Raw genomic sequence first — 72,089 nt, 5'->3', positions numbered from 1 at the left:
ATATAGGTAAATTAAGTGGTGTTCTAAATTTTTGGATAGTTTATATCTTGCACTATTTTACTTGACTGATGGAAGACATAAAGGGCAACACCATCTATTTAGGTACTTCTCATTGTCAAGAGTCTTTATAAACTTTGTCATTCGAGAATTAAGAACATGAAAATAGAGATCATATAGGTCCTTATGAGACATAGCTAGCTACTTGCATTCCTTTTAATCAAATTTCAATCCAAATTGTCATGCTCAATGTACCTTGCAATTTACAGAAAAAAAAATGAGAATTCGCACCCAATAATCGATAAACCCAATAATAGTCCAATAAGATGATAGGTACCTATTTACAATACTTCTGATTTATTATGCAGATAATAAAGATTCGATTGGAACCAAATATTGACAAAATAAAGATTTATGTTCTTATAATAATCTGCAAGACGATTTTTCGATTTTAACCCAACGTGGTCTGTTGTTATCATTTGGCTATCTTCACGATTAAGTTCAAGATTAATGACCAAGAATTTTGTGTACAAAAAGATATACTCATTTTACAATTAATGGAGATGTTTCATGTTAATTTTGTTCTTGACAGGCATTAGTTTTGTCCCAAATCATTCCAAGATATGGAGTTAATTTCTTTTCCCTTTGAAAGGAAAGGTCAAAATTTGCTAACCGAAAAGCGCAGGTGGAGAAAATATCTTGAAAAATGATTTGGATCGAGGGAGGAAAATAACGATGCTTGAAGATCTTGGCGATAATTTGGGACGCGTGCCTTGTCACCATTTGGTATTTTGGTGCCACATATGTTCTGCTACTCCTCAAAATCCATCGTCTCTCCAGCTAATAAAACGGGGCAGTCCTGAATTAATGAACGGTTTGGCGGGGCATTTGGGCGCAGTTCGTAAAAAAAGGTTAGGTCCTTCCTGTTGTGGACATGGTTTTCAAGGAAAGGGGACCATTAGATCCAGGAAGGAAAACCACACTGAGTGGTGACGCGTGACATTGGGATCCTTTGGAAATGGACAAAGGGGATCTGTTGACGAGATGGTCAAACCTTTTAATTTTTGGTTTTCGAAATATTTAGTACCTACGCACGTTGGGTTGGGCGGTTGGGTCGTAAAAATCGGCCTTCTCCGGAAGGTAATATGTATTCGGATCATTGCACACGGAATTGGTATACCAAACCCCCAATATTTCACAATTGTTTGGCATTAAATTTTGTTGTTTCTCTCCCATTTTGTTCTTTCAGGAATTCAGGACACATGGCTTACAGCTTCAATTACCTCTCTCGTTTGTACCGGACCTGAAAACAAAATCAAATAATCGGCTCGAAAAAATAAACAAATTGGTACGGTAATTATTGTGCACAAAAAATTTAATGGAATTTCTACATCATCAGAGTTCATCAAGTTTAGCGTGAAATTTCGACACAAAATTTTTCGGCGAATTTGTATGGAAAATGATTGAATAAAATAAAAATGAAATTACACGCCCGGAGGTTTGGGGGTGTGTGGGGGCCCAGAGACCACGTCTGGGGGTACTGGATGAATTATTCCTGTTTTATTAACGTATTAAAATTTTATGGAGAAAACGGGAAATAGGAATGAAAAGCCCTGGTGTCCCCGGGGGAAAGTCTACGGGAAAAGTAAACTTTATAGTTTTTTCTCTCGTTTTGACGAACAACCGAGAACTGAGGTGATCTGTCTCCTGTCGCCTGTCCGACACATACCTCAAAGCTCAAAACTCTGTTTCGTGTTAATGTAGGCCGGTCCTCACTTTCAACTCTTGACGCTCCCGATAGGCTTGATTATTTACTGAGTCAGGCATAACATAGCAATATCTAGTCGAATGAAAGGCAGGTCCTGAATTGATTTGTCAACCAGGACCCCAATCAGTTTAAACTGGGTTTAGGTTTCAGTATTGGATCAACCTGATTGGTTGATTTTAAACTTTTTTTTAGACAATCAGTTGCTTAACCCACGAGTTAAACTTAAACAAAGTTAAAACTCAGATTTCAGATTGTGGTCTCAGCCACCAGTGATATAGACAAGTCTCATTACAGTAAAATCTGAAACTCCATGTAATCCTCTACCCATGAAGCACAGAGAGAATTATGACTGACATTTCACACTTTACACTTAACGACGTGTGGCGATCTTGTCTCGGTAATAACATGGGTAGATTAGGGCCGTTACCTGTTACCGAGAGGACAGAGGGGAGAGAGAAGGGACAAGAAACAGGAAAGCGTGGAAAATTTCTCTCCCGAAAAAAAGAGTGGAAAGGATGCTGACGGTAAAAATGTTTTGGACATTTTCTTCAATTTCCGGGCCCTGCGGAAACCCTCAGGTTTATATGATCGTCGTGAAAATTATGCTAAAAATTTATGAAAGTGACACTTAAAATAGTGAAAAGGAAATTAATTAGAACATGATTGATTTGCTTTCATCATTATACTCATTATCATTTGGGTTACCTGGTGAAAGTGTGACTCGCAAAACAAAGGCCTGCCTGTCTAAATTGAACTACTATGTACAAAGGTATAACTAATTCATCACCCTACTTTCACTAGTCATCATCAGTGGCATTATGGCATCAGTGGTGGAGCTGATTTTGGGACCTTTGGGGGCTAACTTCATAATGTAAAGGAAAGCCTTTTTGCATAGAAGGGACATCTAGCCCTTGAACTGCTAAGGTCATATGTCATATCACAGGCGTTCACATAATTATGTTACTTCATATTTTTTGCTGAAATTCAAAATAAATAAATATTCAATAATTTTACTGTCCTCACAAGACTGAGTACACTCAAATAGCAACAGGTACCTATTGTTCCGCATGATCAATAACCATACACCACGTTGCTTAACTTCAGTGATCCTCTGATCACTGCTGAATTCAACCTACCATTGTCGATGATATATATGACTATTTACTATTGTTGAAAATTATGTTTTCATAGCATCAAGTGGTGGTATATGAAATACTCTGGAAGACAGGAGGGACAGAAGACTATGCTGGAAAGTACTGGGAAAATGTGAATTATTTGGTTGTTTATCGATTGATGGGTCAAGACTGGGGAGAACTACATCAACTCATTATGCAGAACTACTAACAAATATCTATGTGCTAGGTATGGAAAGGGACATCTATGTAATGCGACATATTCTGATGGTTTAAATAATCAAGAAGAAAATCAGTAAATAACCCATCCTTCAATCACATTGGGCTGCTCCACCCACACTCCTCAGCTCTTACTTGAAGACTAAAAAACTAAAAGACATATATATATAGGTAGTCCGTTCATCCGTTACCTACCTAGGTATCACTTCATTTCATTTCTTTTCAATGTGGCCGTCAATAGACGGTGTTAGACAGTTAGATTTCTACTTTTTAGTGTCTCCTCTTCCCAAATTTACATATTTATCTATGCATTTCTTCAAACATTCTTTTCAGTAATGACTCGCATGGGTTAGTAGAAAATGTTATAAAAAATACGTTTGCGTTTGCACAGATGATCCAATTCTTCATCTGTTTGTTTGTGTAGTTCCTCTTTCTTTCAATAAATCCATAATCCATAAATTTTAAGCTCCTTATTGAATTATCTCGGATCTGTCAGTACAGTTATATCCAATATTTGCAAATACCCATGTCAAATTAGGAGGAAAATAGGTATCTGCAAGGCATGTAGATACCTGAAGGATATCTCTTGTTTATAATAGCCATCAGCCTCAAAATCTGGATTGTTATTTTGTTTGATCTGAAATTTAAATCCGATTACGTTTTATATCTAAAGATAGGTACCTACATAGTGCAAATAGCTATGTAGATAGTTTTTTGCTCAACCTATTTTCTTTAAATTGGTAGGTACATAATTATGTAGAACTTTTTGGGACCAGCAGCGTTGATAAAGTAGCTGGAACGCAACTAATTATCAATCAAAAATGCTCAAGGGTTTTTGAATTTCACTGTAAGTTCAGCTAGATATTGTAGAGAGAAAAATATACAAAAATACGACATTTACCGAGGCAAGCAGGCAAGTGAAATCCAAAAGCACATTTTCCCAAATGCGTCCGCTACGGAGCACAATTTTTTCCATTTACGTCAATCCGGAAACAAAAGCAGCTTTGAAATTCTTCTGTCCATCCTAAACAACACGTACCTATAGGTATCAGGCACCTCGGAATTCTGAATGATCCAAACTTGGCGGAGCACAATTTTTTCCATTTACGTCAATCCGGAAACAAAAGCAGCTTTGAAATTCTTCTGTCCATCCTAAACAACACGTACCTATATCAGACACCTCTGAATATTCTAAATGATCCAAACTTGGAAAATAAATAATAATTCATGAAAAAAAGAATGAACGTTCGGAAATTAAATTGAAGAAACATTACTCACCAAGTGAGAATCAGAATGTACATCATTGGGAGATGGAAAGCAGGGAACGTTCGGAAATTAAATTGAAGAAACATTACTCACCAAGTGAGAATCAGAATGTACATCATTGGGAGATGGAAAGCAGGAAAAAAAATGGGATAAATAATTGCCTGAGAGAACTGTTTTGTTTTGCAGGAGAGGAAAGGGAAATGGGAAAGATTTTTTAAAGGCATCATCATCAATACAAAAAACAGAGGAAATTATGGAAAACTGGAATATAAATTTTATATTTAATGTCGTTCTAAGAGGCATGAGAGGAGTAGATACTTTCATAACAAGTGGAGTGTGCCAATGGTCATGTGGTCTTTCAACCTGAGGACCGCGGGTTTGACCCTTTGAGGTAAAACAAAAATTAGTGCCAATTTCATTACCTACTGGTACAACGCGGACCTACACTATTCTACTAGTATAGTACAAATTTAATGATACATAGTATCTGCACAAATTTCACTAAGTCACCTCAGGGCAAAAGAATAAAACCATCGTTGAAAAAACAGAAGGTTACCTTCATTGTCGCTAAAAATTTATGAAAGTGACACTTAAAATAGTGAAAAGGAAATTAATTAGAACATGATTGATTTGCTTTCATCATTATACTCATTATTATTTGGGTTACCTGGTGAAAGTGTGATTCGCAAAACAAAGGCCTGCCTGTTTAAATTGAACTACTACCTATGTACAAAGGTACAACCAAGTATAACTAATTCATCACCCTACTTTCACTAGTCATCACCAGTGACATTATGGCATCAGTGGTGGAGCTGATTTTGGGACTATTGGGGGCTAACTTCATAATGTAAGGGAAAACCTTTTTGCATATAAGGGGCCTCTAGCCCTTGAACTGCTAATGCCATATCAGGCGTTCTCATATGTCACTTCAATTTTTTTGCTGAAATTCAAATAACTCCTCAATAATTAATATCCTCACAAGACTGAGTACACTCAAATAGCAACAGGTATTGTCCCGCATGATCAATAACCATACACCACGTTGCTTAACTTCAGTGATCCTCTGATCACTGCTGAATTCAACCTACCATTGTCGATGATATGACTATAGATATTCACATTTTACTTTCTATTTAATTGCTTTCTATTTCAACAAGTTTGGTTTCTAGTTCACATTATTCTTTGTTTTAATTTCTTTACAATTTGGTTTCTCTAGAAAGTGTTCCACCATTCCACATAGAGTGGTGTTTGTTAAAAACAATTAAATGAACCAATCTGAATTGTTAGGTATCAATACACTTTCACCAATTGTTAAATGTAGTATCTATTAATTAGTTGACCAAATAACCTGTAGAAGAAAATTTCAAGGTCATTTGAATGTATTGTCTCCTGATAAATTTGCATTTTTGGACTTACCTATACTTATCATTTAGCTTTGCATTTAACATTAACATCAGCATGTTTACCATTAACATTAAACTGATGACTCAGCTCAATTAAAATAAACCAATAGATCTAATTTTATAGTAAAGGATCTTTAGGTTTTCATCTGCAAACTACAGTGCCAACATTTTGCGAACAATGGAAACACCTTCCTGTTTTATACTACCTACCTAGGTATTGCGCAATAAATTTCTTTTCGACAATATTTCAGAGTTGACCAAATAACCTGTAGAAGAAAATTTCAAGGTCATTTGAATGTATTGTCTCCTGATAAATTTGCATTTTTGGACTTACCTATAATTATCATTTAGCTTTGCATTTAACATTAACATCAGCATGTTTACCATTAACATTAACTGATGACTCAGCTCGATTAAAATAAACCAATAGATCTACTTCTTTAGTAAAGGATCTTTAGATTTTCATCTGCAAACTACAGTGCCAACATTTTGCGAACAATGGAAACACCTTCCTGTTTTATACTACCTACCTATTTCGCAATAAATTTCTTTTCGACAATATTTCAGAAAAAAAAAGTGTTCAACATAATGAAAGCAAAGATTTATGAATGGTCAACCTGGAAGCCCCCAGAGTACAAACAAAAACACGAGCTCTACTTGAAGCCCCAAACCCCAAACCACTCTGGGGATGAAGCTAATAAATTAATAAGATGAGGCGAGCATTTTTATCACCCCTGCTCCGAGTATTGTCTTGCTCCAGCTCCCTCTGGACTATAGACTGTCCGCAATATATTATGCCCTCTTCAGTTGTGGCAACTCTGGATGGAAACGCCTCAGAGAAAAGCTCCTCTGAAATTCAGGGTCCATAAATAAGATTACTGAAGATCAAGATTTACTAGTTACTAAACTATAATATCATATTTAACAAAATTATTATTATTATTTCATAATTATTAACCTTTATTAATGATGGTTCTAGGCTTAGGCACGTATACTTGATTGAAAGAATATTAGTGGAGATGCCAAAACTCCTGCTTGACTGGAGATGCAATAACCACCTATGTACCTACCTACATCATCAAATATTGCACACTGAAATAATTAAAAAAAAAAAAAAAAAAAAAAAAAAAAAAAAAAAAAAATAGGATGCACATCCACTTATCCAGACAAAAACTGATGGGAGTAATATCAACTTGCAGAACAAGAGAAAGTTACACTTGCATTCTGAGATGCATTCAGGCACTGAAGATTACATTTAATATTAAATGGACAAGTTATAACTGTAGAAAAAAAAAAAAAAAAAAATTGGCACGGGGAGTCTTTTACAAGTAAATAATATAGATATTTGAGGGCATGTGGCGAACTGCCCTTAGAGGTCAGTCTGGCGCCCTTATTATATCAGTAGCATTCTGCTTTATCTTTTGTGTCCGGGATAGAGATGAACAATAGATTATTATTATTGATGACCCATTCTCCCATTGTCTTGATCTGGAGAGTGGTTAACAAACATAATAGATGTGTTTTTAACTAGAAACCCAGTTAGGTGACTGTGTCGCAGTCAAAGACGTACCTATTTAACTGTGTGCAACTTGCTTATTTGAAAGCAACGATGCGGTGTAACTCTACAAATTTTGTAAAAAATCAAAATGACAAATCAGAATAAATTTAGAGATTCAAATATATATTTACATATCTGGATTACTTTATTGGTCGGTGAATGTTCAATTCATGTTCATTACTACTCGTTACAGGGGTTCCTAGCTGATCTATTTTACAAAGAGTTTTGGCGTCTCCACTAACAAGAACACAGTTGTCTTGTCTTGTCTACTTGGAATCTGATAGAAATTTCTAAAAGTAAACCAATACCTATTCATTATGTCATATTTTAATGATTAATTTATTGCAAAATTGACACCTGGAGTCTCGTATGGGTAGTGCTACTTGCCAATATTAGAATTAAGAAGAAATTAGAATGTCTTTGTAAAAATTTGAGCATCTGCAATCATCCTATGGATGTCTTTACGAACAAAAGACAGATGAATGGTTATTATCGAAAAAAAGAAGTCAAATATTATATTTCGGAATTAAGAGAATCATATAAAATTACCTGAAGACAGATGTTGTCTTTGGGCAAGTGGCAGAAACCCTTCTGTTACAGTTTTGAGCCGAAATAAGAGATCACAAAAGCATTATATTAGAATCTAATGAAGTAGATGTTGACATTAAACATAGAATAAATACAATAAATGCCAAGATTGACTTCAACTTCATGATAATATAATTATCTTTCTATCCACTCAAAATTTTACAAAATTGACCCAAAAATTTAATAATACACACATAGATATTCCATATTACCCAATTTGGTACGTAGATATTCATTACCCTAGAAAAGCCTCTAGTGGTCTATCGGCGGGCAACGGATATTCGTGATTTTATTCAATTTTGTGGAGACATAAAATCAATTTCAGTTTTACTACTGTCATGTTGAAATTTAGAGTTTGGCCGTTAGCTACGGAATTATGAAAGAATTACGAGGTTTTCGAGCTGAATATTTGAGACCATGAATTAAATTAACTTACCTATTATGAGTAAGTACCAGATTTAGCTAATTTTGACATTAATTCAGGAGTCTGTAAAATAATCTTATGGATCCCAAACTTCATACATAACTCGAAACCTCCTTTTCACAATGAAATACCAAATTTCAACGTCTACTACAATGCTTACTACAACAATGCCTACACAGATCGTATATCAAAGACAAAAAAGCGAGCCCTTAGCCTTTGCTGCTCTCTCAGCAAGAGTTGCGAAAAGAGAAGTTTTGTCAAAGTTTATTTCATCTCTTAGTCAGCAGATTTATGGATGATCCTGAGATCGAATTTTGCCTATTTGCAAGATTTTATAGATGGTGAAAATAAAAAGTTTGGTGTTTTAGACCTAACACCTAACACCCAACATTGAACAGAAATCACTTATCGTTTTCGCAGAAGTCCGTGGTTCGATCCCACGTGATAGAGTGATAATGTAAGGCTAAAGATTACATATTTTTCATCATACCGACATTGATTTTTTTCGAACCCACTTGAGTTCTACTAATCACCAATCGCTCTTCATTTTTCCAACATACAAAACGAACAGTTTCAAGTATCCTGTTCGAAACATACTAAAGGAGAGCAAGTATAACCCGTTTTCCGGAAAACTCTTTTGAAAAATGGAAAATCTAAATTTTCAGACAAACGGTTGCAAAATTATAACCCCAAAGGCCGGTTTTTTTTTTTTTTTTTTTTTTTTTTTTTTTTTTAATATAAGCCCCTTTAATGATCCAAGCTTTTGAGTGGGAAGAGCTGGTTTGAGGTGACGTCATTATACGCAATTCTCTTTTGTTCGTGGGTTTTTTCTCTCTCCATATGTATGGTTTTTGTTTTTCTTCTACTTATGTAACAAAGGAAGGGACAAAGCATATTGTTGCTGACGGGAAATGCTCATAAGAGCTTTCAGTAGAGCATCACTTGATGTTAAGTTCTTTGGATTGCTCTAGGGCAGTCCAGGGAGTCTAGGGCCTAGGGACTATAGGGGTTTGGTTTACCTAACTACTAGTTGAGTTTGACCTTCGTGGATGGTACATGTCTGAAAGACAGAATATACCTAATCTATGCAAGTATATTGTTCTTATGTACACGTACATAATCAAGTTTGGACGAGAACGAATGTCGATGATTTACTTAAAATTCTTACTTTGTTCTTCCCCAAATCTGGCTACCCTGCAAGTCACCCCCTCTCTTCATATTCTCCATTACATATTTTTTTTTCCTTCAGAAAAATCTCAATATTAAAATAATAATAATAATTCAGACAATAAACTTCACCAGGCTGGTAACGCTACACGACCCACCGGTGAATATGAAGGGAGGGAAGGGGGGGATGAAAATCGTTTCAGAAAATGTGTTAATGACAGATAAAGTTTCGACGTTTTTCCGACAATCGCTGAGTCGAGGGTTGAAAATAATCACACTATGGGATAGAAAATAATAAGACCCCCTCAGTTGTCATCTTGAGGCGCGATCAGGAGAGGTTTAACAGTGTATGGCAGGGTCCTCAAGAGTGTAACATGTACCTTAGTTGTTAATCCGTTTCAAGTAATATATTCAAGGAGTTCATGCAAATAGTACATATTATGTACGAGGTATCTTCATGTAAGAGTATTTCTGTAACATCATGCGCGGATACATTAGGTCGTCAGTTTTCTGAATTTCTTTGAAAGGGACAAGCGATTTTATCCCATATTAGTCCCGTGTTATGTAAATTTGGTATTCTTAGGGCAGCTCCATATTATTTCATATGTTATTAATTTTTGAGCTTGCTAAGAGTTTCCAAGATATTCTCGAATGTAACATGTGACAATAACATGAGCTTATAGATCTATACGAAGGGTATTTCGTACTCTGATGTTGAAAACCTTCCTCTTTACCTTCACCAAATCGGAAATTTCAAATCGTCCCTGATTTCAATAGTGTACGCGCGAGTGAAAAATACATTTTATTATTATAATATAAAAATGATTTGTGACTTAATAAAGACAATATTTATTTGTTACAAAAAGGAAAAAACTTCCGGATGTAAAACTCATTTGGATTATTACCAATATGTCTCAAATTCACAAATTATAATTTGTTGTTATATTTAGTAAGTGTAGATCGCCACAATATGAAACCAATAGATTCTTGTGCTCCTAATCCTTAATAGTAACCTGGCAACTAAATTACCAACAAAAGAAATCAGAATCTTTGTTGACAGACAGAATGTTTGTTGTGATAATATCATAGGTGTTCACACATCTTTGTAGGTATTTCAGAAACCTTTGTTATGTTGTGGCCTCAAGTCAAATATTATGATAGGTAATCCGCAGTAAGTGAAAAGAAATCAGAATCTTTGTTGACAGACAGAATGTTTGTTGTGATAATATCATAGGTGTTCACACATCTTTGTAGGTATTTCAGAAACTCTTTTGTTATGTTGTGGCCTCAAGTCAAATATTATGATAGGTAATCCGCAGTAAGTGTTATCGCTATATTGTGGATGAAAGGTCATTTCGTTTTATGACAAAAGGAAGGAAATTAAAGTTTTTGCAGAAAAGTATACTATTTAGAATTCTTTAGACACCTACCCATTGGTTTTATAATTCATGAAATTGATTTCTAATAAAAAATATTTCTTGAATGAATTGGCAGTAAATTTTTCAATTACAGAAATGTCTCAGACCTTCTTTTCTGTAGTTTTGAATAGGGTTGTGCCTCACACCATTTACATGAGATGAGAAGTAGGTTTTTTTTCGATTCACCTACGTGTCACTTGACTTTCAGAATGAGAAGGTATAGCTGTTATAAGTTAGAATGATTTCACTTGATTTCTGAATGGAAAGATCCAAGAATTGATGAAAGGGTTTTAATCATTTTCTGTTATAAGCACCATAGGCTTCTACATTTGCCGTAGCTACCTAAAAAGACAGTAACGAAAATGGCTTTAATTTCCTGAAAATTCTGTATACTATTTAGAATTCTTTAGACACCTACCCATTGGTTTTATAATTCATGAAATTGATTTCTAATAAAAAATATTTCTTGAATGAATCGGCAGTAAATTTTTCAATTACAGAAATGTCTCAGACCTTCTTTTTTGTAGTTTTGAATAGGGTTGTGCCTCACACTATTTACATGAGATGAGAAGTAGGTTTTTTTCGATTCACCTACATGTCACTTGACTTTCAGAATGAGAAGGTATAGCTGTTATAAGTTATAATTATTTCACTTGATTTCTGAATGGAAAGATCCAAGAATTGATGAAAGGGTTTTAATCATTTTCTGTTATAGGCACCATAGGCCTCTACATTTGCCGTAGCTACCTAAAAAAACAGTAAGGAAAATTGCTTTAATTTCCTGAAAATGCTCAAAGAATTGAAGAATTTTACCACACAGGAAGCTTGTCGTTAAGAAAGGAATTAGAAACTAAGAAGTAGTGTAATAAATCGAGCATTCAAAGATCCAAAGAAGAAAATTTTCATTTAAAACAAAGGCTAGAAAAGTGTCAAAACAAAACAACTACTGGAATCACAAAGCATGTTTTGTAGTTCATTTTGTATGACACCAAGAATATTCGTGACATTATAGGTGGTACTGCACATAATTGTTCGTTTTGTAACTCCTTTTTTGGAGTTATTTAGGCTATTACCTCCGTACCACTAGTATACCTTCTGTTTACAGTTGTAATTACATTAGATGTTGGATTATGTAAAAAAATTCACGTTCAACCTTGCCTAAGTCAGAATTCAACCCATGTCGTCAAAATATTGCCTCCAGTAGCTGCTAGTATCATAAGCGTAACATTCGTAAGTAAATACCTTTAATTTATAATCCTTACAATGCTCCTCTTTAGTAAAGAGGAACCATTCGATAGGAAATATAAAAACAATGTTAATTTGGAATAAACAATGAAATCTTCACGCCCTCAGATGTCTGAAGGAAAACAAAACTGATTGCCACCCAACTTGAAGCTCTCCTGACTTGCTGCCTCGACATTTTTGGACGCGATCTTGGCGTGACTAATTATCGCCTCATTATTTGAGCTACTATCACCCACCAAGATCAACCAACTCATTCTCCAATTACCAAGAAGTGGACAAAGTCTTCGCTTGACGCTTTGTTCCATACTGCCGTGCAAAATTAACACTTATTGTACAACGTTGATCAACAGAAGCTGAAAGAATCTTAGACCCACCTTAAAGTAAACAACGATGTGATTATGCTAAATGAGCGTGTCGTGTAAACAATTATTTGCTACTGGTAAAATAAGTGGAAAATTTGTAAGGAAGACCTCCATGAACGTAGTGATGACCACGAGGTGATATGCCTTTTCTTGATTCGTCTTGAAAATAAAAGACTAGAAGGCCATTTTGGTCCTGAGAAAGACTGGAAACTTCAAATTTGCTTAGGTAATAGGTAGCGTTCATAGCTCAAATAGCGTAAAAGTCTATATGACATTCATACTCTCATTTTCATATCTTCAATCCTCCAGTACCTTATTCTCAATTTCAGTGGGGACAGGATAGATGTGGTGACATAGATAGAAGAAAAAGAAAAATTCCGTTGGTCCTCATTTTTCCTGCTCTATGACTTTGAAACATCATCCAAGTAAGCGCAACTGATCTATTGCAGGGAAAATTTAGTATGCTTTATAGGCATAGCACCCAACTCCCTCACATAAATGTTACTAAGTAGCTAAATGGCAGAAGCTTCTTTCTAGTAGGTACCGAATGAAAAGGTATTTCAGGAGACCCCGTGGTACTTAATCTTCAACTTTCGTGGACGCTAAATGTTACTAAGTAGCTAAATGGCAGAAGCTTCTTTCTAGTAGGTACCGAATGAAAAGGTATTTCAGGAGACCCCGTGGTACTTAACACAGAATGGTCTTCAACTTTCGTGGACGCTTGCTTGTCTAACACTTTCAAGTTTTCCAAAAGAAGAAAGTCTGTTAGGTGTCCTGTTTATTTCCCACAGGAAGTGCACAATGTGGTGCAGGGGAGGACAAAATGCAGTTACCAGTAAAGCTTCCATTATTTACTCTTCCTTAACGTAAAGCTCCTGCAACTCTCCCACATTGCAAACAAAGCTTACGCAATAACGTCGGCCTTATTCGAACAAATAATACACACTAAAAAAAAAGAAAAAAAAATGGGTGTAGGGAAGTTTAGTTCTTTCATAATGTAATACAAAAGACCACTGAGGGTGAGGGCTGCCAAAAGCCTTCAAACAGAGGGGAGTACAATGATGTTCTGGTAATATTGTGATGCGGTAATAGGTTTTAATACATTATTTTTATGCTGGACGTAATATAAGTAACATTCTTATAGAACGCAATGCTTTTTCTTCGACTTTTCTTTCTTGTAATACTCGATTTTTGAAAACACAGACGAGTCGAAGGGGGTTCTAATTTTCTAATTTGTTTTAAGGCACCAAGACACCTTACTGTGGTAATACGGATAAGGTTTTTTTTTTTTTTTTTTTCTTGTAATACTCAATTTTTGAAAACAGAGACGAGTCTAAGGGGGTTCCAATTTTCTAATTTGTTTTAAGACACCAAGACACCTTACTCTGGTAATACGGATAAGTAACATTTTTAAGCAATACAATTTAGAAGAGACGGATAGGTCAGACAAAGGGTTCACTTCTATGTACATGATAATAGTTCACTGAACGTTCATAATAACTATGGATTTTGCCTTGGAGGCAATTTTCCGAAAACCTCAGAATGAATCATCATAGTGGGTGAAAAGTCTTCAAACAGAGGGGAGTACAATGATGTTCTGGTAATATTGTGATGCGGTAATAGGTTTTAATACATTATTTTTATGCTGGAGGTAATATACGTATAACATTCTTATAGAACGCAATGCTTTTTCTTCGGCTTTTCTTTCTTGTAATACTCAATTTTTAAAAACAGAGACGAGTCTAGGGGGGTTCTAATTTTCTAATTTGTTTTAAGGCACCAAGACACCTTACTGTGGTAATACGGATAAGTAACATTTTTACATGGTTTTACTTAACTTGAGATCTCTGTGTGTTAAGCAATACAATTTAGAAGAGACGGATAGGTCACAGACAAAAGGTTCACTTCTATGTACATGATAATAGTTCACTGTACGTTCATAATAACTATGGATTTTGCCTTGGAGGCAATTTTCCGAAAACCTCAGAATGAATCATCATAGTGGGTAGTGGGATACCTAATCTTCTTTTGCTAATCTTCTTTAACTTTTACTGCCCCCAATATTAGGTTTGAACGTGGATTTTTTACTACTTGTTGATTGATGAATGTGGAAAGAACATTTCAAGTTTTACTTAAAACGTCATGCAAACAATATTTCAAACATCTAGGTATAATTAATAGGATTGAATCAATTCCCTCTAGCCAATATTGGATATTGGAAAACCGAAATACACTGGTTCGAAACCACCATCATACACAACAGTAATACGGATAAGTAACATTTTTACATGGTTTTACTTAATTTGAGATCTCTGTTTGTTAAGCAATAAAATTTAGAAGAGACGGATAGGTCAGACAAAAGGTTCACTTCTATGTACACGATAATACCGCAATACAATTTAGAAGAGACGGATAGGTCAGACAAAGGGTTCACTTCTATGTACATGATAATAGTTCACTGAACGTTCATAATAACTATGGATTTTGCCTTGGAGGCAATTTTCCGAAAACCTCAGAATGAATCATCATAGTGGGTGGTGGGATACCTAATCTTCTTTTGCTAATCTTCTTTAACTTTTACTGCCCCCAATATTAGGTTTGAACGTGGATTTTTTACTACTTGTTGATTGATGAATGGAAAGAACATTTCAAGTTTTACTTAAAACGTCATGCAAACAATATTTCAAACATCTAGGTATAATTAAAATAAACACGTAGACAGGGACGTTTTCGAGAGTATTTCAAAAAGACAAGAATTTCAAAGTTCCCCCACCAAGAAATATTAACGAAAGTTTCGCAAGATTTTGACAAAGTGTCAGTTGAAACCTGAGACGAGAATTTGGCCTTAGATCTTTAGAAGTACACTTAGAAGCCTTAGATCTTTAGAAGTACACTGACTACTTAAATATAGGTTTTTGAAAAACCGTCAGGTGGTCTGAAAAACCCTATAGGTTTCGTATGAAGATGGTTACTAGTTGGATTTTGTCTTGGCGGTTTAGAGACTAAGTTTCGCAAGATTTTGACAAAGTGTCAGTTGAAACCTGAGACGAGAATTTGGCCTTAGATCTTTAGAAGTACACTTAGAAGCCTTAAGATCTTTAGAAGTACACTGACTACTTAAATATAGGTTTTTGAAAAACCGTCCAGGTGGTCTGAAAAACCCTATAGGTTTCGTATGAAGATGGTTACTAGCTGGATTTTGTCTTGGCGGTTTAGAGACCGTACATGAGAGCATTGGATATCCTCAACCGTTTAATTTTCCGCAGCTCATTGATTTCTAATTCCTACAAGCGTACAACTTCTAAACAAGGGGAAAGGAAGGGACATTATTTCTTTCCAAGAGATACGGAAATGGAACCAAACACTCAAACAAAAGTTTTTCCCCCCAGAAATATCCACATCTCCTTTGGAAATAAAAATTTCCTCATTTTTCCCTCGAACAATCTTTTACACTTTCCATAAAAGTTTATAAAAACCGCATAATGCAATACCTTATTATAAAGTCCTTTAAGTTTCTCCTTCATAAATTAAACCAAGCTCTCAAATATGTCATTTTCACCTGTTGATTTTTCCTCTCTTCTCGATTTTTCTTTTATTTTACCCTTTCCACTTCTTTTTTAAGAAATGGGTTGGTTCTTGGTAAGTTCATGTGCTTTTTTGCTGGTTTTGTTTCATTCGTTTTTAAGATTTTTTGTTCGTCTTTTTCAAGGAAAAACTTATCCAGTTTTTCACATGATATTTCTATAAGGTCAGAAGATGAAATTTTCCTACCACATAGCATAGTTTTTTATTCCGGTTATTTCTTTGAGAAAGAGTTTTTTCACTGTTTTTTCTCAATCTTATTCTCACTGTTTCAAACTGAAAGATGAAACATTCTCTCCAGAGGTTTTTGGTAAGTTCATGTGCTTTTTTGCTGGTTTTGTTTCATTCGTTTTTAAGATTTTTTGTTCGTCTTTTTCAAGGAGAAACTTACCCAGTTTTTCACATGATATTTCTAAGGTCAGAAGATGAAATTTTCCTACCACATAGTTTTTTATTCCGGTTATTTCTTTGAGAAAGAGTTTCACTGTTTTTTCTCAATCTTATTCTCACTGTTTCAATCTGAAAGATGAAACATTCTCTCCAACTGCAGATACAAGTTGGTTTTTCAACTTTTTCTGATTCATATTATCTGGGCGCTCCGGCTGCGGTAAACTTCTATTGATCCTTAAGTACTTTTTTGGTTTGAATCACGTAGAAACTTTTTTTGATTCATACCTGGATGTTCGGACTGCGGTAAACTTCTATTGATCCTTAAGTACTTTTTTGGTTTGAATCACGTAGATAGGTATTATACCAACCCAAGTTTATGATTTTAAAATTACCTACCTACATGATCATAATGAATAAAAATTGATTAAAATTGGTCGCTTTGTCACCATGTAGGTAATAATAAAAGGATTTTATGAGCCTCACAAAACCAGTTGCGCACAGTATGGATTACACTAATTATATTGACTGGCCAATAATACATGCATGAGTATAATACGGCAACCAGTGTTTAGGGTCATCATAGTAAAAAACAGAATGTTAGTTTATACTTCACAAAATGAAATTCCTTCTCTCCTGGATGTTCTATGGTTGGTCTCATAAAAGTACGTTCCAATACGCAACGGAATAAAATATTTTTACTCTGACCACCTTAAAAACAATTTATTTTAATTTAAAATTCAGAACCAATTCTTATAGAAAAAACCTGATGTTGAGTATTGATTTTTTTTTCATCGTTGGTCGGTCGGTGGGTATGGGGTATGGGTAAGTACTTTCATTGGTCATAGCTATTCATACAGACCTCCGCTAAAAATAATGAGGTCGCTTTGTCACCATGTAGGTAATAATAAAAGGATTTTATGAGCCTCACAAAACCAGTTGCGCACAGTATGGATTACACTAATTATGTTGACTGGCCAATAATACATGCATGAGAAGAATACGGCAACCAGTATTTAGGGTCATCATAGTAAAAAACAGAATGTTAGTTTATACTTCACAGAATGAAATTCCTTCTGTCCTGGGTGTTCTACGGTTGGTCTGATAAAAGTACGTTCCAATACACAATGGAATAAAACATTTTTACTTCGACCACCTTAAAAACAATTTATTTTAATTTAAAATTCAGAACCAATTCTTTTAGAAAAAATCTGATGTTGAGTATTGAATTTTTTTCATCGTTGGTTGGTCGGTGGGTATGGGTAAGTACTTTCATTGGTCATAGCTATTCATACAGACCTCCGCTAAAAATAATGAGTAGGTATCTCCAAAGTTCATTTGCCAGCCAACTCTTGCAGCTGTAAGTACTCATATGCAGTTATTAGTGGATGTGCAAGATTTACCACTAGAGATTCGCTATTATTTCTAGGTGTGTAGATATAGTTTTTTTCCTGGTATTTTCAGCTACATTCCTTTCAGATTTTAGGTCAGTGTCGCTTCCTCAAGAAGCTGAGTGCACCCAGAGCTCGTCAACAAAACGTGATGTACCAACAAGGCCTAAACTTCGAGTTAGAATTGAATTCTGCCCTTGTTATTCCTAAAATTTAAAATTCAGAACCAATTCTTTTAGAAAAAATCTGATGTTGAGTATTGAATTTTTTTCATCGTTGGTTGGTCGGTGGGTATGGGGTACCTATGGGTAAGTACTTTCATTGGTCATAGCTATTCATACAGACCTCCGCTAAAAATAATGAGCATCTCCAAAGTTCATTTGCCAGCCAACTCTTGCAGCTGTAAGTACTCATATGCAGTTATTAGTGGATGTGCAAGATTTACCATTAGAGATTCGCTATTATTTCTAGGTGTGTAAATATAGTTTTTTCCTGGTATTTTCTACATTTCTTTCAGATTTTAGGTCTTAAGTGTCGCTTCCTCAAGAAGCTGAGTGCACCCAGAGCTCGTCAACAAAACGTGATGTACCAACAAGACCTAAACTTCGAGTTAGAATTGAATTCTGTCCTTGTTATTCCTAATAGTACTTTTTTTCATGAGGGAGACTCAATTAAAATTTACTGTGAGTTCAAACAGTTTATGTAGGATGTTAGACGTACGTCTTAATTAACTATATCATTAGGTCTCAATTTATATCCATCATAAACAATAAGTGTGAAATTTAATGTTTTAAAAGGTACATATGTGGGTATGCAGCGACAATTAATGGAAGCTTTAATAACCTAGCTACCTAGTCGTTAAAACTATGATATTGTCTCAAAAATATTGTCAAATTCAAATATTTAACTAGGAAAGACATAAGGGTTGGTTGCTTTCAAAAGTAAAATTGCCCCATAACTTCAAGCACATAAGAGGTATCTAATCTTATCTAATGTCTGCATTTTCACAATGAGGACTTATCCACAGCAGAAATACATACCTATCTATTATCTACTTTTCCAACACCTGTAGCAGTTTTACAACAAAACAAAGTATCAATTTCCATTATCCTCACAAACCAAATGTCTTTTCAGCATGTTTGAAGGATTTAGATGTGTTGTGACAAGATGATTTAAAATTCTAAACAAAGGGGAAAGGAAGGGACATTATTTCTTTCCAAGAGATACGGAAATGGAACCAAACACTCAAACAAAAGTTTTTCCCCCAGAAATATCCACATCTCCTTTGGAAATAAAAATTTCCTCATTTTTCCCTCGAACAATCTTTTACACTTTCCATAAAAGTTTATAAAAACCGCATAATGCAATACCTTATTATAAAATCCTTTAAGTTTCTCCTTCATAAATTAAACCAAACTCTCAAATATGTCATTTTCACCTGTTGATTTTTCCTCTCTTCTCGATTATTCTTTTATTTTACCCTTTCTACTTCTTTTTAAGAAATGGGTTTGATCCATGAAATCGATTACAGGTTTGTTTGTTTTGAACGATCGAGCGTCAAATCAATAGGAACAAAAACATTAGAAAGACCTTTAGGTCCTTAAGGATCAAATCATTCAGCAAACCATTGACTGAAAGGGTCCTCGGTCTTAAAACAATTAAAAATTTGAGGGCTTTTTACAAAGGCTCTTTTACTGTGGTCGACCGACACCATAAAGGCGTAGGTTTATGTAGGATGTTAGACGTACGTCTTAATTAACTATATCATTAGGTCTCAATTTATATCCATCATAAACAATAAGTGTGAAATGTTTTAAAAGGTACATATGTGGGTATGTAGCGACAATTAATGGAAGCTTTAATAACCTAGCTACCTAGTCATTAAAACTATATTGTCTCAAAAATATTGTCAAATTCAAATATTTAACTAGGAAAGACATACGGGTTGGTTGCTTTCAAAAGTAAAATTGCCCCATAACTTCAAGCACATAAGAGGTATCTAATCTTATATTCTAATGTCTGCATTTTCACAATGAGGACTTATCCACAGCAGAAATACATACCCATCTATTATCTACTCTTCCAACACCTGTAGCAGTTTTACAACAAAACAAAGTATCAATTTCCATTATCCTCACTAAACAAAATGTCTTTTCAGCATGTTTGAAGGATTTAGATGTGTTGTGACAAGATGATTTAAAGCTGCAGAACACTTTTGTTCGGTTGACATTGAATTGTGAAAAATATGAACTTCGCCTATTCATGCGATGATATCAACTCTAAGCTTCCTATTAAAAGTGAAGAAAAGATAGCTGAAAGTAATCTAATTCAACCTCTTCATGCAAAGGGTTGAATGTGATTAGAAGAACCGTTCCACGCAGATGGGATTTAGAGGAAGTTCGCCAGAGGGACTCCACTGAAGAGGATTAAAAAGAAGAAATGAAAGGAGTATCAAGACCTTTAAAACGTTCTGAAAGAGTTCACAGACCTTTAATTTTTTTCTACATAAAACACGACATTTTTTTGATGAGGTTTTCACATTGTTACCACTCTTCGTACTTCATAAAAAAATGTTTCGTGTTTTTTATGACAATCCTTTCTTATATATTTTTTATATCCTTTTACTTTCGTTATAAATATCCTATTCTTACCAATGAAAAATTGCCTTAAAAAACTATGTTCTGTCATTTTTTTGATGAGGTTTTCACATTGTTACCACTCTTCGTACTTCATAAAAAAATGTTTCGTGTTTTTTATGACAATCCTTTCTTATGTATTTTTTATATCCTTTTACTTTCGTTATAAATATCCTATTCTTACCAATAAAAAATTGCCTTAAAAAACTATGTTCTGCTTTTTACGTAAAAAAAGAGCAATGCCCCCTTCCTAAATCGGAATTCGGAACCTAGGAAGAGTTTTATAAGTTATAGCGATTGTTTTAGTTGACGTAATTGCTCATTGTGTTGTAAAACTTATCAGGTCGAAGAACGCGATAAAGATAGATAAACCAGACAGTCTTTATAAAAAATCTCCGTCCCAAAAACCTCTAGCAGTGAGAAATAATCACTCATCAAGCAGATTAAGTACACTAGATAGAGCTGTGCTATAAGAACTATTTGAAGGAGAAATTAATAAATAATAATAATTTATGTAATTATAATTAATAACCTAATAGCTTCCCTCAACTAAGTAAATTTGGCAAAATTTAGTACCCTACCTATCTTAGTTTTATAAAGCATTTTGTAGATTCTTCGCGTTATCCTGGACTCTCTGGACAATAAAGCCACAGCGGAGCCATAAATAAAGAGGAATTACAAAGTCAGGAGATCGAGCTGGGTGTACCTTCCATAATCCGAAAAAGGCGCGAGTCCTGAGTTCAATTAGGCAAATGAGCCCGAGAGTCCTTTATGTGCCATCCTGACCGTCCGCCATTCCTGGGTGTAAAAGTGGATAATTTCATTTAGTATGCCTTTGTAACTTTTGCCCTTTTTTATTCGAACAGTGCATGCGGTAGGCGGCTTGCCACTTTTTAGGAGAAGAAATTATTTGTGGAAATTTCCGCTGATTTTACATTATTGAAAAACTGATAGGTACTTATGTATTTCGAGTTTCGAGGCATGTTTACTAGGACGCGTTAAAATAAATTGGAAATCCGGCACACCTAATGTAATCTTGGGTGGTACCTAAAGTGGGTATTTTTGCAAACATTATGGTACATAGGTACTAGGATATTAATTATTCCAGTATATGAACTCTTTTTCCCACTCTACAGATTCTGTCTAAAGGTAATTCTTTGCACAGCTCTCATTTACACTGACTGATCCCAAATGGGAACAATAATCCGAAAAAGGCGCGAGTCCTGAGTTCAATTAGGCAAATGAGCCCGAGAGTCCTTTATGTGCCATCCTGACCGTCCGCCATTCCAGGGTGTAAAAGTGGATAATTTCATTTAGTATGCCTTTGTAACTTTTGCCCTTTTTTATTCGAACAGTGCATGCGGTGGGCGGCTTGCCACTTTTTAGGAGAAAAAAATATTCGTGAAAATTTCCGCTGATTTTACATTATTGAAAGACTGATAGGTACTTATGTATTTCGAGTTTCGAGGTATGTTTACTAGGACGCGTTAAAATAAATTGGAAATTCGGCACACCTAATGTAATCTTGGGTGGTAAGTGGGTATTTTTGCAAACATTATGGTACATACTAGGATATTAATTCTTCCAGTATATGAACTCTTTTTCCCTCTCTGAAGATTCTGTCTAAAGGTAATTCTTTGCACAGCTCTCATTTACACTGACTGATCCCAAATGGGAACGATGCTAAGAAACCTCATTTGCCTGCTCACCTCTTACAACTACCAGTGCAAAAATGGCTTCCTCTTCCCCCTTTTGACCTTTTTCTCATAATTTCCATCACTTTGAATTTTTTTCTTCGTTTCTCTTCCTATTCTGTTTGCTTATATGTATGTGTACCTATTTGCTCTCATTTTTTTATGAATATCTTTTTTTTTATGTGCGTATAGATACTTTTTTCCTCTTTAAAAAATGACCCGTCTGTCCAGAAATTATTTTTATTACTGCTGAGAGTTTTAGTGGAAAGGGGAGTCTTCCCTTTTCCCCTATATCTGGCTTGTGGAGCTGCTCTTATTTTGTTCATGATTAATATTGTTGGAATACTTTTGTATGTAGTAGGTCTTGTTAACATTGTTTTAAATTGATGCATTTTTGTTTAGGTTTGTGGTCCATTCGTAAGTAAATGGAGCTTAATAAATTAAGGGAAATAGTACCTAAACCTTTATAACCCGACGCTACGTGTTTGACACTAATGTAGCTTTGTACCTACATGTACGACTCACATCTACCTAAATGGTGAGACCCATTCTACCCTGAACCAAGTAAGTTATCTTGGTCATTACTCGGATTCAATAGCTGGATTTTAAAATACCTGTAGAAACATCAGACATTAGATTATTTCCTACTTTCCAACCCTTGTCTATGTAGAAAGAAAATCTTCACAAGACATTCAACATCTCACTAAACGAGTAGCGTTTCCAACTTTGAAGATCTGGATAAATATGATCTTTCATTCAAACAACATTATTTGACTAATAATGATGGCAATTTTTAACATTAAAAACCATAAAACAAGCGTGACTAAACGAGACTAGGTGAAATTGTTAACGATCTTGCCGATTCATTTCAATCTACTGAACCCCAGAACCCTGAGTTCTGTTTTTTTCTTCGTTTCTCTTCCTATTCTGTTTGCTTATATGTATGTGTACCTATTTGCTCTCATTTTTTTATGAATATCTTTTTTTTTTTATGTGCGTATAGGTACTTTTTTCCTCTTTAAAAAATGACCTGTCTGTCCAGAAATTATTTTTATTACTGCTGAGAGTTTTAGTGGAAAGGGGAGTCTTCCCTTTTCCCCTTATATCTGGCTTGTGGAGCTGCTCCTATTTTGTTCATGATTAATATTGTTAGAATACTTTTGTATGTAGTAGGTCTTGTTAACATTGTTTTAAATTGATGCATTTTTGTTTAGGTTTGTGGTCCATTCGTAAGTACATGGAGCTTTATAAATTAAGTGAAATAGTACCTCAACCTTTAAAACCCGACGCTACTTGCACCTCAGTGTTTGACACTAACGTAGCTTTGTACCTACATGTACGACTCACATCTACCTAAATGGTGAGACCCATTCTACCCTAAACCAAGTAAGTTATCTTGGTCATTACTCGGATTCAATAGCTGGATTTTAAAATACCTATAGATAACATCAGACATTAGATTATTTCCTACTTTCCAACCCTTGTCTATGTAGAAAGAAAATCTTCACAAGACATTCAACATCTCACTAAAAGAGTAGCGTTTCCCACTTTGAAGAACTGGATAAATATGATTTTTCATTCAAACAACATTATTTGACTAATAATGATGGCATTTTTTAACATTAAAAACCATAAAACAAGCGTGACTAAACGAGACTATGTGAAATTGTTAACGATCTTGCCGATTCATTTCAATCTACCGAACCCCAGAACCCTGAGTTCTAAAACCCCTCGTTTGTAATAATGATCAGAGCGGATCTTTTTTCAATATTGTTGGTAGCAGTTGATTTATCTCCAGCTCAGGAGCTGATTCAGGAAATGCGGAAATTTATTGAACTTTCGTAATAACAACTGAAATGGGAAGTAAAAAGATAGAGCTTTTGACTTTCAAGTCATGGTAGGTACTTACAACTTATACAGCTTGCCTGTGGTGAAGCGGATCTTTTTTCAATATTGTTGGTAGCAGTTGATTTATCTCCAGCTCAGGAGCTGATTCAGGAAATGCGGTAATTTATTGAACTTTCGTAATAACAACTGAAATGGGAAGTAAAAAGATAGAGCTTTTGACTTCCAAGTCATGGTACTTACAACTTACACAGCTTGCCTGTGGTGAAACAGCGGATCTTTTTTCAATATTGTTGGTAGCAGTTGATTTATCTCCAGCTCAGGAGCTGATTCAGGAAATGCGGTAATTTATTGAACTTGCGTAATAAGAACTGAAATGGCAAGTAAAAAGATAGAGCTTTTGACTTCCAAGTCATGGTACTTACAACTTACACAGCTTGCCTGTGGTGAAACAGAATGGAATTCCCACTGTCAATTCATGCATGCGAAACACGAACTTTAGCAACTTGGACGGAAAACAGAAGGGAAAGGGGGACTTGTCTATAAAACTGTCCCTGCCCGAGCCCCCCTTTATCCTTACATAATTCCCTTTGATAAGCGCTCACCCCTTCGTGAAATAAAAAGATATTGGCATATATAATGTATATTTGTTTTTTAAAAAAGAGAGCGACAAGAGAGAGGGATCAAAAAAGCGTAAGCAGAAGACTATACGGTTGTGAATAGGGGTGAATTACGCGGCCCACTGATTCTTTTGTGTGGCCCCAGGGTGGCCACCATCTGTCGGTAAGGTTGTCAATAATTGAGACATTTCGACCCTTCCTGTCATAACTCGGGTGACACTTCTCGCCGTTGTGTTCCTGGGCTTTTCTTCACTTTTCGACTTTCATCATCTGTCGGTAAGGTTGTCAATAATTGAGACATTTCGACCCTTCCTGTCATAACTCGGGTGACACTTCTCGCCGTTGTGTTCCTGGGGTTTTCTTCACTTTTCGACTTTCATTTTTTCCTGATTCACGGCCTGTGACGTTTCCTTTGTTTTGATTCTGGAAAATATTAATCTCGTGTGAAGTGAATTCTCACTGAAAATGTGGAAAAATATGTGACGATAGGATCTCTTTGACAGAAATCTATTAACAGCTTTTGTTTGAAAAGCGGTTCTACTCAAACGGTCAATCCGCAAAAGTGATACGGTTCATTAATGTAATTATGTTTGTTTTACCTTAAGTTGACGGTAAAATATATGGTTCTCTCAATAGGTTTACCTCGCCACATATGTATATACATTTCTATGACTATTTTCTAAAATTGGGAATGAGAGTGTAATTTTCAAAACGGTTTGATCTATCAAATAGATCCATGAAATCGATTACAGGTTTGTTTGTTTTGAACGATCGAGCGTCAAATCAATAGGAACAAAAACATTAGAAAGACCTTTAGGTTCCTAAGGATCAAATCATTCAGCAAACCATTGACTGAAAATGTGTGTGTGTGTGTGTGTGTGTGTGTGTGGCTGTCTGTCTGTAAACAAAATATCTCGAGAACGGTGAGAGCTAGAGACTTGAAATTTGGTAGTTATGTAGTTCACAAATGTGACAAGGATGCAACTCAAAACGTTTGGTTGAAATAGGTGCTGCGGTTGGCGGTATTTTGATCGCTTTTTGGCGGTTTTTGACCGTTTTTTGGCGGTTTTCAGCTATACCGACCAAACGGTTAGAGATATTATAAAATTTTAGGGTATAAGAGCAAGAACACCCAAATAATAAGCATCATTCATTAGGATAAGGAAAGTCGTGTGAACTTCACACCAGAAAAGAAATTTGTATTAAACTATTGTAACTTTCTATTTAATTTTATTTTTTCCCAATATAAAATAGAAACCTATGTATGGGGATTATATACGTCTAAGACTTAAAAAATATACGATGTAATTACATAATTATGTAGTATTGATTCCCACAGAAAATTAGGGAGAAAAAGACGAAAAAATCCTATCTAACCTATGATTTTATATGAGTCCCCACAATCCCACATGGACTTGAATTCAATATCAAATGGTTCCTGCAAGCTGACTGACTGGAAAGGTTCCTGCTGACTGGATAAAAGTGATACGGTTCATTAATGTAATTATGTTTGTTTTACCTTAAGTTGACGGTAAAATATATGGTTCTCTCAATAGGTTTACCTCGTCACATATGTATATACATTTCTATGACTGTTTTCTAAAATTGGGAATGAGAGTGTAATTTTCAAAACGGTTTGATCTATCAAATAGATCCATGAAATTGATTAAAGGTTTGTTTGTTTTGAACGATCGAGCGTCAAATCAATAGGAACAAAAACATTAGAAAGACCTTTAGGTCCCTAAGGATCAAATCATTCAGCAAACCATTGACTGAAAGGGTCCTCGGTCTTAAAACAATTGAAAATTTGAGGGTATTTGACAAAGGCTCTTTTACTGTGGTCGACCGACACCATAAAGGCTTAAAACAATTGAAAATTTGAGGGTATTTGACAAAGGCTCTTTTACTGTGGTCGACCGACACCATAAAGGCGTACAAAAAGAAATTTGCATTAAACTATTGTAACTTTCTATTTAATTTTATTTTTCCCCAATATAAAATAGAAACCTATGTATGGGGATTATATACGTATAAGACTTAAAAAATATACGATGTAATTACATAATTATGTAGTATTGATTCCCACAGAAAATTAGGGAGAAAAAGACGAAAAAATCCCATCTAACAAAGAAATTTGTATTAAACTATTGTAACTTTCTATTTAATTTTATTTTTTCCCAATATAAAATAGAAACCTATGTATGGGGATTATATGCGTCTAAGACTTAAAAAATATACGATGTAATTACATAATTATGTAGTATTGATTCCAACAGAAAATTAGGGAGAAAAAGACGAAAAAATCCTATCTAATCTATGATTTTATATGAGTCCCCACAATCCCACATGGACGTCAATTCAATATCAAATGATTCCTGCAAGCTGACTGACTGGAAAGGTTCCTGCTGACTGGAAATGAGTCCCCACAATCCCACATGGACGTCAATTCAATATCAAATGATTCCTGCAAGCTGACTGACTGGAAAGGTTCCTGCTGACTGGATACGAACGGGAAATTCACGCCCTTGGATTGGGCTGACCGAAGAGGTTAATTGAATTACTCCTGGATGACCCTCCGGATAGAAACAGGTAATGGCCTTCAGTCCTTTCCATGCAAACTAATTAACAACGCAATTTCCCTTCAGTGAAAGCGTTTTCCTTTTTCGAATGAAACTAGGAGGCGTAGTGTGTATTCATTATAGAATAATGATTCCGAGTCTGGAATAGTCTGGATACGCTGGAGTCTGGAGTGTATGTTGCAGAGTCAAGTGTTAGGAATGGATTTTTTTACCGTCGACAATATTGATATTGGGCCTTTTGAAGGCAGGTCCGAAAAATTAGTGGAGATGCCAGAATTCCTTCTTTCATTCGAATAAGAAATCTTTCTCTTAGATGATTTTTTTTAATGTACCTAATTAAAATTGTAACAAATAAAGTATAAGATAGGTAAACATTCAATTGAATTCTCTCTCTCCCTCTTTTTCTTTCTCATAGAAAATCCTTCAGAGGATAGGGAAAATCCTCAGGAAAACAGTTTAGCTAACGAATCAGAATAATAAGAATAATGATTCCGAGTCTGGAATAGTCTGGATACGCTGGAGTCTGGAGTGTATGTTGCAGAGTCAAGTGTTAGGAATGGATTTTTTTTTACCGTCGACAATATTGATATTGGGCCTTTTGAAGGCAGGTCCGAAAAATTAGTGGAGATGCCAGAATTCCTTCTTTCATTCGAATAAGAAATCTTTCTCTTAGATGTTTTTTTTTAATGTAATTAAAATTGTAACAAATAAGGTATAAGATAGGTAAACATTCAATTGAATTCTCTCTCTCCCTCTTTTTCTTTCTCATAGAAAATCCTTCAGAGGATAGGGAAAATCCACAGGAAAACAGTTTAGCTAACGAATCAGAATTATAGGTCCATGCTGACGTTTTGTACAGACAGAGGAAGCAGCATAGATAACGGAGGGAGCAATGAGGCATTGTTGACTAATCAGCACTAATGAGATCATCGCTCAGCGGGAATCAAACCCAGAGTGGGTGAGCAGTCACCTGAAATTCATCCGATTAGAGTTATGTGTACGTTTAGTTCAGCGTTGATTATTATTGGTATAGGAGGGTGGATACCCGAGTACAGATATAGACGGTGGAGTGCCAGGCACTGACGTAGGAGTAGGACTTTGTTATTTTCCTGGGGAGGTTTTCAGTTTGAATTATGGCTCTGTCAGAAATGACAACTTGCATAGCCTACGATGGCAAAAGCAGTGAATCCTGCGAGGTGTTCTCGCTTTAGACACATCCTCAACTTTGAACTACGATGTGTGGAGTTTCCTACTGTAGTTAAATACCTAGACGCATGTTGTACTTTCCTTCCCTCAGCCTGTACTAAACAATTGGATATCAAAGATGGCGCATTCCCAACCATCCAAAGTTTAGTGTTCATTTTTCTAGTGGTTATGATAAAATCCGCCCCGGGCGGGAATCGAACCCGCGGCCTAGCGCTTACAAGGCAGACGCACTACTAACTAAGCTAACTAGGCTGGCCATCCTCAACTTTGAACTACGATGTATGGAGTTTCCTACTGTAGTTAAATACCTAGACGCATGTTGTACTTTCCTTCCCTATTGATATCAATAGATACTAGATCCAAGGATCAAGTAGGTATGGATTCCAACATTTCCAACTTCAGGTATATTTCCCTTTCGGAAACTCAGCCTATACTAAACCATTGGATATCAAAGATGGCGCATTCCCAACCATCCAAAGTTTAGTGTTCAGTTTTCTAGTGGTTAGTTTTCCGAAAGAAAAATAGGTACATCTTTTATTGGTATCTTTGACATTAAGTTCATTTACCTAGCAACTTCATTTCTTCCATCGAAATACTGATCTGACCTGAGCTCCCGTTTAGCAGCGCGCCTGAGGTAAAAGTATTGGGGATTACGGCAACCCAACTCGCATTGTGCAATATGCAAAGCTTGGGATTTTTTTCATTTATTTTTAATTCACTCTCCAGTGGTTCTTAATTTTAATTCGCTGACGGCAAGGTAGAGGACCACCTACAAAAGAAAACCCCTCAGAAGGCTCGTGTCTTCATTAGTTAATTAAATTAATAAGCAGGTAACCAGCTACATTTTTCATTTTAGCCTTTACGCATCGTCAAATTGGTACCTAGTGTGAAATATTCTTGGTTTATTCCTCGCATTATTTAGACTTGAAAGCACTGTTCAGAAAACACTCATAAAGAGTGTGAAGTTCTTAGTGGCCTCTCATAATCTTTTTTGCGAACATTATTACATTTAGTTTCGTCATTTCTACAGATGTAACTATGCATATGATATGACTTGTGGCTGGTAACATAATATTGATTTTTGTGGCGCCACACTTTTGAGAGTCCATCTTGGTAAAGTTTTCACTGAATTGACCATAGTGCTTCATTAAACCTAGCCGTAAAAAACAACCCCTCTTTAGCACCGTTAAAGCTCCGTCCGTGAGAAGTGTTTAATGTTAGACAGGACATTATGTAGCCTTCTAAAAACATTGAACGTTTGCCTATGTTCTTAAATAGTGTCTTACGTTTTAAGAACTCGAAAAACTATATAAGACGCAGATATAACTATGCATATGATATGACTTGTGGCTGGTAACATAATATTGATTTTTGTGGCGCCACACTTTTGAGAGTCCATCTTGGTGAAGTTTTCACTGAATTGACCATCCTGCTTCATTAAACCTAGCCGTAAAACGCAACTACTCTTTAGCACCGTTAAAGCTCCGTCCGTGAGAAGAGTTCAATGTTGTTGGCCAGGACATAAAATATGTAGCCTTCTAAAAACATTGAACGTTTGCCTATGTTCTTAAAAAGTGTCTTTAAGAATTCGAAAAACTATATAAGACAAAGATGTCCATTATTAGGAACCTGTTGAAAAGGAAAAGAAAATGATGTTTATATCCACAAGTTTTCAATATTTCGTACAAATAAATTCTCTCTATTAGTTATATTATATTTTCTTTTTACAACAAGACAATAAATTTTAAAACAGCACAATTTGATTTTCACTAAACCTATGTACTAAACATTATGTACAAATTTGACAGGCAAGTTATAAAGGAAGTTCGTACTCATTTACATACAAAATAATTATATTTGCTCTTGAACCTTGGTGGAGGGTACTTTTGAAACGAAAAATTAATGTCACATAAAACACGTGTTGAACTGCCCATATTACATGTTGAGTTCCTTCTTTTTACAACAAGACAATAAATTTTAAAACAGCACAATTTGATTTTCACTAAACCTATGTACTAAACATTATGTACAAATTTGACGGGCAAGTTATAAAGAAAGTTCGTACTCATTTACATACAAAATAATTATAGTTGCTCTTGAACCTTGGTGGAGGGTACTTTTGAAACGAAAAATTGTCACATAAAACACGTGTTGAACTGCCCATATTACATGTTGAGTTCTATGTACATGTCTGAAATAGGGGAAAATCTTCCACCTTATGATCAAAATAAACATTAAAACATACGGAGCTAAGTAATATTCCAACTGCCTCAAAATGACTACTCTCGAATGTAGGTACATAACACTTATATCTCAGTTGAAAGAAATAAAAAACGTATTAAAACTAAGCCTTTTGAAACATTTAAAAAAAGACTAGAAACATTGCCATTAAAAAATAGGTGTTTTTTTTAATTTTCACATGATAGTTTTATGAGGGTCATGACATTAAAATATACGGAGCTAAGTAATATTCCAACTGCCTCAAAATGACTACTCTCGGATGTACATAACACTTATATCTCAGTTGAAAGAAATAAAAAACGTATTAAAACTAAGCCTTTTGAAACAATTAAAAAAAGACTAGAAACATTGCCATTAAAAAATAGGTGCTTTTTTTAATTTTCACATGATAGTTTTATGAGGGTCATTAAAAATATTATTACAAGCATGTTTAATAATTTTATAATTACTTTTATCATTGTCTCAGCGTCAATGAAAAAGACTAGAAACATTGCCATTAAAAAATAGGTGCTTTTTTTAATTTTCACATGATAGTTTTATGAGGGTCATTAAAAATATTATTATTACAAGCATGTTTAATAATTTTATAATTACTTTTATCGTTGTCTCAGCGTCAATGGTTGAGATTTCAGACATAATATTTTGAACACGCATACATGTTACATGATTTAGTTTGGCATTACATGTGGCATATGGCTAGTACAAGACAACATGTGTACATACTATTTATGTTTCTGCAAAATACTAATTGGTACCAGAAATTATTGTTCCTATAAAATTTGCAGGAAGTGAGGCTTTAATTTCAGACACACAAGAATGAATGAGAGCAATGAGTAAGATAATACCTTTATAACTTTGGATTTCTCAGTTCAAGTAACACATCGTTAAGACAAAATGAAACATTCGTATACAATACATAAATTAATAATGCACATTATCTACGTACATTATTTAAGCTCAATTAGATGAAATACAACATAACAGGTTAAAAGAGACATCTAGAAAGTATTTACAATATTAAATATTATCATTGGTAACTACTGAATTTGTTTGTTTGTGATTGGGTAAAAAGCACACGGTATATTATATTTAAATTATTGTTAACATTATGATGGCGGAAAGCTAGCTCATTCTGAATATGTAGCTATTTCAGATTTAGAGAAAGTCTGTTTTTTCCTAATTCTAATAATTATCTTCAAAGTCTTCAAACTCCCATCTAGAAAGTATTTACAATATTAAATATTATCATTGGTAACTACTGAATTTGTTTGTTTGTGATTGGGTAAAAAGCACACGGTATAATTTAAATTATTGTTAACATTATGATGGCGGAAAGCTAGCTCATTCTGAATATGTATATGTAGCTATTTCAGATTCAGAGAAAGTCTGTTTTTCCTAATTTTTATAATCTTCAAAGTATTCAAACTCCTGAAGTTGAAGTTCTGCAGTTAGACTTATTCCGTATTTTAGGTATGGTGCAACATTATTACATTTGAAATCACAAACAAAATTACACTGTACATAATAGAAACTCGTTGAATTCTATCAGTAAGGTCTCCAGACTGTGGCCTTTTGTTTTGTGCTCGTTGTGATGATTTTTCCACCACCGGGTGACGATGGCCTGACTTTCTTCTCCGGACTCAAACTCGTAGACACAATATTGATTTCAGGCGAGGATCGCGAAGACTTGGTGGAGTCCATACTTCCCAGGCATGGCTTGACGACTGTTTGGAAAGCGGATTTGACTAAACTCGATGACTTTTCATCGCATTCACTTTTGCTGTCGTTGTCGGATGAGCCGATGTTGGGAGAGGATTTCCTTGGACTAGAGATGGGTGTTGTGGGATGGAGAAGATCGCCGGGGTGGCCTGGGTAGTGGAGGGGGTAGAGGGGAGACGTTAGAAGATTGTGGGCGGTCAGATAGAAGTCGGCTGGAGATGATGGTATTGTTGGACTAGGTGGAAGTGTACCTGGAACAGAAGAGAAAAGTATCTTGTTAGATAGGTCTACAATCGTATGGGTATTTATCTACATTTTAGATTGGGAACGATTTAAAAACCTCCAAAATTTCAATTTTTGATTAAAGGTTGAAGAATAAACTTGTGATCTTCTCTAACAAGACGAGTAGAAATGAAATAATAGACTTGTGTATATCATTTGATTAACACTCCTGAAAATTCGTGAATGATGTAAAAGTTTCGAGTTTTGAGTCTTGACACTTTCTATTATGATTCTAATTATTCAAATCTCGTGTGTAAGGAGGGGATGTGTTGTAAAGAAAAATGGGGAGAAGATGGTGTTAGAAGCAACATGAATAATGAAAACATTTAACGAATAATGATAAGCTTTCCTTGTGTGTTTCCTTACATTCTAGGGTTCCCCTTCCAGATAGGATGTGTTGTAAAGAAAAATGGGGAGAAGATGGTGTTAGAAGCAACATGAATAATGAAAACATTTAACGAATAATGATAAGCTTTCCCTGTGTGTTTCCTTACATTCTAGGGTTCCCCTTCCAGATTTCTTCAGATGGAAATTGTTTTTGACAACGGAGAAGAATGCGGAAGGGATGCGTTTTGTAATGCTGTTCATGAGAACCGATATGTCTTGGGTGAGATTCTGTCACTGAGCTTGGCGACAGGATTTCAGAAATTTCAGAAGAATGCGGAAGGGATGCGTTTTGTAATGCTGTTCATGAGAACCGATATGTCTTGGGTGAGATTCTGTCACTGAGCTTGGCGACAGGAAGAGTGAATAATTTACACGTGTGGATATAATGTACCATAGTCGTATTGTATTCGTCAACATGCTCATAGCGAACGTGTAACGAACAAAAAGTTTCTTCAAAGTTTCAACTTCAGATTTCTTCAGATGGAAATTGTTTTTGACAACGGAGAAGAATGCGGAAGGGATGCGTTTTGTAATGCTGTTCATGAGAACCGATATTTCTTGGGTGAGATTCTGTCACTGAGCTTGGCGGCAGGATTTCACAAATTTCAGAAAGAGTGAATAATTTACACGTGTGGATATAATGTACCATAGACGTATTGTATTCGTCAACATGCTCATAGCGAACGTGTAACGAACAAAAAGTTTCTTCAAAGTTTCAACTGCATTTTCAAGTCCATTTTGCCTCGGACCAAACCCAAAATTAAGCGGGGAAAAGATATTTACTCTTCATAGAACAAGGAAATATTTTCACAGGAAAAACGGCTATAGGAACAGGAAGAGAAGCAGAAGCCTCATAACACAAGAATGAGGTTAAATTGGGGGATAGATATCCTCTTTACCAAAATACAGAGCCGGTGAGAGAAGCAGAAGCCTCATAACACAAGAATGAGGTTAAATTGGGGGATAGATATCCTCTTTACCAAAATACAGAGCCGGTGAGGAAGGGATGAGAGAAGGGAGTGGGGAGGAATAGAACCTCAGACTGTGGCTTCACATTATCACCATCATATTGTGGAAATGTGGGGATACCACGGCGTGCTATAATCTCGGCTGGAAATGCTATGTATTCTATACAATCATGTAATTCAACGTACTGTGGCCTGTTTAAAATTAAATACCCCTGCTGAACAGAAATAATTAACTTCTGTTCCAAATAACTTCTACTAAGCTACATGTCTCTTCTATGTTTTAATTAAAGGTTACTTTCAGCTTTCACAAATCGATCTTAAAAACAATTGAGGAGGATTGAATCTGATAAATCTCACATGAATAATGCCTGACTGTGGGTTGTGAGTGTTACCGTTAACTGTAATGGTGTCTCATTTGTCCCTTTCACCTTATTACGCTAGGAACATCTACGTATACAGATATAAATTTGTATTTCCTTCATTGCCCTTTCGTATTCTCTCTAGAGACCTACAGGCTTTCATGTACCCACATTCAAAAAATGGTAAGGGAAGGCAACATACCCTTGTGGAGAAAGCTTTGTAGGGTTAAGTGAAAATCAAAAAGAGATCTTTTTGAATTATATCTAAAGCCTTCTAAAAGCCCTGAGGATTTATAAAAATTAGCCAATGGATATTCCTCCTACGTAAAAAAAACGCTCCCTTCTTCAACCCTTGTGATTGAAAAATCGGAGATCTTTTTGAATTATATCTAAAGCCTTCTAAAAGCCCTGAGGATTTATAAAAATTAGCCAATGGATATTCCTCCTACGTAAAAAAACGCTCCCTTCTTCAACCCTTGTGATTGAAAAATCGGCAGCCTTCACCATCTGACGTCAAACTTTTCTGTCAGGTTTTGTAGGTTACACACACAGGCTTTTTCCAAATGACTGAAACAGTTTGGCTCTATAACCTATGTCAGATTAAAACTTTAAATGTGTGAAATAAGTAACTATTAAGACAACCCTATCGGTAGTGATTCTGTACTATCTCTATTAGATAACAGCCTTCACCATCTGACGTCAAACTTTTCTGTCAGGTTTTGTAGGTTACACACACAGGCTTTTTCCAAATGACTGAAACAGTTTGGCCCTAACCTCTGTCAAACTTTAAATGTGTGAAATAAGTAACTATTAAGACAACCCTATCGGTAGTGATTCTGTACTATCTCTTGACACCTGTGCTCATTCTGTTCCCTATTAATTAATTCTATAAAAACACCTCCTAAAGACCCTGGTACAGTATAAACGCCAGTATCCCATATGATGCTTATTCAAAAGCTTTCATTCGTGAGGAGGGCAAAGTTTGACAATCAGCCTGTATCTAACAGTTTGCATGATTGTAGATTGTATTGCGTGATACCGTTTAAAATAATAGCTATTATCTTTCAAGTTAAAACAATAGTAGGATGGTAAGGGAACTCAGATTTCATTACCCCTTTGACACCACCAGAGAAGTTGGGGATTGTTGAAAACATGAACACAACCAAATTCTTGTCTTTCCTCTACCCTACTTTGTCTCCTTCATGTTTCCTAGCCGACAAATTGAACAGGCTTACACTACTTACCTATATGTATCAAGATAATAGATACTAACCTATTTTATCAAAGCTATGCTGGTACAACTCACTGACTTCTTAGGGCAACCTGCTCAACTTTTACTCTCTGAAGATGTTGAGATGTTGGTGTACGACTGTACGTAGCAATAGCAAGATGTAATAAAAAGCTCCCCATTCAATTTCAGAAAGCTATAAATAATAATGGCATTATTGGGGGTTTCCCATTTGAATGGTAATAATACATATGAGTTTTACATTTGCGTAAAACTGGTGCTGACGTTTGACTAAATGACCGAACATAAATAAATTTGAATATAGCAAAATCCGCATTATAATAATGGCATTATTGGGGGTTTCCCATTTGAATGGTAATAATACATATGAGTTTTACATTTGCGTAAAACTGGTGCTGACGTTTGAATAAATGACCGAACATAAATAAATTTCAATATAGCAAAATCCGCATACCTCCTACATCTTGGTGTTATAATGAGCCTCAGGTTTCAAATCAACATTTTATCAAAGTCTGATGATCTCAAAATCAATCAAAGGCAAGTAGGTACATACTCTCATATAAATAAATGAAAGATAAGACTATTTAATAAATGCTGACATTATGATCAGAACCTACGTACATTAAAACAGAGCAGACGAATATTTGGATAAACTGGAAAAAGCTTTAGAAATTATTACCTAATAAGATACATGATCGAAATTAGTTTTATCAGAAATATTTGGGACGAAATATCTATCTTTCTAGAATTTTTGATCATAGGTAAATAAAATAAAAGATGAGCAATAAATCTTGTTTTAGAATGCCAAGTTACACTCTTTTATGAATGAAATAGAAATGGTTGATTTCAAATCAACATTTTATCAAAGTCTGATGATCTCAAAATCAATCAAAGGCAAGTAGGTACATACTCTCATATAAATAAATGAAAGATGAGACTATTTAATAAAGGCTGACATTATGATCAGAACCTAAATTAAAACAGAGTAGACGAATATTTGGATAAACTGGAAAAAGCTTTAGAAATTATTACCTACCTAATAAGATAAGTGCATGATTGAAATTGGTTTTATCAGAAATAGTTGGGAGGAAATAATTATGTATCTTTCTAGAATTTTTGATCATAAATAAAATAAAAGATGAGCAATAAATCTTGTTTTAGAATGCCAATTTACACTCTTTTATGAATGAAATAGAAATGGTTGATAGTCCTGTTGAAAATGTGGGTTTACTATCTTTACTATGTTTTTGAATTAATATAATAGAGTTTTCAAAATTATTTTGGAAATAGTGGTCCGCCAATTCTAAAAGGTTAAGAACCCCTGTGCTAGATTTTCTTTTTTGGATAATTCACATACGGTATGGGTACTGGCCAATAGTAACTGTGAAATCAGACCTTCAAATAATTAACTCATTGTTTAAGACAGTGAATTGGAAAATTGAAATGGGCAAGAAAGAAGACGTATACCTACATCAAAGCTATTGGGGGAGAGAAAAGCTATTAACTCGAACAAAGACCAGTATAGGAAATGAAATAAAAACACACAATTTTACGACGATCATTCTCAATGAATGTTTTGCCTAACACAAAGACTTCCCAGACTTTGACTTATCTGTAAACCCGTAATACATCAGAAAACCCCCTAATTGTTATTTCAGACAACAATAACATACGTTTGTGTGCCTGATGTGTGTTTGTTTTATTTAGTTGGATTTTTTTATTGTTACAGCAGCTTCTAAAAAAGAAGATCAAAATCCTACTTATTTGGTATTTGGGTAGCAATAATTTTCATTCATGGAAAACCTATAAAATGTGTGTAATAAACTCTTTTTTTCTTCCTTTTTTTATTTGTTTATTTACTTTCTTATGTGAGTATAATTTAGATTGACTTGTCTCTTTCTTTATGTCAGTATAAAACAAAATCCTACTTATTTGGTATTTGGGTAGCAATAATTTTCATTCATGGAAAACCTATAAAATGTGTGTAATAAACTCTTTTTTTCTTTCTTTCTTTTTTTATTTGTTTATTTACTTGCTTATGTGAGTATAATTTAGATTGACTTGTCTCTTCTTAATGTCAGTATAAATCTTGGTGTTATAATGAACCTCAGGTTTCAAATCAACATTTTATCAAAGTCTGATGATCTCAAAATCAATCAAAGGCAAGTAGGTACATGCTCTCATATAAATAAATGAAAGATAAGACTATTTAATAAATGCTGATATTATGATCAGAACCTACATTAAAACAGAGTCGACGAATATTTGGATAAACTGGAAAAAGCTTTAGAAATTATTACCCAATAAGATACATGATCGAAATTAGTTTTATCAGAAATATTTGGGCGGAAATATGTATCTTTCTAGAATTTTTGATCATAAATAAAATAAAAGATGAGCAATAAATCTTGTTTTAGAATGCCAAGTTACACTCTTTTATGAATGAAATAGAAATGGTTGATAGTCCTGTTGAAAATGCGGGTTTACTATCTTTACTATGTTTTTGAATTAATATAATAGAGTCTTCAAAATTATTTTGAATGAGATAATTTCACAAACATAGAGGTTTCGGATCTTTAGAATGGAATGTGTGTGTATTTTCAAAGAGGATGATTTTTTAATAGGTACCTAGCTAAGAAGGTGATAAATCTTTCGTATAAAAATATAAATAGACCTGATGTGATAGATGTGGATACTGTGTTATTATAATAAAATTATTATGTGATAGAACATTAAACCAACATTTTATGAACTGATTTTTAGGAAGAAGAATAAAAAAACCCTTCCATCCAAAGCATAGTTCTATGTTAGTGAACCAGTCAGTATCTATGTAATATTTTTCTTTTTTATTTTTTTAATTAAAAAAATGTAAAGTGATGAAAATGCTTTCAAAGATCAATGGGGAAAAAAAGAACCTTTAATGTAGGGAAAATCCAACACTTTTATACTTTTTATTAGGGTAAAAGAACACTCAAATAAGCATCATTCAATAGGATAAGGAAAGTCGTGTGATGTTCACACCAGATTTTTTTAATTAAAAAAATGCAAAGTGATGAAAATGCTTTCAAAGATCAATGGGGAAAAAAGAACCTTTAATGTAGGGAAAATCCAACACTTTTATACTTTTTAAATCAATGGGGGAAAAAAGAACCTTTAATGTAGGGAAAATCCAACACTTTTATACTTTTTAATAGGTATCTATAAACATAATACCTATGGATCTCGATATACATTTTTGATACATCTTTTATTTTACATACTCGAAACGATCGTACCTTCTAAGCTGTACTATACGTAATTACGTACCCCTGTAAAAGTATATTATTACATACAACATATGTATATAGACAATACATATGTAGAGAGGTGTAAGTACTACAGACTAAACCATCATACATTATAGGTATACAAGCTCTTCTCTTTTTTTCTATCTTCCTCGTTTTTTTTTCAACAATTTTTTACATGCATGATAAAAAAAAAGAAAATTAAAAATTTACATAAGTATTAGATATACAGGATATGTTGTTAATTACATAGAAATAAAAAAGTACATAAAGTTTCCATGGTAACTCTTCGGTATGGGGGCATTGGGCACTGATTAAAAAAAAAAAAAGATCCTTTGAAAAAAACCCCTGTCGACTTCACTTTTCCTACTTTCCTTATTATATGAGCAAAAGGCGTGTTCACACGATGTAAAGGTAGATTTATTAAAAATATTTTACATTACATTATTACGATTTGCTGATGATGATTAGAATTTCTATAACAAGGGTGTTCTCTGGGGGTAAAAGCTGTGCTCATTTTCAGAATGTGAACTCTTCAAGTGGGTTCTTATTCCAAAATGTTATTTGCTAGTAGACCAACTTAGCCAGGTAGTGGATGTATCCATGACCTTTTTCCGTATCTGTTAACGTAAGGAATTTACCACTTACCACTCTCAGAGTGATCTGACTAACCTGAATGAGAAACAATTTTCCATTAAAAACTGGATCATTGAGCCTGGAGTTCAGGATAAGAGTGTTTCTTTTTTGAATTGACAAAACATGTATAAAGAGTTATGTTTGTGTTTGCTCTCATTTCATTTGGAGGATCTTGATTTCATTTAAGATTTCACGAATATTTGCGTTCGTTTTTATCAGCAACTACGTACCGAGTATTTTTAACCACTTATCATCTTCAGTCCCCATCTCTCTCGTCACAATTAGTCACAAATATAGGCGTAACATTATAGTGGCCATTGTTATGATGGTTTATTTAATCCTCCGTGTAAATTTTCTTAATCAGTTCAGCATTTATTTTCCTCTCGGCATAATCAAGTCACTGAAGTTTCTGAACGTACCGAGTATTTTTAACCACTTATCATCTTCAGTCCCCATCTCTCTCGTCACAATTAGTCACAAATATAGGCGTAACATTATAGTAGCCATTGTTATGATGGTTTATTTAATCCTCCGTGTAAATTTTTTTAATCAGTTCAGTATTTATTTTCCTCCCGGCATAATCAAGTCACTGAAGTTTCTGTATTATGTAAATGCTTAATCTGCTCTCTTTATTACCTACCAATGGCATTGAAGAGATCCAAATTTTATTCCAAAAACAAGATGAGTAAAAAATAAGTTAGCACAGAATTGAAAAATGTCCTCAATTTTTCTTCCCAAATCGTTTTGCTGCTTTGTTTGTTCGTCTCTCCACGGAATGAGAAATGAATTTCGATGAAAATTAATGCAAGTTAAAACAAAGACACGGAGAAAGAGTCGTTCGGTTTTTTGGGAAACCATCTATTTGGAATTGTTGATTGTTCTTATTATACATTGTGATGAAATTTTTCACAATTTGACACTTTATTCGAAGTTGTGAACATCGATGATCCCCTTGAAGACAGTATTCACTAAAGCTGAAAGTTGCTTATTAGAAATTACTTGAAGTCGAATCGGAATGACGGAATAATTCAATAATTTCATAACTTGGGAAACCATCTATTTGGAATTGTTGATTGTTCTTATTATACATTGTGATGAAATTTTTCACAATTTGACACTTTATTCGAAGTTGAGAACATCGATGATCCCCTTGAAGACAGTATTCACTAAAGCTGAAAGTTGCCTATTAGAAATTACTTGAAATTGAATCGGAATGACGGAATAATTCAATAATTTCATAATGATGGAAAAAGACTGAGAAAACAATGAGCTAATTTTCCACCCCCAAAAATTACAATGAAGAACACACGCAAGTATTTCTTGATGGAATGAAAAGTTTAAAACGATTGCATACTTGAGTATTGTTAATGAAAACAAGAGGAGAAAAGGGATTTTCAGAAAAAAGAGGCTTCTCAGGCAGGAGAGAGGGATGGGGGGGGGAGCATTTATAATCCTCAACATGACGCTTTCGTTAATTGTCAACCCTTATTTTTCCCTTATGAAAAATGTTCTCCTATATCGCACGTATTATATGCGGAGGCTTTAAATGGATTTGGTTTTAAGTATATTTCTTGATGGAATGAAAAGTTTAAAACGATTGCATACTTGAGTATTGTTAATGAAAACAAGAGGAGAAAAGGGATTTTCAGAAAAAAAAAAGAGGCTTCTCAGGCAGGAGAGAGGGATGGGGGGCATTTATAATCCTCAACATGACGCATTCGTTAATTGTCAACCCTTATTTTTCCCTTATGAAAAATGCTCTCCTATATCGCACGTATTATATGCGGAGGCTTTAAAATGGATTTGGTTTGAAGTAGAAACGTCTCCCCGTACATGTGACAAGAAATAATTATAAACACCAGCCTCTGTTTATAATCCTCAACATGACGCATTCGTTAATTGTCAACCCTTATTTTTCCCTTATGAAAAATGCTCTCCTATATCGCACGTATTATATACGGAGGCTTAATTAAATGGATTTGGTTTGAAGTAAAAACGTCTCCCCGTACATGTGACAAGAAATAATTATAAACACCAGCCTCTGTTGACACCAAAACCGTCTCCACTCAAAATGTAAAGACTTCTTTAGAAACGCACTTCTAATAAATTAAATAACTTCAATTTTATGACAGTACAGCCTCTGTTGACACCAAAACCGTCTCCACTTAAAATGTAAAGACTTCTTTAGAAACGCACTTCTAATAAATTAAATAACTTCAATTATAAGACAGTAACTATGCTTCCAGATTTGGAAAAATTATGTGTCCACAACATGATCTCTGCAGCATTACCTGTAATGGTAATGTGAGTACACGAGACTCATGGGGAAGTAGGCATCTCCACTAATAATAGTGGAGGCGACAACATCTTGTTGAGGGGAAAAATCTGTGTGTTTAAAAACCAGAAACGTAATGTGATGTTTTACCATAAAGTTTAATATTGCACGTTACATTGAGTTTTTAAATATCTGAATGTCTAAATTTTATTGTAAGCCTTTTAGACAGTGTGACCTGATTTGTGACATGGATGATGACTTTCCAACGTCTGGGAAATAATTTAATGAAAATTTCTAACCAAAAAGGGTTTCTCGTTCTTTTCCGCTATATTTTATAAAGCAGACAAAGCAACATTTAACACAACGCGATTATTTTTCCCGCTGCGCTGATTGGTAACTTGGCCTGGCGCACTGCCGTGCGCCTAGATCTATTTAAAATCATCATTCCTTTTCTTTCAATATTCAACCCTCGGTGAATTTCCCTTCTGAAGGGAAATGAAAAGTTTTCCGTGATGTAAAGATTAGATATTATTAGTAGGAGCTTTTGTAGGAAAAAACAAAGCTACATGAGAGCAGACCTCACTCTCCTTGTGGTACAGATTTGAATCACGCTCGCGCTCCCCTCAGTAACATTCAACAAAAGTTGAACTTGTGAAGAACGAAAGGTTATGGGACACCGAAAGAGGGTCAAAAAATGCAAAGAGAATGGGAGAGAGATTTTCTCGTTCTTTTCCGCTATATTTTATAAAGCAGACAAAGCAACATTTAACACAACGCGATTATTTTTCCCGCTGCGCTGATTGGTATACCCCTGCTGAACAGAAATAATTAACTTCTGTTCCAAATAACTTCTACTAAGCTACATGTCTCTTCTATGTTTTAATTAAAGGTTGTGCGATATAGGAGAGCATTTTTCATAAGGGAAAAATAAGGGTTGACAATTAACGAATGCGTCATGTTGAGGATTATAAATGCCCCCCCCATCCCTCTCTCCTGCCTGAGAAGCCTCTTTTTTCTGAAAATCCCTTTTCTCCTCTTGTTTTCATTAACAATACTCAAGTATGCAATCGTTTTAAACTTTTCATTCCATCAAGAAATACTTGCGTGTGTTCTTTATTGTAATTTTTGGGGGTGGAAAATTAGCTCATTGTTTTCTCAGTCTTTTTCCATCGTTATGAAATTATAGAATTATTCCGTCATTCCGATTCGACTTCAAGTAATTTCTAATAGATGCAACATTCCGAATGGTCCAAAACCGCCCGGATGTGCTCCAGGAATAAAGTGGAAATCTGAAACAAGAGAAAATTGGATGTGTTAGCCATTGATGATCTTTAAGAAAGATTTCGAGGTGCCTCCTGAAAATTGAGTGCTGTGGATTTAAAAGTTAAGTAATTGCCTATTAACACGTTTGTCGCTAATTTTTCGGTGTATCGAAGTGACTTCTAGTCTACGAGGGATAATTTATCGACTGAATTGTAAATAACTCAAAACCAGTCTGCTCGAGATTGGAGACTAAACAGAAGTTTCAAGAAGAGAAGAAAGCCGATTAAAAGGGAGAGGAAGAAGGAACATAAAGAATAATTTAAAGATTTAAATAATATCACTTGTAAAAGATAACCTTACCTTTGGTTGAGATAGGACACAGCGCTGAGGAAAGTTTACAAAGGTCAGTGGGGGTTCTCCTGAAATATTCAGGCCAGGCGTAGCTCATGTATGTAGAAGCGTCAAGCCATTGGGGATGCAACATTCCGAATGGTCCAAAACCGCCCGGATGTGCTCCAGGAATAAAGTGGAAATCTGAAACAAGAGAAAATTGGATGTGTTAGTCATTGATGATCTTTAAGAAATATTTCGAGGTGCCTCCTGAAAATTGAGAACTGTGGATTTAAAAGTTAAGTAATTGCCTATTAACACGTTTGTCGCTAATTTTTCGGTGTATCGAAGTGACTTCTAGTCTACAAGGGATAATTTATCGACTGAATTATATATTGAGATATGTATTGGGAAAAATCCTACAATGCTGCAGTGAGCACCAAAGTTGTGACATAATAACACAAAGAAATTGCATTTAATTATTTTAATAATAACTCAATTTAGAACACACTGTTCTCATCAGGTCTGATAAATTTCGTCTATGCTCACGGGCGTTTCAATTTTGTTTCCATACAAAACAGATTCCTCTATGTGCTTGTTTTGTGACGCAGGGGATTTGTTTTGATTTATGATTTATTGTTTTATAATCATGCCAGTTATTTTTCATTGTTTATAGAATATTTGGCCGCAGTTTCTATCAGTATTTTCAGCCACAAGGATTAAACAATGTGTCTGTTTTATATAGATAAAGAAATGTAGGTTCATAGATTGTTTATAGAATATTTGGCCGCAGTTTCTATCAGTATTTTCAGCCACAAGGATTAAACAATGTGTCTGTTTTATATAGATAAAGAAATATAGGTTCATAGATAGTTAATCTAGTTTTTTGCTGTGTTAATGTTCATGTGCTACAAGAGGTATTTCCTTGTAGAAACGTACGTAAATATTGGGTATGAGAATCGTCCAACTAAGCTCGTCAACAAAAGTCACGATTTCGTAATAACCAACTCACACTTAAAACTATGAAAAATATTCAAAAAAATTATACTGACATTAAGAAGAGACAATTCAATCTAAATTATACTCACATAAGCAAGTAAATAAACAAATAAAAAAAGAAAGATTTGTATTTTGTTATTTGTTCCCTTTTAAGTTTTAAAATCACGATTGCCTGGTCCTATTTTGATTATATTTCATAATAAATTTGAAATAAATCATCAATGTAGATTCGTCGCTCATTAAAATTTGGGGTCCGAGAACTGAGCGGGGTCCGTTTTTTGTTCAAAATTCTCATCTCCCACCACCTAGGTACAGCCTCATGAATCATAAACCCTTGTAGTGCTTCAGTCAGCAAAGATACTTTGGTCAAAAGACCCTATTTTTTGATAGTTAAACCTGTTGTTTAAAAGTGTGAAATCTTTTGAGTGATTGACACTTCTTTTGCACTGACGAATAAAACACTTTTTTTTGTTACTTTCTATTACTACAGTATAGCGAGCTATACTAGTAATGAAAGTATTGCAATCGGTCCAAATTTTCAAAATCGGGAAATGGTTGGAAATATCCGTTTTGGGATCTCCTGATGTCAAAAAAGTGATTTTTAGCCCATGGTCTGTACGTATGTATGTACGTACATATGTGTCATTGTGTCCGCGCCGGTATCGCGATTTAAGTATTTAGAGCAGGGGTTCTTAACCTTTTAGAATTGGCGGACCACTATTGATAAACCAAAAATCTCGCGGACCACTTGAGATTATGTATGTATATGCAATCAATTGTACATTGTACACGCTATGTGACAATGGGTATGTATTAGAGGACCTATATCTACCTGTAGGAAAAGAGATAGAAAATGAGAAAAATTAACATTATTATTTATTTATTTGTTTGTTTGACTTTTTCCTTATTCACCTCTCGCGGACCACCTAAAACCCTCTCGCGGACCACCTAAAACCCTCTCGCGGACCACTAGTGGTCCACGGACCATAGGTTAAGAATGGCTGATCTAGCAGCTAGCAGTTTATATTCAAATCTAGCACAGCTAAATCTACTAACGCGTACCTACGTTTTGTATCCCAAATATCTACATATATGTAGAAAGTAGAATTGTAGATATTCATGGAGGTATCTATCTACCTACTCTAAAAAGTTTTTTCTCACCTTGTTTAGATTTCTGTATACTCACTCATTCATCCATTCCCATTCCTTTCAAATATTTCATAAAAATGTTGGGAAAATGAGGTTCAGAAAAAAAGTGTACAAAAATAAAAGTTTTGAAAACGAAATAACGTATCTACATAGTCGTATGAATATCTATGTACCTAGGTAGGTATACATATTACATTTTTTCCCCCACGAAACCTTGGTATACCTACATCAACTTCTACCTATAATTATGTACCTCTTTCAGTAATGTGTGAACTTTTCCCTCCCAGGTACTTCAAATGTATAGCTTTTGACTTGCTTCGAATTATCGACCTAAGTTTGTCATTTTTAATAGTAAAAATTAAAAATATGAAAAAAGTTCTGATAAAACCTACTACAATAATGTTTTATTTCTAAACGGACCTTTCAGTCTCAGAAAAGTAGAGCGAAAAGAATCTACAAGAAAGGGAACATGAAAGCTTGAAGAGAGAATATGAACAATGTAACGGTCAGACTAAAAGGTCCAGAGCATTGGTATATTTATGTACGCTATATGTTTTTTTAAAAAAGATGAATTGACCAGTCAAGTTTAATTTACGAAGGGTTCACACACAAAATGCAAATGGATTTCAAGTTGAGTTTTCAAGAGAGAGAAAAAAAAAGAGAAAAATACTCTTTTTGTGGGCAGAGGGTAAAAAAATTCGAAAAAAATAAGGTACAGTTTAAACAATCGAAGTTTGCTTACATGAGAGTCTAAAATTATGCCAATAACATTAATAGAAAAAATTAAAAAAATCAAAAAGTGATTTTGGGGGCCAAGGTACAACCAGGCACCCTACATGAGAGTTAACAGGAACTGTGCTTTATTCTGTGTTCAGTTAGTGGATGTGCCAAATTACTCTCAAGACAAATTCCTAAAAGGTAAGTACCTACCTCCATTTTCCCTCTCCCTAATGTTATTATGTCTGTGAACCAAATTATATTAGAATACCTAATACATACATAATTTGTTAGGTATGTACCTACCTATAACTATTTGTTTGGTAGTCAACCATTTTCCCTCTCCCTAATGTTATTATGTCTGTGAACCAAATTATATTAGAATACCTAATACATACATAATTTGTTAGGTATGTACCTATACCTATAACTATTTGTTTGGTAGTCAACACATTCCTTTCAAATATTTCATAAAAATGTTGGGAAAATGAGGTTCAGAAAAAAAGTGTACAAAAATAAAAGTTTTGAAAACGAAATAAACTATCTATATAGTCGTATGAATATCTATGTAGGTATACATATTACATTTTTCCCTCCACGAAACCTTGGTATACCTACATCAACTTCTACCTATAATTATGTACCTCTTTCAGTAATGTGTGAACTTTTCTTTCCTTCAGGTACTTCAAATGTATAGCTTTTGACTTGCTTCGAATTATCGACCTAAGTTTGTCATTTTTAATAGTAAAAATTAAAAATATGAAAAAAAGTTCTGATAAAACCTATTACAATTATGTTTTATTTCTAAACGGACCTTTCAGTCTCACAAAAGTAGAGCGAAGGAAAATCTACAAGAAAGGAAAGGTGAAGAAGACGGGGAACACGAAAGCTTGAAGAGAGAATATGAACAATGTAACAGTCAGACTAAAAGGTCCAGAGCATTGGTATATTTATGTAAAAATATGAAAAAAAGTTCTGATAAAACCTATTACAATTATGTTTTATTTCTAAACGGACCTTTCAGTCTCACAAAAGTAGAGCGAAGAGAATCTACAAGAAAGGAAAGGTGAAGAAGACAGGGAACATGGAAGCTTGAAGAGAGAATATGAACAATGTAACAGTCAGACTAAAAGGTCCAGAGCATTGGTATATTTATGTGACTACATAAAATTTTCATCGGGAAATTACATTGATTTAACAATAAATTGGGCAATGTGCAATAAGTGCTAGAGTGAGTAAAAATCTTACCAACCATTTTTCGTCACAGATTACTTATGCACATAAAAATTCGATATAGGTACACATAAACCGTAACGTAAAAGGTACAAGTAACAGAGATGTCACTTTAAAGTGATAAATGCCATGAAATCACTCCTGGCTCAATAAAAATGAAATGGATGAAAGATGAAACGTTAAAATGCAGATTGACCAGTCAAGTTTAATTTACGAAGGGTTCACACACAAAATGCAAATGGATTTCAAGTTGAGTTTTCAAGAGAGAGAAAAAAAAAAGAGAAAAATACTCTTTTTGTGGGCAGAGGGTAAAAAATTTCGAAAAAAATAAGGTACAGTTTAAACAATCGAAGTTTGCTTAGGGTGTCTAGTCGTACCTTGGCCCCCAAAAAAAGAGAAAAATACTCTTTTTGTGGGCAGAGGGTAAAAAATTTCGAAAAAAATAAGGTACAGTTTAAACAATCGAAGTTTGCTTACATGAGAGTTAACAGGAACTGTGCTTTATTCTGTGTTCAGTTAGTGGATGTGCCAAATTACTCTCAAGACAAAATTCCTAAAAGGTATAAGTACTGACTTTATTTGAAAATGTGGAGTTCGTTAACGTTCATGTCTGGAAGCTTTTATTTCCATTGACGAAATTATTTTCATCCCCCGCCGGTTGCGATTTCGTCAACTGTGATGCATCATGAAGAGTTATTTGAGTGATTGGACTCTGATTTGAGTGTGATGTTAAAGTTGGCACGTGTCCAGAAATACAAATGAGACCATTTTCTCCTCAAATCTTTTGTCATGATTGCTGGACATTACCGGGATAAAGTTTGAGGGTGATAGCGTAAAACACCCTTTTACTTTAAGTTAAGTGGTGTGAATGTTGAAACTTTTTGATATCACAGATAATGTAGGTACTTTGTGTACATATTGGAAAATTTCACCATCAATACCTATACTTGAGGACGGAAAATTCTTTAATAAACAAGAATAAATCAATTATGTGAATGTGAATATTATCTAATCTAATCCTTATACATATTTACATACTCCATACTCGTAGGCTTTTGAGTTTGAGGAATGAAAAATGATATATGGGGCAGTTCAGTTAGAGATTATTCATTACAAACGAGTGTAAGTATACCCATAAACCATAAAGAATACGGTTAGAAGTTGGAAATAATGTCATTTTATTGCAGTTTGTTCGTGAAAACAGAACTTTACAATTTACTGTGGCTGCTGGGTTGTAGGGACTCTTCTACTACGTTTTGTATGCATTTTGCATAAGACTGCTATAGATATGTTACTTACAGTCGCAGGAAACGCAGGTAAAGCATTTGTTGGAGTTGTGCATTGAACGAACCACCAGGAATGTTGAAGTTGGTTGTTTTCAAAATCATATTTTATTTTGTTGCAGTTTTGTACACAGTTAACGCATCAGTTGCAGTAGAAAGAAGCGTTTGATACTGTGAAACAAATGAAGCGAGAGGGACAGAATGATGATATCGTCTCTTACTCTTGTTTTATTTGAGGTGTACATACGGCATACGGGGTGTACTGTATGTACACTGTGTACATAAACTTCTTTCTAGTTATAATATTTTATCTGTTACTGAATACCTACCGTCAATATCAATGATTTCACACATTCTCAACATCAAGTAACGGATTTGCTATGGTATATATTATGTAACTGAGTGAATTTTAGTCCGATGGATAACGGAGGTAACCAAAGCATTTAACTAAAATAAAGAGATCCCAAATTAATATGCTAATGAGTTGTTCCCAAATACATATACAACAGCTGATGATACCTATATCCATTTGTTTCTTTGAACAAGGACATGGGTCGAATGGAGGAGTTACAATTGGGAAATTATTTTTAATAAAAGTCATTCCTACGTAAAAAGTTGTGAAAAATCCAAATCTGAGGTCAAAACTCCGAAAAAGTAACTTTAAAAGGTCGGAAATTTTTAATTGCCGTTCTAATGAAAAAGTTCAAAGAGTTGTGACGTCAGATTTCGCAATTTTTAATTGCCGTTCTAATGAAAATCTTCAAAGAGTTGTGACGTCAGATTTCACGTCAAAATGCGCAGAAACGCTTGCGCACAAACAAACGAAGCGGGAGTCATGAATTATGACGTCATCGCCTACGGGAGCGTATGCCGTGACGTCAAACTTCACGATTTACCGGTATTTTTTAGATCGATTTATCTCGGTATCTATAAGTCGTAGAGGAAAAGAAAAATTCCGTTGGTCCTCATTTTTCCTGCTCTATGACTTTGAAACATCATCCAAGTAAGCGCAACTGATCTATTGAAAGGATCAAAGAAAATCGAAAAATATCTGTTGTAAAACTCTTTTGTCCTGCCACATTTCTAGACAATATGGAATATCTAAACGTACTTAATTGGAAAATGATTCCTGAGATCCTAAAGATACTCACGTCACGTACCACCCTGTATGGGAAATTAAAATTCTGTCTGCCAAAGGTTGCATGTCTCACATTGTTAGTCTCTTATTTCACGATGAGGTTTCGTGATATTTTCGTTTCGGAGCGGTCTGCCAAAGGTTGCATGTCTCACATTGTTAGTCTCTTATTTCACGATGAGGTTTCGTGATATTTTCGTTTCGGAGCGAAAAAAAAAAGGAAAAAGGAGACCGCGCTTCGAAACAGTCGAAGTACACATCCAATAAATTTCCCTCGAGCACTCGTCCCTGCCGAGGAAAATGTGGGCAAATTGGAGACGAAGATTGTTCAGAGTCACAGTGTGCAAAATAAAATAGCAACGATGATTGCCAACATCCCCAATGAAGGCGGTGGGCAAATTGGAGACGAAGATTGTTCAGAGTCACAGTGTGCAAAATAAAATAGCAACGATGATTGCCAACATCCCCAATGGAGGCGGCGTCTGCCAAAGGTTGCATGTCTCACATTGTTAGTCTCTTATTTCACGATGAGGTTTCGTGATATTTTCGTTTCGGAGCGAAAAAAAAAAGGAAAAAGGAGACCGCGCTTCGAAACAGTCGAAGTACACATCCAATAAATTTCCCTCGAGCACTCGTCCTTGCCGAGGAAAATGTGGGCAAATTGGAGACGAAGATTGTTCAGAGTCACAGTGTGCAAAATAAAATAGCAACGATGATTGCCAACATCCCCAATGGAGGCGGTAATATCAACTTTTCCTTGCCAAATCCAAATATTCCAAATACAATCCAGTAAGAAGTACCTACAATCCAGTAAGAAGTACTTATCACGGATAAAGTATTACAACCAACACGTAAAGAAGTAAACCGTTTTTAGGACAAATCTAGAATTTCAGGATAACAAACCCGAACCTTTTTTCCCCACTAGCATAATATTTGTACAACGTTTGTATTTCTGTAAAGAAGTAAACCGTTTTTAGGACAAATCTAGAATTTCAGGATAACAAACCCGAACCTTTTTTCCCACTAGCATAATATTTGTACAACGTTTGTATTTCCACTTTTCCTTGCCAAATCCAAATATTCCAAATACAATCCAGTAAGAAGTACCTACAATCCAGTAAGAAGTACTTATCACGGATAAAGTTTAAAGTATTACAACCAACACGTAAAGAAGTAAACCGTTTTTAGGACAAATCTAGAATTTCAGGATAACAAACCCGAACCTTTTTTCCCACTAGCATAATATTTGTACAGCGTTTGTATTCCTATACTTATTTTCAACAACGATCACAACAATGGGAGGGAGGGAAAGGAGAAAAGGGAAGTAGAGGGAGGTATATCTTGTCTTGTGTGTGGTTTTATCATTCCACCAAAATTTATGTCCATATTTCATAGTTTTTATTTTTTTTCCTGTCATGTTTTATTTCCAGGATTTCTTTTCCTTCGTTTATTCTTGGAAGTAGAGGGAGGTATATCTTGTCTTGTGTGTGGTTTTATCATTCCACCAAAATTTATGTCCATATTTCATAGTTTTTATTTTTTTCCTGTCATGTTTTATTTCCAGGATTTCTTTTCCTTCGTTTATTCTTCTTTTTTTTGCCTTACCCATCTTGTTTCTTCTTTGTACCTTCCTCTGTCTCTAATACTTCCTCGTTCTTTTTCTTATTCTTCTTTCCTTATGTGAGTTCTTGAGAAATAAAACATGATTCTCGTCATAGAGAGGAAAAAATTCTATTGGAAATTTATCTGTCTTTAGTTTATTCTTCTTTTTTTTGCCTTACCCATCTTGTTTCTTCTTTGTACCTTCCTCTGTCTCTAATACTTCCTCGTTCTTTTTCTTATTAAGGAAAGAAGTTTATTCTTCTTTTTTTTGCCTTACCCATCTTGTTTCTTCTTTGTACCTTCCTCTGTCTCTAATACTTCCTCGTTCTTTTTCTTATTCTTCTTTCCTTATGTGAGTTCTTGAGAAATAAAACATGATTCTCGTCATAGAGAGGAAAAAATTCTATTGGAAATTTATCTGTCTTTATCCCAAAACTGGACACTTTTGATGTGCTTTCCCTATTTTGAATTCTACTCAGCTCTGTAGAAAGAGAATTTATTAAAATTACTCAGATGAGAGAGAAAGAAATAGATTAGGTAAAAATGATAAATTAATTTTCTGTCTGATTAATTTCAAACATATTTCATTGCAACATAATATTTCAAACTGACGTATGGATGTATTTTTAGCGCTCTTGAAAGTGCAAGGCATAACAGAAATTTTAATAATATCAGAAATTTTAATAATGTTCCCTGTCTTTATTTTTTTGTCTGCTTCGTTATTCATTTTCTTTCTCCTTGTCTCGTTGTCACTGAGGATAATGTTGTCATATTCAATAGCAATCTGAAATCTCATGTGGAAGGGGCTCCTAAGCTTTGAATGCACTTCTGTCATGCCCTATTTCTGTGTCTGGTGTCTGATTTTGAATTCTTTATTTCCTTGCTTCTTTTAGGTGTGCATTTCTTCTCGTTTGTGCTCTTTTTAACAACAGATATTTCAATATTCTTATTGTCTACTCTAGAAAGTCCAAGTTACCAACTTTCCGATAGAAAACGAATGTTTTGAACTATCATTTTGTTGTATACCAAAATAAACATTGACGCAAAGTTTTCAGTCACTGCACTTCACAGCGATACAGTTGATAATATTGATAACAACATTACTAATACATGGGGTACCTTACACGTGTATAAACATGGAAATTAATATTGTGACATTACCTATAATGCTTGGGAATGTCGCTACCTTGTGAACAATCACTGTCAAGAGCGACTTTTTGCTCTTCAGTTGAGTGTACTTTTGGGCATTTGAGATATTTTGTAGGCACCTAGGTATCATGAACACCTACTAATATGTAGTCTACTGGAGATAACGTGCACCCATCTTCTTGAGGCAAATGAGAAAGCGATCTACGTCTCCAACTTCTGGAGGAGAAAGATTTGATGAGAGAGAAGATGACATGGAAAGTAAAGGAAGTAATACCTAGCGATCTACGTCTCCAACTTCTGGAGGAGAAAGATTTGATGAGAGAGAAGATGACATGGAAAGTAAAGGAAGTAATACCTAGGTACCAAGGTACCTACTACCTACAATAGCTTACGAAATTGTCCTATGAGTCCTTAGACCTATCTATGGTCACCAACGTGAAACATCTATTGTGAATAAGAGCATTTATTTTTACTATTTCCATGGCCTGGATTGCATTTAATGAGACAAAACTAATCAGAAACGTAGCATATCCAGGAGGAAACGTAGATTAGAGAAGGTACAGCGCTAAAGTCATGTACTGCTTAAAAATCGTCTCCGAATGTTAAAATCGACAGACCAAACAGATATTTAGTGCAGTCCATACCTTTTTTAATGAGACAAAACTAATCAGAAACGTAGCATATCCAGGAGGAAACGTAGATTAGAGAAGGTACAGCGCTAAAGTCATGTACTGCTCAAAAATCGTCTCCGAATGTTAAAATCGACAGACCAAACAGATATTTAATGCAGTCCATACCTTCCTAGTAACGCTTCAATGCACTCACAAATTCACATCTGATTGTAATACTAATAGAGAAATATTACACCCGCACCACACCACTGCCCCCTAGCCTTGTTAACAATTAAATTTTATGATCTGATTAGGCAGGCGAGATCATTTTGAAAAGCAAGCATTATTTTTATGATGAAGTTTCCAATTGGAATTTATGTGCTCGATAATTTTTGTGATGGTGGAGAATGGGGTTTCACTGTTTCATTAGATTCCAAATTTTAAATAAATATTTTATACCTCGACAAAAAATCGTATAATTATCTGGAATAATTGTACATACATAATTACATATTATTATGTGTTTTGTATTGAACACACACGACGAAACGGTTGTGTTTGCTATCAAAAGTTTAGTTAAAAAAAAACACCACAAGTTTGTTATTTTCAAAAGCTGTGTCCACACATAGTCAACGCCGTCGATCGACGAGGTGAATCTATGTTGTCGAGGCAGTGTACGGTTTCAGTCGACATCGATGGAGTCGATAGACGGCGCGGCGTCTATAGACTCGATCTTCCACAAAATAACTGTGTGTGGATAGAGACAGCTTAATAGATATGCTCAGTGTATAGGATGATTGACTGCTTGACCGTAACCAAAATGAAAATTGGATGTCTTGGTCACCCTCATAACCCCGTATCTCGGATAAACTACCCTACCATGACAAAGAACTTGAGAAACAGCAGAGTTCCACTTTGATGAAACCCAAAACGATAACACACAGCAGAGAAACAGTTAAGAAAAACAGCAAACGTGATGCTGTGGCACTTGATTCGCTCCAACAGCAAAGCAAACATGTGAGCAGAGCATATTATTTGACTTTAATAAAACAAAGTTCAAGTAGTTTCTGCAGGTAGCGAAAAATTTTCTATGTACAGGGTGAAGCTCCATAACCGCCCTCCGTGCTCAGTGGTGTAACTGGTCGAAAATGAGCTCAGCCAATACCATCACCAAACAATGGATAAATAATAATTAATAGGTAACATTATTTTGTGCAAGATCACAGTGGGAAATTTTTTTGTACAGTACAGATTTTGGAAAGACAGTTTCAATGGTCTCCAATGTGACATTTATAACTTGAATATCTTTAAATGGGTTCTGAATATTACTGGTCTTAAAGATTCAGCAGAGACTTTCCACCATCTCCAAGTCACATAAGGAAATTGGTGGAGATGTCATCACCACACTAACAATGTACTGGACAAAGGAATCACTAGGAACAAAGGCCATTAGTTGATATTGAGTCACCCTGTATACACATCTTCAATGTACAATATTATTTCGTATCTACTTACCTACAGGAGTTACACGGAACTTTATGCACAAAGTAAGTTCAGAAACACTCACACACTGTATACCTATGTATTGTACACACACTCACGTACATCAATTTTCTGGAGTTGCTTTCCTTTTTTTTTTTATAGAAAAAGTTGTATTTTAGATTACTTCTGTCATTTTCATACTTGACGTTATGCAAAGTAAATTGCTGAATTTAGTATGAAACTGCTGACTCATGTGTAGAAGCCAAGGTTTCTGCTGTACAATGGGAACCATATGGTTTGTGTTCTGAATGGTATCTTCATGTTTTATGCTAGATACTCGGGGGTACTATTCATAGCAAGATAGATTATGTATATACCTATACCTTACTATGAATGGTAATGTGAAAGAAGATCGTTTGTAGTCTTGTATCTTGTACTGTTAGTGAGTGGTAAGGGTAAGGCGGACACTGTACTTTGTATGCACTGTACTTTGTAGTGCTGAATAAAGTGGAGCAAGATTTCAGCACCACTTTGAACACAAACCTTTATACTCTTTATAGTGTTTGTTCAAAAGTGTGTTTGGATCACTGAATATCTTTAATGTCTTTTTCACTGTACACACACGTAGTTCTTGCGGATCCAGAAACTTCTTTCAAAGTTCACAGACAATATAATATCCTCCTCTTTTTATTACTTACTTCCCCCCTAACTGGATTTATAGTAGAGGTAGAGGATTCACTTCCTTCAGCACAAACTACTTGCTCTCTCCCTCTGATTTCTCTTTGTCTTCCTATCCTTCCACGCTCTCGTTCCCTTTCGGAATGTTTCTCTGTTTCAAGCCATAAGTTTTAAATGCTTCAATGAATTTCTATTTTATTTACAACTTCTACCGTTTCTTTTTCTCTTGTTAGTTTTGTGCTTTACGAGGCTCTCTCGTTTATCATGTCGTCTTGCCGTTTGATATAGGATACCTACTACCTAGGTTACACCACGGCTTCGGCTTAGGGTTTGATATAGGAAAGTAATAAAAAGAGGAGGATATTATATTGTCTGTGAACTTTGAAAGAAGTTTCTGGATCCGCAAGAACTACGTGTGTGTACAGTGAAAAAGACATTAAAGATATTCAGTGATCCAAACACACTTTTGAACAAACACTATAAAGAGTATAAAGGTTTGTGTTCAAAGTGGTGCTGAAATCTTGCTCCACTTTATTCAGCACTACAAAGTACAGTGCATACAAAGTACAGTGTCCGCCTTACCCTTACCACTCACTAACAGTACAAGATACAAGACTACAAACGATCTTCTTTCACATTACCATTCATAGTAAGGTATAGGTATATACATAATCTATCTTGCTATGAATAGTACCCCCGAGTATCTAGCATAAAACATGAAGATACCATTCAGAACACAAACCATATGGTTCCCATTGTACAGCAGAAACCTTGGCTTCTACACATGAGTCAGCAGTTTCATACTAAATTCAGCAATTTACTTTGCATAACGTCAAGTATGAAAATGACAGAAGTAATCTAAAATACAACTTTTTCTATAAAAAAAAAGGAAAGCAACTCCAGAAAATTGATGTACGTGAGTGTGTGTACAATACATAGGTATACAGTGTGTGAGTGTTTCTGAACTTACTTTGTGCATAAAGTTCCGTGTAACTCCTGTAGGTAAGTAGATACGAAATAATATTGTACATTGAAGATGTGTATACAGGGTGACTCAATATCAACTAATGGCCTTTGTTCCTAGTGTTTCCTTTGTCCAGTACATTGTTAGTGTGGTGATGACATCTCCACCAATTTCCTTATGTGACTTGGAGATGGTGGAAAGTCTCTGCTGAATCTTTAAGACCAGTAATATTCAGAACCCATTTAAAGATATTCAAGTTATAAATGTCACATTGGAGACCATTGAAACTGTCTTTCCAAAATCTGTACTGTACAAAAAATTTCCCACTGTGATCTTGCACAAAATAATGTTACCTATTAATTATTATTTATCCATTATTTGGTGATGGTATTGGCTGAGCTCATTTTCGACCAGTTATACCACTGAGCACGGAGGGCGGTTATGGAGCTTCACCCTGTACATAGAAAATTTTTCGCTACCTGCAGAAACTACTTGAACTTTGTTTTATTAAAGTCAAATAATATGCTCTGCTCACATGTTTGCTTTGCTGTTGGAGCGAATCAAGTGCCACAGCATCACGTTTGCTGTTTTTCTTAACTGTTTCTCTGCTGTGTGTTATCGTTTTGGGTTTCATCAAAGTGGAACTCTGCTGTTTCTCAAGTTCTTTGTCATGGTAGGGTAGTTTATCCGAGATACGGGGTTATGAGGGTGACCAAGACATCCAATTTTCATTTTGGTTACGGTCAAGCAGTCAATCATCCTATACACTGAGCATATCTATTAAGCTGTCTGAAAATATTGCAATGTCAGTATTTTTTAGTTATTAAAAATATTCCCCATTCAAAGGATTGAGAGCTTTCATAATAATTATTATTTTTGCCGAAGAAAAACTGGAAGTGCAGGGAAAATGAGGCATGTGTGTATGTAACATGTGTTCTATGCATGTTATCAAGACAAAGGGGCATGAAACATCTTTTATTACTTTCAAAAATGTTAGTTTTTTTTTAATGTAGAAAACAATTTGCGAATCAATTTTGATGTAATAAAATCGCCCATTTTCTGACAAAGTTCAACTGCACACCTTGTGTGATTACTGATTACATGTTACATGGCTAGGAATAGGAACATTTGGTGAAGTATTGCGTGTCTCCACTGACAACAAATTATGAGAATAATAAAACGAACAGTAATGTAATGGTACATAATGTGCAACTTGATTTTTACGAAATAATAAAAATGGAAGCCACTTAGTCGAGAGGTTGGGAAGTGTTCAGTTACAAACGAGTGAACATTACACAAGAACGCAGGGAAAAACACACACACAGAAATGGTTGCATAATTACATATCATTATTGTAACAAAATACCTACTAGCTCTACATCATATCACTGGCCCTACAATGAACTTTTACAGGAGGGTTAACAACATTTTTTCGGGAAATATGACTCATGGCCAAGATGGCGGTCACACACAACATACATATCTAACCCCTTTCCTTTTTATCCCAAATATTGAATCAATGGAGGGGATTATGCCCCTTCATTTTTAATGATAAGCTCATTTTTTCCCTCCCTGCTCTTTCTTTTGTCAACATTTTTCATCTTATTCAATGTAAAAATATAACGATGCTTTGTTTTGCTTATGCAATATTTTGCTCGTGTATCAGTGAGATTTGCTTGTGAGTTGCAGTGCACCCTTCATTTTTAATGATAAGCTCATTTTTTCCCTCCCTGCTTTTTCTTTTGTCAACATTTTTCATCTTATTCAATGTAAAAATATAATGATGCTTTGTTTTGCTTATGCAATATTTTGCTCGTGTATCAGTGAGATTTGCTTGTGAGTTGCAGTGATGCTTTGTTTTGCTTATGCAATATTTTGCTCGTGTATCAGTGAGATTTGCTTGTGAGTTGCAGTGCAAGTTTCCGAAAAGTTGTGATGTAATTCACTTGCTATGACCAGTCTGCTCGAGATTGGATACTAAACAGAAGTTTCAAGAAGAGAAAAAAGCCGATTAAAAGGGAGAGGAAGAAGGAACATAAAGAATGATTTCAAAAAGATTTAAATATAACCAGTCTGCTCGAGATTGGAGACTAAACAGAAGTTTCAAGAAGAGAAGAAAGCCGATTAAAAGGGAGAGGAAGAAGGAACATAAAGCATAATTTAAAAAGATTTAAATAACTTGCCTTTGATTGATTTTGAGATCATCAGACTTTGATAAAATGTTGATTTGAAACCTGAGGTTCATTATAACACCAAGATGTAGGAGGTATGCGGATTTTGCTATATTCAAATTTATTTATGTTCGGTCATTTATTCAAATGTCAGCACCAGTTTTACGCAAATGTAAAACTCATGTGTATTATTACCATTAAAATGGGAAAACCCCCAATAATGCCATTATTATTTATAGCTTTCTGAAATTGAATGGGGAACTTTTTATTACATCTTGCTATTGCTACGTACACCAACATCTTCAGAGAATAAAAGTTGAGCAGGTTGACCTAAGAAGTCAGTGAGTTGTACCAGCATAGCTTTGATAAAATAGGTTAGTATCTATTATCTTGATACATAAGTATAGGTAAGTAGTGTAAGTACGACATGATAGGTTGCTAACGTAGCAAGCCTGTTCAATTTGTCGGCTAGGAAACATGAAGGAGACAAAGTATAGGGTAGAGGAAAGACAAGAATTTGGTTGTGTTCATGTTTTCAACAATCTAAATTGAATGGGGAGCTTTTTATTACATCTTGCTATTGCTACGTACAGTCGTACACCAACATCTCAACATCTTCAGAGAGTAAAAGTTAAGCAGGTTGCCCTAAGAAGTCAGTGAGTTGTACCAGCATTGCTTTGATAAAATAGGTTAGTATCTATTAATTTGATACATAGAGGTAAGTAGTGTAAGTACGACATGATAGGTTGCTAACGTAGCAAGCCTGTTCAATTTGTCGGCTAGGAAACATGAAGGAGACAATGTAGGGTAGAGGAAAGACAAGAATTTGGTTGTGTTCATGTTTTCAACAATCCGTGTGTGTGTGTGTGTGTGTGTGTGTGTGTGTGTGTGTGTGTGTGTGTGTGTGTGTGTGTGTGTGTGTGTGTGTGTGTGTGTGAGCATCCATCATTCCGTCGATCGAGATTTCCTTTGAAGAAACCACAAAAAATAAATACATAGTATTTATAGGTCGGTCGATACCTAATTTGAAACGAAGTAAATAACCTTTTCCCAAAATAGCCTCCGAAGAGGCAAGGTCAGAAGAAAATGACTGAGGATTGGGAGGTGAAAGTTAGATGGATAAGGGAAAGAAGGAGGAGAGGATTGTGGGGAATTTTCATAACAGGATAGACAAGGACAGTTGGGTGGCTTGTGTGATAGGTATTATAGTGCACAAAATGAATTAACCCTAAAGGGGTAATTGTATATGTATATTTCGAGTCATATATTATAAGAATTTTGAACATGTGTAAAAGGCAACCAAATTTCGAGTCATATATTATAAGAATTTTGAACATGTGTAAAAGGCAACAAAATTGAAAATTACCTATGTGTGTAAAAGACATTTTTTTTGTTTGCAGTTTATCTGTTTGTCATGTGAATGTGAATATTAGCTAATCTAATCCTTATACCTTCATATTTACATATCCCAAACTCGTGGCCTTTTGAGTTTGAGGAATGAAAAATGATATACGGCGCAGTTTTGTTAGAGATTATTCATTACAAAAGAGTGTAAGTACACTTTACCCATAAAGAGAGTAAAAAATATATAAAAACAAGAGAATAATGTATCACTGTTGCACTACGACATACGAGTACATAGAGGTAAATTTGTTCCTGTATTTATTCCTAGATTTATATCCCCATGAAAACACACAATTGTAATAAAAACTTGCTAGCCATAATTAAAAAATCCTCTCCATCTGTCCTATTCTGCTTTAGCTAATGGTTAATGGAGGTATACGAGTATGTATCCTACTTTGCAATTTTCGCTACAAATTATTCCGAGTGAAGGTTGGAAAACAAAAGTTCCTGAAAATTGATGCTCGAAATGAATGAAAATTTTGAAGTAACATTGAGGACCTTTAAATAACCCTCTGCCTCTGGCCGCAGTCCTAGTTTTTTTTTCTCCGTACAAGATTACAATAGAGCTGATGTGAAGTTGGGAACAAAAGCAAAGGTAGAAGCGGTGAATAAGAGGGCCAGGGTACCCTCATCGAGGCAGTAGAGAAAGAAGAGAAATGAATAAAGTTTAAACTTTATATCTCTTTGAAAAATCGGGCAATACAGGGTAGACACCCATGACAGAAGAAAGCTAACGTACTCTGCCTTTGAATAAAATCCCTGTTAAAGATCCCCACAAATATCCTATACAAAAGAAGATCTCGGCCTGCATCCTTGACCTATTCAGCAGTAGCATCATCTCTTGATGAAGAGGTTATAGCTTATAGGGTCAAATGGAAATGAGTATCAGAAGGCTGTTGTGAAGAACCAATTTTCTAACATTAGAATGGCATTTATCTCTTCGACATTAACAATCACGCTGCTGGTGCTATTCCAAGATGAGGTGTCAAAAAAGAGAATCACAACTTCCCTGTAATATCGATGGTTGTGTGGTTGTTTCTATTGTGTTGGAGTTAGAGCCTCTCCCATTTGTATTTTTCACCACTCTCTTATCTCTTCCTTTTTCCCAAATGTTGACCTCCCCTGCCTTCTGGCTTAACTTAAACTCATCTTGAATTCCAATTGTTATTTATGACAGGTCAGATAAGCGTTATGCTACCAAGTTTGCCTTTGTTCTTTGCTGTGAAAACAGATGTCTTCAAATAACAAGTTAGTTAAAGAATAAACAGTTCTGATCATAGAAATGTTTGCTTTCATTTGTTATCTTTCTCTGTCCATATGTCTATACCCGCATTACTTCAGTTCACCTTTTTAAATCCAATTATTATCTTCACCCTAACTGAAACAGTAAATGAAGTGCCGGAAACATTGACGCCGCCTAGCCTAGCTCAACAATGAGGTACATGAAACACCGTGAAACACTGGCGTATGAAACTATGTTTCATTGAAACATGGTCGAACAAAATGAAACACTTATAATAAGGATTAAAAGAGCAATCAGGATTGCAGAAGTAATTGAACACCCTAACTGAAACAGTAAATGAAGTGCCGGAAACATTGACGCCGCCTAGCCTAGCTCAACAATGAGGTGCATGAAACACCGTGAAAAGCTGGCGTATGAAACAATGTTTCATTGAAACATGGTCGAACAAAATGAAACACTTATAATAAGGATTAAAAGAGCAATCAGGATTGCAGAATTAATTGAAGGTGTGCTAAATTTATACGTACTTACATATCCGTAGTTGGGGCCTTGTTGACCATACGCCTAATAAACACCTTGTCTCCAATCTTCTCGGTTTTGTGCTGCGTCCATCCGTAACTCTGTCACCTAAATGGTAAAGCAGATGAAAATACATAGTTTAGACAGCTGTAGATATTCCTTAGAGAAGTACAAAACTTTAAAGCTATTAATGCAGTTATGCATGTACCTACCTGGAAATGTACATATTTTTAGCATGCATAAATAATTTATAAATTGCGAGGTACTATGTACTAAGGGGTAAAGTTGGGTTAAGTGTTTTCTTTTAACAATATCTCTCTTTTGCATAAGGCGAGGCGTGCAAAATATCCAAGAGATCGCTGAAATAAAAACGTGGTAAATGCACAATTGTTCATACCCATCTACTTAATAATTATTATTCAAATAAATTTTAAAAATTCATAATCATGCAATGTTCATTGAGGTAGGAGAAGAAAGAGACAGGGAAGGTAAAAGCTCTAATGATAAGAAAAGTGGGTTAGTAAAAAATTTCTTTTTAAAATTGTTTTATTTTGGGGGGTAGGAAAGAAATTATATTTTCGAAAATGTTGGCACTTTATTCTCTACTTTTTAAATATATTTTTTCTATCTGTTTTATTAAAATGCGAAGGAAAAAAGTAGAGCTACTTTAACCCTCCACTTATCTTTACTGTGGCCCGTGAATTCAACATCCATTATTGAAAAGATCAAGTTTCAATAAAATTCTTCATTTGAGAAACGAGGTGAGAATATTTTTTTTACATTAAAAAAAAAAAAAAAAAAAAAAAAAAAAAAAAAAAAAAAACAGGGAGAGGCGTGATGAAATATTGTTTTAATTTAATTTTATTATTAAATATTTCGTGAATTATCTTACTTTCTTTTCATGCTTTTTTCTCTCGCCACCGCGTTAGTTTAAAGAGATTTTGTAACAGGTGTTACCAGGTGTTTCTGAAATAAAGCACCTGAATTCATCAAAATAAAACCATAAACATGTGGAAATGAAGCCTGAGGGATATTGTTTCGGTGGTTTCCTCAACAGATGAAAGTTACCTATGTGAATGTAAAATCACAATCCTTTTATCTTACCCATCTTGTCTACCTTCTTAATGTCGTAGCCAAAGCTGAAACAAGCGACCTCGAGATTTGGAAAATTATTTTAGTATAAAACTCGTATGCTGCTTCAAACCTCATTCTGCCACTCTTTGGGGGGAAAACCCAGCATATTATTTACAGTTCGAACGTCTGCCATTTAGTATTAGTATGTACTATGGAGCAGTATTGTGAAATGGGAATACCCACAATTGCTATCACCTCATCTCTTTTTAAATCTTTAGTAGGTAATTCCACCCTGAAATAGAATCCTATTATATCTTTTGTTATACTGCCAGGATGAGAGTATTGTTTCAGGCGTAGACAATCCAAAGAGGAAGACATGTGGTTTAAAATAATCTGAAAGCGTATAGCTCCCTCAAAACTCTGTTTAATTACGAGGCTCTCTCGTTTATCATGTCGTCTTGCCGTTTGATATAGGATACCTACTACCTAGGTTACACCACGGCTTCGGCTTAGGGTACAACAGGGCTACGGAGTCCAAGGTTAACTTTAACCTAGGGTGGATTGTATTAGGTTCCTTTCTCCCTATGACCTGTACAAGTGGTGCATTTAGATTCTCGATGCAATTCAAGTAATTATCCAAGTCCAACTCTTTATCGCGATATAATTCCGTCAGTTATATCATACACAAGTTCATAGTTACTAGATACATATGGTACTCGGGATCTTATCTACATTATTACTACTACTCGTATGTTAGTAGATATGCATATGTTACTAAGTGATCGTACATCGTGGAATTCATCAAAATAAAACCATAAACATGTGGAAATGAAGCCTGAGGGATATTGTTTCGGTGGTTTCCTCAACAGATGAAAGTTACCTTTGTAAATGTAAAATCACAATCCTTATATCTTACCCATCTTGTCTACCTTCTTAATGTCGTAGCCAAAGCTGAAAGAAGTGACCTCGAGATCTGGAAAATTATTTTAGTATAAAACTCGTATGCTGCTTCAAGCCTCATTTTGCCACTCTTTGGGGGGAAACCCCAGCATATTATTTACAGTTCGAACGTCTGCCATTTAGTATTAGTATGTACCATGTACCTACTATGGAGCAGTATTGTGAAATGGGAATACCCACAGTTGCTATCACCTCATCTCTTTTTAAATCTTTAGTAGGTAATTCCACCCTGAAATAGAATCCTATTATATCTTTTGTTATACTGCCAGGATGAGAGTATTGTTTCAGGCGTAGACAATACAAAGAGGAAGACATGTGGTTTAAAATAATCTGAAAGCGTATACCTCCCTCAAAACTCTGTTTAATAAGAGCTAAGAGCACATCAACTGTCCCAAAACTGGACACTTTTGATGTGCTTTCCCTATTTTGAATTCTACTCAGCTCTGTAGAAAGAGAATTTATTAAAATTACTCAGATGCAGATGAGAGAGAAAGAAATAGATTAGGTAAAAATGATAAATTAATTTCTGTCTGATTAATTTCAAACATATTTCATTGCAAAATAATAATAATAATTATTTCAAAGTGACGTATGGATGTATTTTTAGCGCTCTTGAAAGTGCAAGGCATAACAGAGATTTTATTAATGTCAGAAAATTTAATTATGTTCTCATTCTCAGAGTGTCTCACAACAGAACTTTTGAGGCATTTGACCTTCGTAAATTAATTAAAATGACAATATTTGACCACAGTCATTGTAAAGCCTTAGCTCCTTGGTCCGTTTTCATCTGTATAAATTATTTATCATTATTATTCAGGTAAAAAAATGACCCCCTAAGTCCCTAAGACAAAACGGAACCACAACGTGTAAACATGTACTATTTATTACAACTACTGATACAAGTAGCATTTTTTTATAGGCTCAGACGTCGTTTGCTATCATCACAGGTCGTTGACATGGAGCTTTAAAGCATACTCCAATTTCATCCCCTGATCCCTTCACGTCTCTTCGTACTCATAACCCGATCTAATTTGATAAGATTAATGCATTAATACGTTTGTATTATGAATATCGGTGTATATGATACAGTTGATGATACTGATAACAACATTACTAATACATGGGGTACCTTACACGTGTATAAACATGGAAATTAATATTGTGACATTATAATGCTTGGGAATGTCGCTACCTTGTGAACAATCACTGTCAAGAGCGACTTTTTGCTCTTCAGTGGAGTGTACTTTTGGGCATTTGAGATATTTTGTAGGCACCTAGGTATCCATGAACACCTACTAATATGCGTGTCATGGAATTTGTTCATATCAAAATGATTAAGGAAAGGTTTTTGGGGTGTCGGGACAGAGTGAGTATTTATATGGAAACTTACAAACCAATTGGAGTGTCATGGAATTTGTTCATATCAAAATGATTAAGGAAAGGTTTTTGGGGTGTCGGGACAGAGTGAGTATTTATATGGAAACTTACAATTGGTTTGGATCAGTTGATTCAAAAACGTCCAGAATCACTTTTAAAAGGACTTCGATTTTGAGTTCAAAAGTGTCATTAACTTCATAAATATGGCCCTGTTGTTATCATTATCAACTATGACGTCAAGCGTCAAATAATTATAATTGTGGTAGCTACAGGTACGTCTGAGCGATGATTGAACGCTGAAAACATTATCGACAAGTCTCTAAACAATAAACTCCACTTCAAGAACAAAGTGAGCTATAAATCACCAAGCCCATAAAGTTTGGTTTTGTCATGGACATTGTGGTGCAAGGTATTGGAGGTACCTACATGGGATCATAACCTGAACGATGCATAATCCGCTATTGACCAGTTTTCATGACACTGAACGTAAAGGTAACTTGTAATCTTACAAAACAGGATGAAGTCATCAGTAACTCCTGGTATAACAGGTACGCACATGTATCTAATTTGCGTTTACATTACTGGTAGGAGAGACGAGAGTTACATCTAGGTAAAAAAGTAGAGAAAATAGCCATACAGGGGATCAGGGGAAGAGAAAGAGAGGGAGACCTATTTAGGAAGAAGGCCCCCTTTTTTTTTTTTTTTTTTTTTTTTTTTTTTTTCTTCAGGAAAAAAGGAATAAATCATTTTCAGATATAGGTTCGGATATACCTAGATATTGGAGTAGGTATATTCATATGTGTATAGCTGTCTAAGCGACCAACGCGACGTGACGTGACGTGACGTGTGGTATAGTCAAGTTTCTACTGCGACTGTTTTGTAGGTGGTAAAGACAAAATAATATTGCAAAAAAATGTGACGTGACGTGACGTGGCGTGTGGTAGTCAAGTTTCTACTGCGACTGTTTTGTAGGTGGTAAAGACAAAATAATATTGCAAAGACCTTGAACTTGCAGAACTTGGGGAATATGTTCGATTTAATTATGTCGCTGGAAAAACGGAGAGGGGGGCTTGTTTATTGGAAATACCTTAAATTAGGTTATATCAATATCAAGCCACACTCGTTTTTCTTTCGTTATTCCGCTTTCACCACAATACGTACGTTCCACAGAAACATGCACCTGCATTATTCATAATGCTGTACCTTGGATTCTCGAGCTTTCGTACTGGGCTGCGTTGCTGCAGTTGTTTGTATAGAGGAAACCCCACATCATATGAAAACAAGGAATACCCATACCCATTATGAGCGTAATGATTATTTATGTAAGAGAAGACCTTGAACTTGCAGAACTTGGGGAATATGTTCGATTTAATTATGTCGCTGGAAAAACGGAGAGGGGGGCTTGTTTATTGGAAATATTGAAATGAAAGGGCTTCAGCTTGTGTCATGGAATTTGTTCATATCAAAATGATTAAGGAAAGGTTTTTGGGGTGTCGGGACAGAGTGAGTATTTATATGGAAACTTACAAACCAATTGGATTGGATCAGTTGATTCAAAAACGTCCAGAATCACTTTTAAAAGGACTTCGATTTTGAGTTCAAAAGTGTCATTAACTTCATAAATATGGCCCTGTTGTTATCATTATCAACTATGACGTCAAGCGTCAAATAATTATAATTGTGGTAGCTACAGGTACGTCTGAGCGATGATTGAACGCTGAAAACATTATCGACAAGTCTCTAAACAATAAACTCCACTTCAAGAACAAAGTGAGCTATAAATCACCAAGCCCATAAAGTTTGGTTTTGTCATGGACATTGTGGTGCAAGGTATTGGAGGTACCTACATGGGATCATAACCTGAACGATGCATAATCCGCTATTGACCAGTTTTCATGACACTGAACGTAAAGGTAACTTGTAATCTTACAAAACAGGATGAAGTCATCAGTAACTCCTGGTATAACAGGTACGCACATGTTTGTATCTAATTTGCGTTTACATTACTTGTAGGAGAGACGAGAGTTACATAGGTAAAAAAGTAGAGAAAATAGCCATACAGGGGATCAGGGGAAGAGAAAGAGAACCTAAACTTGTATTGTTCTTGAAACAAAAGACGATAAAAATGGACGGAAGGAGCGGGGAATAGGAGAGAGGAGAAACCCCGGGGTAGGAATTATTCCAAGAGGGAGCCAGAGGGGAGGGAGCTCAAAGTTTTGAAGGGGACAAGAATAATATTGCCATTGATATATTGTGACAACCGAACCTCTGGCCGCAATATTTTATTTTTTATTGGATTGCCTCTCATTCTGAGTGCTTTACGCACCGTTTCCCCCCCCCATTATGGCCTTTTAAAAACAATATGATATAATCTTCATAAAAAAATGCTGTTGTTGTTGACAAAGAATTTTATCTATCGTGATGACGGTCCTTCTTTTTACCTCCGTTCTTGCAAGAAGAAAAGTAGCCGTATTTTGGTTTCCCAAATTTCCCTGTTCTGAAGCTCGCTTCCTCTCTTTTGGCGTGATAGCACCTGTACTAAACCATAGGGAAAAGAGAGAAAACGAGTTTTAGCAGAGGGGAAATTCCGAAGGGAAAATATAACTATTGTCACAGAGGACTGTGGTTGTAAAAATAGTTTGAATTCCAGACCTCTTCTCACCACACTTTCATTGAAACAAATTTTTGGCCTGAAAGTTGATGATAATTTTAGAAATAATTATCCCTTGTTTACTTTCCTTCCCTTCTTTTCCTTCTTTTCCTCTTTCTCTTTTTTCATCATTGGAGGTATAAAAAAGGTCAGAGAATCAATGTATGTAGGTAGATACCTAATCCGTGTACCCTTGTACCTATAATATTTACACACATTGACAAGTTCACCCACTTGCATTTTGGGATTTTGAAACGTGTTTGCTATCCTTTTAGTACCTATTTTTCAAATTTTCTTCACCTAATCCGTGTACCCTTGTACCTATAATATTTACACACATTGACAAGTTCACCCACTTGCATTTTGGGATTTTGAAACGTGTTTGCCCTTTTAGTATTTTTCAAAATTTCTTTAAACCTTACCTTTTCTAACCTTACCCAATAGTCCTATACAATGTTCAGTGGAGATGTCAAATTCACCAAATTTGTTCGGTTCATTTGTGGCCTGTGTTAATCGACAGAGGGACAGCGCGAGATCCACCTAAAAGGGCCTAAAGTGCTCGTCATTCATTCATATATTATTATAATAATTAGGAGAGAGCCATATGATAGAAACAAAAAGAATTTCTTGAAAAGTAGGTAATTATGTGGACTCGAAAATAAAATTTCGGGGAAAAAATTATGTCTAGGTCAGATAATAGTGTTGTGGCTTTTTTACGCATATATTTTTTTAATTTATTTATCACGAAAGGAAAATAGTGAAACGAGAAAGAGAAAAAAAGGGAATGAAATAGTGTTGGCCGTTGGGGATATAATTTGGAAATGTATAGAAATTTTATATACAGGGTGGTCCGAATAAGAGGTTCCTGAATAGGAGGGGGGCTATTTTTAAGATAGATATCATTATGTGAATTTTAAAATGTACCTTCTTACCTATCTAAAAACCATAAGGTGCACCACGACCCAAAGGTCGCCACCTTAGTAGGTACCTACTTATTTTGTTAGAGCTGATTTGAGGAATATCTCTTGGGGAGATAGAGAGAGTGGGAAATTTTTTTGTACAGTACAGATTTTGGAAAGACAGTTTCAATGGTCTCCAATGTGACATTTATAACTTGAATATCTTTAAATGGGTTCTGAATATTACTGGTCTTAAAGATTCAGCAGAGACTTTCCACCATCTCCAAGTCACATAAGGAAATTGGTGGAGATGTCATCACCACACTAACAATGTACTGGACAAAGGAAACACTAGGAACAAAGGCCATTAGTTGATATTGAGTCACCCTGTATACACATCTTCAATGTACAATATTATTTCGTATCTACTTACCTACAGGAGTTACACGGAACTTTATGCACAAAGTAAGTTCAGAAACACTCACACACTGTATACCTATGTATTGTACACACACTCACGTACATCAATTTTCTGGAGTTGCTTTCCTCAGCAGAGACTTTCCACCATCTCCAAGTCACATAAGGAAATTGGTGGAGATGTCATCACCACACTAACAATGTACTGGACAAAGGAATCACTAGGAACAAAGGCCATTAGTTGATATTGAGTCACCCTGTATACACATCTTCAATGTACAATATTATTTCGTATCTACTTACCTACAGGAGTTACACGGAACTTTATGCACAAAGTAAGTTCAGAAACACTCACACACTGTATACCTATGTATTGTACACACACTCACGTACATCAATTTTCTGGAGTTGCTTTCCTTTTTTTTTATAGAAAAAGTTGTATTTTAGATTACTTCTGTCATTTTCATACTTGACGTTATGCAAAGTAAATTGCTGAATTTAGTATGAAACTGCTGACTCATGTGTAGAAGCCAAGGTTTCTGCTGTACAATGGGAACCATATGGTTTGTGTTCTGAATGGTATCTTCATGTTTTATGCTAGATACTCGGGGGTACTATTCATAGCAAGATAGATTATGTATATACCTATACCTTACTATGAATGGTAATGTGAAAGAAGATCGTTTGTAGTCTTGTATCTTGTACTGTTAGTGAGTGGTAAGGGTAAGGCGGACACTGTACTTTGTATGCACTGTACTTTGTAGTGCTGAATAAAGTGGAGCAAGATTTCAGCACCACTTTGAACACAAACCTTTATACTCTTTATAGTGTTTGTTCAAAAGTGTGTTTGGATCACTGAATATCTTTAATGTCTTTTTCACTGTACACACACGTAGTTCTTGCGGATCCAGAAACTTCTTTCAAAGTTCACAGACAATATAATATCCTCCTCTTTTTATTACTTCCCCCCTAACTGGATTTATAGTAGAGGATTCACTTCCTTCAGCACAAACTACTTGCTCTCTCCCTCTGATTTCTCTTTGTCTTCCTATCCTTCCACGCTCTCGTTCCCTTTCGGAATGTTTCTCTGTTTCAAGCCATAAGTTTTAAATGCTTCAATGAATTTCTATTTTATTTACAACTTCTACCGTTTCTTTTTCTCTTGTTAGTTTTGTGCTTTACGAGGCTCTCTCGTTTATCATGTCGTCTTGCCGTTTGATATAGGATACCTACTACCTAGGTTACACCGTCTACGGCTTAGGGTACAACAGGGCTACGGAGTCCAAGGTTAACTTTAACCTAGGGTGGATTGTATTAGGTTCCTTTCTCCCTATGACCTGTACAAGTGGTGCATTTAGATTCTCGATGCAATTCAAGTAATTATCCAAGTCCAACTCTTTATCGCGATATAATTCCGTCAGTTATAATGTTATATCATACACAAGTTCATAGTTACTAGATACATATGGTACTCAGGATCTTATCTACATTATTACTACTACTCGTATGTTAGTAGATATGCATATGTTACTAAGTGATCGTACATCGTACAAACTTATTATAATAAGATCACGCAACATGTCATGATCAGACTTTTCTCGTTTCCATTTTGTATTTAGTTCTCTGGGGATATACAATCTGTCAAAATTTTATTGCTGACATATCTATTCCACCTGAATATCTCGTAAAACACATCCTAGATACTTAACAAGCGTTTTCTTACACTAGTTCCTACAAGGACATTTCCTTGTTCATGTTGTACATCAATTTTTCCACACATTGGCACTAAAACCTAACATGTCTGTTAAATATGATATACAATCTCTGGGGATATACAATCTGTCAAAATTTTATTGCTGACATATCTATTCCACCTGAATATCTCGTAAAACACATCCTAGATACTTAACAAGCGTTTTCTTACACTAGTTCCTACAAGGACATTTCCTTGTTCATGTTGTACATCAATTTTTCCACACATTGGCACTAAAACCTAACATGTCTGTTAAATATGACACCTGTTGTTTGTCTCTCACCATCGACTACCACCCAGTATAATGGGAGGAAATCTAATCACAAGGTCATCCTGTATAACAATATATTCGAGTCATATCATCAGAGTCCCGGGGTGGATAGGAGGGGTAGCTCGAGTTTGGGTAGGGATTTTTTTATTACTATTTCGGTTATTTTCGAAACTTTGTGAACGCTCATAAATTGTGTGCAAGAGGGACTGGAGAGTGCGGGAAACCCTACACAAGGGAAAGAAAGAGAGCAAAAAAGGAAATGGCGGAAAGGAGAGCAAAAGGAACGAACGAGAGTGGGAAGTAGGAAACAAATTATCTGTAGCAACTCAAGGAGCAATAATTTTATTACAAACAATTTCTCGTGAAATAAATTGCCACAGGTATATCTTCTCTTGACCTCTTCGTTCTGGACTTGGCTATCCACTATCTTGCTCATTCAGTTCAATACTATGTTCCTCTGTTGCAAACACAAATGATAATTACTTGTACTTTTTTCTTCATACTCATCTTTACCCCTAAACCAGCCATATTACTTGACCTCTTCGTTCTGGACTTGGCTATCCACTATCTTGCTCATTCAGTTCAATACTATGTTCCTCTGTTGCAAACACAAATGATAATAAAATTACTTGTACTTTTTTCTTCATACTCATCTTTACCCTTAAACCAGCCATATTACATATAGATATGTAGGTACTTTGCAGGAATCTGGTTTTGTTGAGATTCCATGAATATTAGCTGATATTTCTTCACTTATGTGCGACTTAAATTAGGTTATATCAATATCAAGCCACACTCGTTTTTCTTTCGTTATTCCGCTTTCACCACAATACGTACGTTCCACAGAAACATGCACCTGCATTATTCA

At 35.1% G+C, this 72,089-nt stretch overlaps 1 protein-coding gene and 1 long non-coding RNA gene across 2 annotated transcripts; both read right to left on the bottom strand.

Annotated features, from left to right (window-relative positions):
- Positions 1 to 32,203: 32,203 nt before the first annotated feature.
- LOC103508398 lies at positions 32,204 to 47,601 on the bottom strand. The gene is made up of 3 exons (XM_008472941.3): positions 47,595 to 47,601; positions 43,512 to 43,685; positions 32,204 to 32,699 (listed from the first exon to the last, which is right to left on the bottom strand). The coding sequence occupies exons 1-3, from the start codon at positions 47,599 to 47,601 to the stop codon at positions 32,275 to 32,277; spliced, it is 606 nt and encodes a 201-aa protein (XP_008471163.2). The 3' UTR covers positions 32,204 to 32,274.
- Positions 47,602 to 52,756: 5,155 nt separating this feature from the next.
- On the bottom strand, positions 52,757 to 54,579 carry LOC113467071. The gene is made up of 3 exons (XR_003391273.1): positions 53,546 to 54,579; positions 53,112 to 53,392; positions 52,757 to 53,022 (listed from the first exon to the last, which is right to left on the bottom strand). It is a non-coding gene; the product is annotated as an uncharacterized LOC113467071 (long non-coding RNA).
- Positions 54,580 to 72,089: the final 17,510 nt, after the last annotated feature.

The sequence above is a fragment of the Diaphorina citri genome, unplaced genomic scaffold, assembly GCF_000475195.1.
Source record: "Diaphorina citri unplaced genomic scaffold, Diaci psyllid genome assembly version 1.1 scaffold395, whole genome shotgun sequence".
In the NCBI taxonomy this organism is placed as follows: domain Eukaryota; kingdom Metazoa; phylum Arthropoda; class Insecta; order Hemiptera; family Psyllidae; genus Diaphorina; species Diaphorina citri.
This window is presented reverse-complemented; position numbering and strand designations above follow the sequence as displayed.

Bases quoted from the DNA above. Each gene is read 5' to 3' on its own strand.
- LOC103508398 (XM_008472941.3), bottom strand. The intron at 32,700-43,511 runs GTAAGGTTATCT...CTTCTGTTCCAG, and splicing joins GTGTCCTATCTCAACCAAAG to GTACACTTCCACCTAGTCCA.